Source organism: Lagenorhynchus albirostris, chromosome 1, assembly GCF_949774975.1.
Source record: "Lagenorhynchus albirostris chromosome 1, mLagAlb1.1, whole genome shotgun sequence".
Lineage (NCBI taxonomy): Eukaryota > Metazoa > Chordata > Mammalia > Artiodactyla > Delphinidae > Lagenorhynchus > Lagenorhynchus albirostris.
In genome coordinates, this window is record NC_083095.1 from 119,693,608 (window position 1) to 119,765,696 (window position 72,089).

A 72,089-nucleotide genomic window follows, 5' to 3' on the forward strand; every position below is an offset into this window, starting at 1 on the left:
AAGGTTCGAGCCTGCCCAGGGGCACCTCTAACTAAAGATGCCACAAGGGCTGTGCCCTTCAGTCCTGAGAACCCTGGGCTCAAGGGGACCTGGCGCTTCGCCAGCACTGCGTCTCACAAAGTTTCACAAATGGAAGGGCCAGGGAGACTCCGGACATCCCCAGTCTCATCTTCTCATTTTGAAGATGGGAAACTGAAGCCCAGGGAAGCTAGGTGTTTGCCAAGGTCACAGAGCTAATAAGCCCCTAAGCTGAGGCCCTAACCCATGTTTCTTGCTGTGAGTCAGACTTGTCTTATTTTCCTTAATAATTTTTTTTTTAAATCACAAAGTAAATAGGATCACTGTAGCAGCAGAACAGGAAGAGCTGACATGAAGAAAAAAGTGTCCCCTGTCTCACTCTAACCCCAGGCTCCTACCTTCCAGAGATCAATGGCTTGATATGTACAAGTCATACACTGTCATACTATTTCCTAGACTCACACACTAACAAAAATATAACACACACGCATTTATTCATTTCTGAACCTTTAGCACTTAACATATGTTGACTATATTCCCAGGTCAACTAGATCTAGTTCCTTCTTACTCAGTGCTGCACATCACTCCACAGCGAGGAGGGTGTACAGTGCATTCAAACAGCCTCTTACTTGTGGACAGTCCAATCACAGGGTGCACCTTCTGCAGGTCATCCTACTGCTGTTTAAGTAATGAATCCTGCCAGTATGGGGTTGGGGGTTGGGGGGTGGTTCTAATTCATTTAGTTGCATGTGGATCAAAATGAAAACCTGGTCTCCTAAATGGAGGCTATGGCCAATCTTGCCTAAATGGAGTGACTAGGGGAATACTTAGTTTTCAGAGAGGTTCCGTTTCCTGGCACATCTGATGGCCAGCCCTTCCAGTAAACCAGTCTATGAAAATAAAATATTTTTACTGACTGCTTTAAAACTTACTTCCTAAGTGGCATGAACTTGGATGAGCCGATGTTTCTCCATCTGCAAAATGGGAAAATAATAGTACTCACCTTAAAGAAGTTGTGCAATTCAAAATCAAATGAGATAATACATATAACGTGTCCAACACGATGCCTGGCATACAATAAGCATTTAACAAAAATGGTTACCGCTCTTATGGTTGTTATTGAACTTCAGGCAGGCATTCACACATGATCAAACGAGAGACAAAGGTTATGATATGAATGTTCATGCTTTCTATGTCTTGACCTCTTATTAACATGTTATCGCGTGTTTGTGGAATGCCTGTTCCCATAGGTGGGGGGAAGCGGATGGTGAAAAAGAAGGGAGGAGGGTGGGTTGGCCTCAGATGGATGTTGGTGGTTGAAGATTTCAAAGACACTGAAGAGATAATCCAATAATCCCCACACAGCCATTCAGTGTGTATAACAGGCCTGCCATGAAATGACAGAAGCAACTCTCATGTTTAAGTCTAGAACATTTCAGCACCCACAAATAACGCTACCTCTAGCAGAAAGGAAGAGGATTCGCTGCTTTGGGTTAAGGTTAGAGAATTCAAGTGAGCATGGGGATTGAGGGGATGAGTGGGGACTTGTGTTTCCAGAAATCTGTTTTTAAAAATACTAATAGGCTTGGGTTTTTCACTCTGGACATTTTACATCTTTGTAATTTGTGTGGTCTGCACACTCCAGATTTCGTTTTGAAAGGGGAAATTTATAAATCACTGCATTATTACTACAAATAATTGAACCAAAGACTAATTTGTGGTTGCACACATGTTCACAGCCACGTGAAAAATACTGCTGTCAGCACCAGGGCCCAGTTTCCATCACATCACTGTTTTTTACAATTTAATGGGCCTCTGAATGTTGCAAATCTGAGAGAGAAAGAATAAAGAAATGTTTTTAAAGCAAAAATGAGGAAGAAAGAAGAAAGTGAAGAAAAAAATGAAGAGGGGGCTTCCCTGGTGGCACAGTGGTTCAGAGTCCGCCTGCCGATGCAGGGGACACGGGTTCGTGCCCCGGTCCGGGAAGATGCCACATGCCGCAGAGTGGCTGGGCCCGTGAGCCATGGCCGCTGAGCCTGCACATCCGGAGCCTGTGCTCCGCAACGGGAGAGGCCACAGCAGTGAGAGGCCCGCATACCGCAAAAAAACCCAACAAAAACAAAACAAAAAAAAAAATGAAGAGGAAGGAAAGAGCAAGGGAGGGAAAAAAGTCTTCCTTCCATTTCTTTATTCTTAGCCTTAAGGAAAACTTCCAAGAGCTCTACCGGAAAGTGTGTTGGAATACTCCGATTCTCTATTAATGGTATTAAAAAAAAAATAGCAATGGACCTAATGTGTGTTTTTCAAAATCCTTTGATTCTAAATCCATTCAACTATAAATCTGGGTTATTACTTCAAAAGCTAGATACATCCTGACTTTTCTAAAGTGACACAAAATATTCAATCCCAGGCCAAGAAAAATCCCAAACCAACAGAAGTCAAGGAAAATTGAATACAGAAGCTTTCAACTTGAATTATTCAGATCCAAGGAAATTAAAAAGTCTTTCATCTTTTCTCCCTAGTTAACTTTTAAAACATTTTAAATACCCTGCCCTAAATATTTCAAAATATAATACAAAAGTGATCAAATTCCATATGTGAGTTGAAGAGCACAGATAAATATATCAATTTTACCTAGAATATGCATACCCATTTCTTTCAAGGGTACTAAAAAATAAGTACTGTGTCTATTAAAAATGCTTTTACAGTCGCATTGGAAAGCTTTTTGATATTTTGATTAATTTAACTCTAAAATAAACCATCACCCCAAAATGTTCCTTAAAGATGCCACCAGAAAACGACTAGAGCTAATCAATGAATTTGGTAAAGTTGCAGGATACAGAATTAATGCACAGAAATCTCTTGCATTCCTTTACACTAATGATGAAAAATCAGAAAGAGAAATTAAGGAAACACTCCCATTTACCACTGCAACAAAAAGAATCAAATACCTAGGAATAAACCTACCTAGGGAGACAAAAGACCTTATGCAGAAAACTATAAGACACTGATGAAAGAAATTAAAGATGATACAAACAGATGGAGAGATATACCATGTTCTTGGATTGGAAGAATCAATATTGTGAAAATGACTATACTACCCAAGGCAATCTACAGATTCAATGCAATCCCTATCAAATCACCAATGGCATTTTTTACTGAACTAGAAGAAAAAAATCTTAAAATTTGTATGGAGACACAAAAGACCCCGAAGAGCCAAAGCAGTCTTGAGGGATAAAAACAGAGCTGAAGGAATCAGACTCCCTGACTTCAGACTATACTACAAAGCTACAGTCATCAAGACAGTATGGTACTGGCACAAAAACAGAAATATAGATCAATGGAACAGGATAGAAAGCCCAGAGATAAACCCACGCACCTATGGTCAACTCATCTATGACAAAGGAGGAAAGGATACACAATAGAGAAAAGACAGTCTCTTCAATAAGTGGTGCTGGGAAAACTGGACAGCTACATATAAAAGAATGAAATTAGAACACTCCCTAACACCATTCACAAAAATAAACTCAAAATGGATTAGAGACCTAAATGTAAGACCAGACACTATAAAACTCTTAGAGGAAAACATAGGAAGAACACTCTTTGACGTAAATAACAGCAAGATATTTTTTGATCCACCTCCTAGAGTAATGGAAATAAAAACAAACAAATGGGACCTAATGAAACTTAAAAGCTTTTGCACAGCAAAGGAAACCATAAACAAGAAGAAAAGACAACCCTCAGAATGGGAGAAAATATTTGCAAATGAATCAACGGACAAAGGATTAATCTCCAAAATATATAAACAGCTCATGCATCTCAATATTAAAAAAACAAACAACCCAATCAAAAAATAGGCAGAAGACCTAAGTAGACATTTCTCCAAAGAAGACATACAGATGGCCAAGAAGCACATGAAAAGCTGCTCAACATCACTAAGTATTAGAGAAATGCAAATCAAAACTACAATGAGGTATATCACCTCACACCAGTTAGAATGGGCATCATCAGAAAATCTACAAACAACAAATGCTGGAGAGGGTGTGGAGAAAAGGGAACCCTCTTGCACTGTTGGTGGGAATGTAAATTGATATAGCCACTATGGAGAACAGTATGGAGGTTCCTTACAAAGCTAAAAATAGAATTACCATATGACCCAGCAATCCCACTACTGGGCATACCCAGAGAAAACCATAATTCAAAAAGACACATGTGCCCCAATATTCACTGCAACACTATTTACAATAGCCAGGACGGCGAAGCAACCTAACTGCCCATGGACAGATGAATGGATAAAGAAGATGTGGTACATATATACAATGGAATATTACTCAGCCATAAAAAGGAATGAAATTGGGTCACTTGTAGAGATGTGGACGGATCTAGAGTCTGTCATACAGAGTGAAGTAAGTCAGAAAGAGAAAAACAATATTGTATATTAATGCATATATGTGGAATATGTAGAAAAATGGTACAGATAAACTGGTTTGCAGGGCAGAAATAGAGACACAGACACAGAGAACAAACATATGGACACCAAGGGGGGAAAGTGGCGGCAGCGGGGGTGGTGGTGGTGTGATGAATTGGGAGATTGGGATTGACATGTATACACTAATATGTATAAAATGTATAACTAATAAGAACCTGTTGTATAAAAAAATAAATAAAATTAAATTTAAAAAAATTTTAAATGTTTTTACAGTAGCATTGGAGAGCTTTTTGATATTTTGATTAATTTAACTCTAAAATAAACCATCATCCCCAAAATGTTCCTTAAAGATATAAGATACTCTCTAAGAAGAAACTACCAATGATGACACCCCTTTTACCAATACGCACACACCACCAGACAGGAGAAAATGCTTTATGAATTAGTTTAAACGGAAAACAACCCCACATATAACTGACAAACAGAAAACTGCCAAGAGATATCTGATAAACAGAAACATCACACCAATGGTACAGTCTTGAATAGCTAACTGCATAGAATACGCAACTTCTGAAATATCTTTTGATGGGATGGAAACATTTTCGTATATCTGGCCCATTATTTAATGTTTTTCCATGACCCTCCCTCATCCATATACTTTGGCACAAAGAAAACCTAAATACAGGAGGTCTCCTTTCTTTTGTGGACTTAAACCCAGAGAAACACAGTCTCATGACATATCCGTGGACTCCTCTTTTGACGTGTAGTGTAGGCTGAAGGCCACCAGTCTGCAGTCGGCTTCCTCTGGTTCCTTTCAAGCCACCTCCAGTGTTTCAGCATCTCCACTCTAGGGAGAGTAAGGGTATCATTTAGCACAGCAGTTCCCACAGATGTGGTCCTTGGACCCCTGTAGGTCCCCAAGACTGTTTCAAGGAAACCGATGAGGTCAAAACTGTTTTCACAATAATACATAACACAAGAAGTAGAGTTTTCCAGAGGCTACATGATGTGTATGGCAACAGATTGAATGCAGAAGCAGAGGTGAGAATCCAGCTATCTTCTGCTAAGCCAGACATAAAAGAGATTATTTACAAGAATACAAAAGAATGCCATTCTTCTGTTTTCGTTTTGGAAAATAGTTATTTTTATTAAAATATGTTATTTATGGTAGGATGCAATGGGTTTGTTACTATTTTTAAATAAATATATTTTTTAAACTTTCTCTATTTTCAGTTCTAATATGGCAAATGTCATTCACATAAACAAAAGCTCTTGAAGGTCCTCAATAATTTTTAAGAGAGTAAATGGATACTGAAACCAAACAGTTTGACAACCAGTTATTAGCACAGTTCTTGACTCACAGTATATGCTCAATACATAAATGTGTGGCAAATTGACTGATTAAAGGGCATTAATTATTTTTAAATGTACAAGAGACTCCAGAGTTCAATATATGGATATGGCCAGTAAAGACCCTGGGATGACCGTGTTCAGGCCTCTGTACCTGCTCACATGATTTTTTTAAAAGATGGTAAGAACACAAAAGTGCAGAGCCAAAACAAAGACAGAAGATGCCTGGTAAGTACAGGCTAAAGACAGGTAAAGGCAAATAAAGGGGTGTAGGTACTGGTGGCAATGGGTTCTGATTATCAGTGGATTTCCTTCATCCATCCTATCACCACTTATTTCTCATTTCAGAGAAACAGTATGTTCTCTGAATTCAGAGAGCATGTCCTTCCAAAGGGGTTTATGAGGACTTTATACACAGGCTAATTAAACTATGTAACATCCTGAATGATTCAAGTGCTTAAGAAGACCACGAAGTCATGGGGTCATCTGTGTGGACCAATTAGTTAACTTTCTTGGGTTCCATGGTGTTCATGTGCTTCTTCCAATCTTTCTTCCTGGAAATGTCTTCTTTATCTTGTAAAATCCATTTTGGACAATACCTCCTCCAAAAAGCTTTCCTTGCCTTCTTTCCCAGAAAAAATTAAAAATTCCTTCTTCTGACTTACCTCTGTACCTTGTACATATGTCTGTGGCAGCATTGTAGCACATGCTATTGAAATTCTTCATTTCCACTATCTCCTTAGTAGACCCTGAGCCACTTGCGGGCAGGGCCCATGCACTGCCTACCTTTGTGTTCCAGTACCTATCAGCGCCAAAACACTGTAGACATTTTAAAAACCCACACAAACTCTAGTCAGTCACCTTACAGATGCATAAGACAACTACCAGAATTAAGTACAATGCAAAAGAATAATAAGGAAGTTACTACTTGAAATTCTACTTGTTTCCAGCCAGCTAGAAATCTAGCATGTGTGTCTTAGTGATGATGAGTTAGTCTTGCCATGTTTGAGAATGAAGAGCAGCCCACTTAAAAGAGAGCCGTCTCCTAAAAACACATCTCCTTGGAAGAAGCTTTAGCTTTGCATCCTTCTGAAAGGATACAAATTGCAAATGGTAGAGGCAAGTATTACAAATGATAAATGAAACCAAGGTAAAAACTTCACAAGGCAAAAAAATGTAGTGAAGTGACAAACAGTCAATTAGCAGAAAAGGACTGGAGAAGAGGGGAAATCTAACTATCTGAATGCTTATATGACATCAAAGAAGGCTGGAAAGTCATGCTCTAAGATCAATCAGGCTTTGTTGCCACCTTTCAAGTGACATGCCCATCAGCAAAGAACACACATTTTCATTAGTACAGCAAAGGAAGAATTTGTATGCCTAGGGTTAGTGTTGGCAAAGAAATGGGTAAAGTAGGTCGTTTCCATGTTTACCTTTAAGAATGTGGCCATATGGTTAAGAATGAAGATGCTGCCCGGAATCTAATATGGAAGAGATGTCCACATGCCTCCAAAAGGTGAGAGCAATACCAGTAGCACTCAAGTGGAAATTTGAGATAGGGTAACTAAAGGCCATCTAATCTTATGAAAAGCTCTAGCGAGTAAGGGTCTTGAAGCATAAAAGAGCTTGTCCATCCTCACAACGACCCTGTATAATTGGATGTGTATCCTTTTGTTAGACTTTGAAAATAGAAATTTATTTCTCATTCATTAGTCTGATTTCAAACCACCCTTACTGGATGTCTCAATTATCAGAGACTCCAAGGTCAACTAACACCCAGACATGCTCCGTATCTCTTTTCTTTACTCCATTATAACTCAGTTTTCCTCGTTAGAGCTAGAGTCTTAGCCCAGGGGAAAATCTCATTGCAGAACCACAGAGTGTTAGAGGTGAAAGTCACCCCAGGAAGTGACTAATCTAACCCTATCCACTTTAGGAAAACTGAGGCCCAGAGAACTCAAATCCCTTACCTGGGGTCACACAGCTAAGGACTGTGTGAAACAGACAGGGCCTCAAGTTTCCTTTCCTGCAGTACAGTGCTGTTTCCATCATACCAAAGCAAAGAAGTACAGATACTCATTTGGAAATGTGTGTTTGGACAGATCGCTAGCCCTGAGCACCACTTCCTCCCTACATAAATATAAGCAATGCTTTCCACCTGCCACCGCTACCCCGGGAACACACACAGCATGTGTGTTTATTACCTCGAGCTGACTGAGGGATGATGGAAGACAGACCATCACCATGAAGCAGCAGAGCTGATCCTACAAGGAGGCAGCAAGAGGGAGCTCAGGCCCAGGCTTGAAGAGCGGCCCACACTTCTGTATGTTTAAGAAGATGGGCTGTTTGCCTAGCCTCAAAGTGTCTCCCTGAAGTGTTCGTTGATTTCAAAGGGAAAAAGAATGACTTTACAGTGGAGAAGCCTATTACACACCACCTTCACTAACAGATGGAGGTCTACATCCCCCCAAATGGGAAAGAGTGGGGTCCTGTTCCCCTGACATGATGTGCTGGGAAGGGCACTGCACCACTGTGGGCTTCCCCTGCAGCCCTGGCCTCCATTTAGCCATCAGGAAACACCAGATCACCCAACCTGGGGGACATTCTAGAAGGTACCTGACTAAAGCTCTTCACAAGGCTCAAGATTGTAAAAAACAAGGAAAAACCAAGGAACTGTCCTTGTTGCGGGAGACTAAGGAGACAAGACAACTCTGCGATGTGGGATCCTGGATTCGATTTTGGAACAGAAAAAGGACACTGGTGGAAAGCCAGTGTGAAATCCAAACAAGGTCTGTAGTTTAGATGGTGGCATCTTGCTAAGGCTCATTTCTTAGTTTTGGTAACTGCAGCATGGGGATGCTGTGGAGGACGCTAACTTTGGGTAGGCTGGTTGAGAAGCGGGCAGGAGTTCTTTGTACTGTCTTTGCAACAGTTCTGCATATCTAACATTATTTCAAGTTTTAAAAGTTAAAAGAAGTCTCTCCTCCATCCTGAGGCAGGGGTCAAATCCCAGCCTCCGTCATCACTTGCTTAGTCTGGTACAAGGGCCTCATTGGTTTCCCTACAGACCACTGTGACCTTAGGCACAACAAAGATCTCAGCTCCTCCCATGGCTCCGGTGGCCTCACCAGAAGATGGTCTGCAGTCACCTTCTCCCTCTGGTCTCTTACCACACAAGCTCCGTGAAACACCCAGAGACTGAGACCTGCTCTGCTACCACTCACCTTTCCTGGGATGCTCCATTCTCTTTCTCTAAGTAAAAAGCTCCTATACATCCTTCGCTGCCCAGCTCTAAAGTGCTCTGGTTAACCTTCGCCCCAGGGAAGACACAAACACATTGAATTACTCAGTACTCCATCCTAAAGCTCTCTCTGTGGCCGGACCCACCACACTGTGCAGAATGGCGCATCTATGAATTGTCTACGGAATACAATTTGTCTGTTGCATTTAATCCCTTAACTCTTTGTCACTGACGTTTTCATGTGCATATGTGTTGTGTCTCTGACTAGACGGTGAGCTCCTCCCTCCCTCATATGTCCCAGCACAGCACTCAGCCTACGTGGGTCATTTAAAAAGATGTGTTGGGGTGGTGAGTGACTGAAAAACCATCCTGTACCAGGAGATGAAAGAATCTGGGGTTATACCTGTGGTCCTCAGCCCCTGTGTGCATCAGAAGCAGCCGGGAAGCTTGTCAAAAATGCAAATGCTTTAGCACAGCCTCTGCAGATTCTGACTCAGAGGACTGGGGAGGGTTCTAGAAATCGGTATTTTCCACTAGGTCCTCCACCCCTGCTAGTTGACTGTGCTGATCCCCAAACATGAGAACCACTCACTCTTTCACAGTGTGGGTTTGATGAGCTCAGCTCACCCGCTTGCCCTTCAAACTACCTCCCTCTGGGGTCCGAGGTCAGAGGTGAAGTCAGAAGGAGTCACTAAAGGAGAGAAAAGTTCGGGGCCCTCCGTGCCAGCTTCCCTCAGGAACTGGCTCCCCATCTCGGAGGCAGCCGAGAGGTGACTGTATCTAGAGAGCACACAAACTACTTCTCTGCTCTTTCCGAAATGCCAGCGAGTTTGAAAGGCACTTTGTCCAATTAGAAGTGTGGAGAAATATTCATCCTGTCCATGACAGAGATGAAGTGCTTCTTTCAAAAGCAGCGGTGGCAGCCTGCCAGGTTTAAGAAGTCCAACTCTTCCACACTGAGCCAGCAGTTATTAATTAGTTTTATTAGTGGCAGGTCTTTAATGCAAAATGACAGAGGGAGAGCACGAAGATCCCCGTTGCTACTAAAATACAAATTGTCCGGATTTAGGTTGTGTTGTTCCCCAACATGTATAGGCGGCCAGCCAGGCCCAAGTGGGGAATGGAGGATGCAGCCAAATGCCTTTCTGCAGAGTTCCGGACTATTAATGGCATGACAAAGAGGCTCAGATGCTTACCTCAGGTAGCTCTCTCGGGGAAAATCCACCACTTTGAACGACCAAGGAGGAAGAGCCTCCTAGGAGAGGACAGGGGCATCTGAGGGGAAAACCAGGAACACAGGATGGGGTGGGGACGGGCTGGGGGCCTGCGTCATCCACACTGCTCAATGTGCCCCTATAAGAAATGAGCACTTCCAGAGAACAGTGCGGGGAGACTTTGCGGAGAATTAGACTTACACTGTCAACCTGTTTTTTATGACCATTAATCACATTTGTATTTATAAGCGCTAAGACAGGATAATCAAATCTCATGCTTCAAAGCATATGTTTATCACCACAAGCATAGAAAGGAAGGAGAAAGAGTTTACAAGCCTGCACTGTTGGCAAGAGCTGCTGTTTATCTGGTCGCTTCCCCAGAAGCCCCCTGGGGGCTTCTCTGGAGAACATTCTGTGAGGGAGAAGACGGAACTGCCCAGTGTCTCGCTTTGTCAGTGTTTCTACTTCCCTCTGCGCTGGTCCTAAGGCAGGAATTTAAAGGCAGTCCCCTAACATCCTCTCCCGTGATTGATGCTCGCTTAATACAGCCCTGAGCTCTTTGCCTCGGGCCTTCCAGACCTTCCTCCTTTGCCCCATGAGAGGGAGGGTCCTGACAGGCTCTAGGCAGTGCCCTTCTCCGCCACACCTTTTCTTTTAACATCTTGTACATTCCCTGTGGTCCCCCCAACTACCCTCTAACCCAGCCTCGAACTGCCTATGCTTTGAAGAGGTTTCACATACCACCTACCTCAGTAGCCTTCCTCTAGACCAGGCCAGAGATGTGAGAACTTTTTCTGTCAAGGGCCAGATAGTAAATATTTTAGTCTTTTTTTTTTAATTTAAGAAAGATATACTTTTTAAAATTTTATTGTAGTATAGTTGATTTACAATGTTGTGTTAGTTTCAGGTGTACGGCAAAGTGATTAAGTTATACATATACATATATTCGTTCTTTTTCAGATTCTTTTCCCATATAGATTATTGCAGAATACTGAGTAGAGTTCCCTGTGTAATACAGTAGGTCCTTGTTGGTTACCTATCTTATATATAGTACTGTGGGCATGTTAATCCCAAGCTCCTAATTTATCCCCCCCCCCCAATATTTCAGTCTTCGCAGGCCCTACAGTGTCTGTGGCAACTACTCAACTTTGCCCTTGTAGTCTGAAAGCACATGTAGATGATACATATATAAATGGGTATGGCTGTGTGCCAATAAAACTTTATTGCACAATTGAGCAGTACGTGGCCCAGGTTTGATCTGTGGATTGTAAGTTGTCTGGCTCTTACTCTAGAGCAGCAGGGCCCGATCCAGGGATCCAGGTGCTAATGAGTTATGCAAAACTGGATGGAATAGTTCCAAAATTCTGACAGAAAAGGTGTATTTGCGTTTGCAATACTAGCACAGACTAACCCAGATCTCCCGGCTGGAACTGTATTAGCTACTTACTTTGACAATACATGCCTCCCATTGTCTGACTAACGAAAATTGGGAAATAACCATTAAATAGTTAGGTGATCAAAATCTTTCAAAGCATGAGGTCCATGATTGGAAGAGGGCAGGTAATAAAGTGGTCCTACTGCTTATACACAAACGGGGCATCTCAAAAGCATCTAAGGCCACATGTTTCTCTAGGAGATTCCCTCAAGTAGCTCAAAACACTTTTAATGAAGGAGGACATAGTCTCCTAACACATGAATAACATAAGTCAGTGTGAAAAAGCCTTACCACCATTATCAAAATTAAGAAGGAATATCTGGAGGACTCACTGAGAAAGGAAACATTTTACAAGCCTGTCAGAACCAAAGGCACTACAAATCCAGGCCCAGATTTTCTAGAATTGAATGGAAAATGAAAAAATACACAGCTCTGGGGAAAGAAAACAAGAGTAAAGAGACCCTGCTTCTCTTGACGACTTGGCTGGGTGATAAGTAGCAACTCACTGAGGATAAAAACCAAGTCATCTTTGACTCTTCAGTGTTAACACAGTACGTAAATGTTTCTTGAATGAATGAATTTTTACATCCATGCTTGATGTTATAAAAGATTCAGAATTGAATATGAGATGACCTTTGGCCTCCCAGGGTTAATGGTCTAATAAAAGAGAACATAAAAGGATGAAGACATAAATAATACACAGCATCTATATGTAGGCACTGTGTTTGCAGGTTCCTACTCAGCATCCTTGGCCTCTTGTCTTAGTAAAGATCCACTAGCCTTCTTACCTAGCTTCCCAGCTCCTAGTAGATCCAGAGTAGATGATTTAAAGAATGGTAGAAGAAGGAGCCATATGAGGCCAGCACAATATCAATGTCCCAGCAAGAAGGAGAGCTACAGCCTAAAAGGGGCCCCAGATGCTAAAGATAGAACTAATATCTGTGCTTATTCCAGCATTGTGAGAAACAAAAAAAACCCAAAAAACCAAAACAAAAAAACCCCACTGCAAACAATATACATATTCATCAACAGGGATGAATAAATTAACACGTGTCTACACTATGGGAAATGTTGCAATTCTTAATAAAAGGAATAAATTAGATTTATATACATTGACTTGAAGTCCATGATACATTTTGAAGTTTATCTGTTCCTCACTCCAAAAGCCTGTTGAAGCAAATTCTCATGTATATAAATAAGTTATTTTCTCCATCAGTTAGTACATTGGCCAGAAAAAAAAATCAGTGTGTCCTGCATTAAGAACATCAGTGTGCTCAGACCTAAAATGAGGAAACACACACAAAAATGCTGTAACTCCTCAGTTTACAAAGGGTGGCCACTAACAAAAGGGACTCTAATAGATTCCCTAAAATTGAGTATTTTACAGGGTGCATGGAAAGCATGAGGTCTCGTGAAAATTAAACTGACTAAACTTTACAAAGACATCTTCTACATAAGGTAAAGCCTACCTTTAAATATCAGAAGATGCTTTTGCTAAAAAATAAAGCCATGAAAAATACGTTATATAAATAATTCAAGGAAGAACCTATATATCACCCAATGGATACATTAAAGAATGCTTGCATATATGTATATGTGTGTATATATACACGTATAATTTCATATATTTTTCACATAAAGCATAAATACTTTTGTTTATTTGTAAGAATTCTATTTTCCTACTGGCTTCTTTTAAAAATACAAACACCCAATTGATCTTCAACAGCTCATAACAGCATAGTTTTGAGATTCCTAGCCTATCAGCTGAGAAATGAATGGTCTATAAACAAAGACTAAATGCATCAGGGAGATATTTTGTATATTTGGGTTTTCACTGGGGAAGCAGTGTTGTGTAGTAGAAGGAACATAATCTTTAGAGTCGAAGAGACCTTTGATGAAAGGCTGGCCCCACTGCTGTGGCTTTGGGCAAAGCTCTGAACCTCTGTTTCCTCATCTAAAAATAGGAACAGCCGCCCTTCCCCTGCACAATCATCATGCAGGATGGAAACACTACAAACGAAGCCGCTGGTACCACTCCCGGCCGAGAGTACGCACTCTGTCACTGTTACCTACATTATTATTTAACAAATTGCTATTCGTGATATCATCATCAGAAAAAAAAAAGAGATATCCACTCTGATCAGGGCACACCTAACAGGTGAGAGTGAAAAGTGAAATGGGAAGTTGATACCACCACCCAGCCCCGTTCAAGTTCATGCTGATGTGCACCAGGACACTAAAATGCTGGCTCCTGGGTTTCTCAGGCTGTGTCCAAACCACTTTAGTCAAAACCAGAGCTTCGCAGATGAACACACTGTCAAGCTTTAAAATATTCATCTTCCCCTTCTACCCTTCCTTCCAGTGGAATGGAGAGAGTGACTGCTGATCTAGGCTCTCTCTCTCTAAAGAATAAACACAATAAAGTGGCAGTCAGGCAACCACAACCCACGCACTAACCCAAGGACACACCCTCATAACCCCAAGTACAGTTCTGTCCATCAAGGCACCTTCAGCAAGACCCAGGCTGCCAATGGGCTCATTCGTGAATTCTGCTTCCCCGCATTCTGTAGTCTGGCTTCTGTTCTGAAAACCTGGTGGCAACAGGAATATTTTAAAATCAGGTCTGCAGAGTGCTATAAGGTCTGAATGCCAACGACTATTGCCATTCAAGCTTCACTTCTCACAGAAAAGGCTCCCCGGAATGAAGATGACAACTGCAGGCCAGGCTCAATCTCAACCTTGTTTAATGGTGCACAAGGTACTGAAGTGGACAGCCAAGGGAGATGCGCAGCTTTTGGGGGGAAGCTCTCCATAAAGCATGTTGTGTGCAAACAGAGGTCATGTCGACACCAGTCGTCCCTGACCAACACATGGCTATTTAAGTTAAGTGCTAACCTGTGGTTTCGGCCATTGTGATTTATTGAGGAGGATGGTGTGAATAATGCAGAGGACTTGACCGTTGGCCCTTAATTTCCCTCATTTAGGCAGGCTGCGCTTCACCATAAAATAGTCATCCTGTAAATTAATGTGTTTTATTTCAAAAGTGACATGTTGTACTGGCTTGTGCTTCAAACCAAATTACTCTGGATTGCCGGTTTCCCAACCAGGGTACAAGGGTTCCAGCCCACTCGACCCACGGTCCAAGAGAAAATCTAAATGGGAGGGAAAGGATGACAGATCTACCATTCCTGCCAGGGGCCTACAGATACTCCATTCACCAGCAAAGGCAGACGTGCTACAAAATATGGGGAACCGTGCTCAGTAACCGGGCGTCATCTGCAGCTCTGTGCTGGGCCCAGTCTCAGCTACCTGGTAGCATCCCAAATACAGGTGCCTGCAGGACCCAAGGTGGCTCTTCACTTCGCTAAGACTCAAAGCCAGTTGGGCAGTGAGTCAGTCTATTGCTTTTCCTTGCTTAGCACACTCAACAGTGAGTTAGGGAATGAATGAATGAATGTTTGGCACATGCGGCTCCCAGTTTACATCCAAATGCACTGTGTCCCTCACCCGGCATATGTGATTTGGTGAGCAGAGCACCTCCCAGCTCCGAGCCTCTGGCTCTCAGAGAGCTCTAGCAAGTCCCTTAATATCTCAGAGTACTTACTTTCTCATCTGTAAAAGAGACACAGCCTCCCAGGGCTGCTGTGAGGTCCAACAGACAAGGCATCTACGGCAGTGACTGGTAAATGCAGAAGAAGTGTCTGCAAATATTAGCTGTTGCTACTACTATTGTAACTCCTTAGTGTTAAAACCTTCAGCAACTCTCTTTCACCAAGAGAATAACAAAAACCCCAGCAGTCAAGACCCACTGCAGCCCATATTCCCTCTCCCACCTTACGTCTCCCTCCCTTCCAGGATAAACATCCATTCCAAACATAACGTCTTTTGATTAATCCTGCAACAGATGATGTCCGTTCCCATCCCTTTTACTTCTGTTGGTATCATCCTGAAATACTCCTGTCTTTCTCTCAGCTCAGCCTAGCTAAATTCTATCCTCTCATCAAACAATAATATATTTGTAGAATCCACTGTGCTCTCCACAAGGCCAGGCACAAGATTCAGGATGGCCGTGGAGGGTCATACAGCCCCCACTAGAGGTGGTTAAGGGTGCAGGGTGGGGTCACATGACCCAGCCTGAGCCAATGAGTATGTTTTTAAGGATTCACATAGCCCCAGGGGGAGAAGACAATTGTACTTTTTCCCTTGGATCTCTTACTGGAGAAGCAATGCCTGAGAACAGAGAAAGGCCAACTCAGAAGCTCTTTGGCTGTCCTGACCTTCCCCTTAAACTTTCTAGCTACATGAGCCCATTAATTTCCTCTTTTGGCTAGTCTGAGTTTGATTTTTCTCATTTGAACTCAGAAAAACTGTGACCAATACCAGTATCAATAGTAGCTCCATTTGAATGTGAAAAACATTACGTGAATTGCTTTACACGTATGATATCTTTTAAATTCTCCACTTTTACAGTGGTAGATCTGCTGAGAACCAGAGAGGTCTGATAATTTTCCCAAGATCACACAGTAGTGCCAGAATCAAAGGCCAAGACTCCCAGCTTAATGCTCCATTACCACCATAAGCCGCCAGAGGCACTAACCTAAGTGGATGGCTCTGAGGCATAGGAAGGGTTACTGGTCTTCTAAGGCCCCATTTTCAAGAACTGCCTTAGTTGAAAGGGGCTCCATAGCAATTCTCTACAGCCCCGAGGAGGGCACTGTTACAAAGCTCACCTCCTGCTGCCCTTCACTCACCCTTGCAGCCAGGCCAGACTCATAATGAATGGCCAGTGAGAAGTACACTGAAGTCCAACATGAATCAATAAGAGCACTAATGAAATTGCTTCAAGTTCTAGAGCAGAAGGTAAGTTGAATGCCTTTCAGAGATGTACGACCCTGTGCCCTTCCAAGTTCCCAGAGAAGAAAAGAAAATGCACATGGTGGGGGCAGGGGGAATAGGCACAAAGCAACACATAGTTCTTACCTTGACTTAAAATGTGTGATACTCTCTCAGACCATATTGTTGGAGAAAGCAACAGAACTGATTTCATAGATAACAGAAACTCAGTTTAGTTTGTCACTGTTCGTATTTTTGAATGAAACACTGGACATTTCAGTGTGCTATTAAAAGAGTTTCCTGAATATTTTTTTTAAATGACTAAAGGTTTGGAGGTTATTAGGAAGTAGAGAGTCTTTGTTAAAAGCACAGGTAGAGCCACACTGCCTGGGTTTGTATCCTTGTTATACAATTTTCCAACTGTTGTGACCTTGGGCAAGTTAATTAACCTCTCTAAGCTCCATTTTCCACATCCGTAACACAGGACCATTCTCATTTAAGTGCCGTGAGAATTAAGTAAGTAAATGCTTAGCACTGTGCCAGTAAAAAAAAGCTTAGCCCTTTTTTTGTCATTATAAGTAACATTGTTAAGGTTGTTACTTTATGTCATCAATTATTATTTTTTTGTAAAGCAGTGGTTTCTTTAGGATCAACAGTGGTATACAGGTGGGTTTGTGCCGTCCCTAAATGACCCCAGGCTGTTTTATAATTTTTTTCTCTGCTTTCTGTAGTTCTTTTGACACTGTGAGATTTCAGACTGTGGGCCATTACTGCTGTCAGCCTGGATATTATTTACATTCTGCTTCCAATTTACAATATAGCCAAGCTTGTGAAAATTACACGTGAAGCGAGATTCGCATCTTTAGACTTTGCAATAACTCTCTCAGCCACTAGAGGTCTACTCGCCATCCCCTGGTTCACTGCCCTGTTGGGCTTCCCAGAGGTCTGCTGGTCTATCCTGAGTTCCATGGTTAAACAAGCCAAACGATGTTAGATAATGCAATGATTTCCTTGGTATTCAGAGCTCTCCACAGTGGGGTTCAGGTCTACATTTCTTATCTCCTACTCCACTATTTACCATATACAAACCATCACTCCCAGACAAAGCATATTCTACTGTTTCCCATATCGACCTTGGGTCTCTTCATCTCTGTGCATTTTCACACACTATTTGCCCCCGCTGATAAGCAACTGAAACCCCCTAAACACACACACACACACACACACACACACACACACACAATCCCCAGTGAGCTTTCTATCTACCTAAATTCTTTTCGTCCCTCAAAGACTCATCAAGGTACACCTGCACTTCAACTTCCTAGTGATCTAGCCCCTCCTTTAGGTGAACTTTAGGTCTATACCAATCCCTAGCCAATGAGTCCCAGACTATTTGTGACGGATCTCAAACGATTATTTTGTACCTTGATTTAACTCAGTACACATTGATGCTTTGCCTCTCCAACAAGACCATAATCTCCTGAGGCCACAGATGTCTTTCTATTCCACATGAGTGTCCAAGAGCAATAAAAGGAAGGTCTGACCATTTAGTGAGCATCTCATATGCGCCAAGCACATTGCCGGCTGTTTTATAATCTTGATCGGTATGCTATTAGGTGGATATTTCTATTGCCTTTGTAGAAACTGAGCCTTAAGGACATAAAATTATTTGTCCAAGGCTACACTGGAGGTAAGCCAAAAGCCAGAATTCAAAGCCAGATCTGACCCCGAAAGCCATGTATTTTTGCCCCATTAGATCATGTCTATTTAGCATCGCGAGCAGTACCTCCTCAATAAATATTTAGGGCTTGCTTGAATAGCTAAGGAGCAGCTTGTGCTGAATACCTGGCGAGATTAGACCATCAACCAACCAGTAACGTGTGTCACCAGTCCTCAGACCCCCTGAGTCTCTGTGTGACAACTCAAGCAGCTCAGCAGTCCCCCGACAAGCCAAGGCTGCTTCAAGATGGAAAAGCCTCCTTTTATGGCTGCAGCAGCTCTGAAGACACTATGCCTGGCCCACCGGCCCACTACAGTTTGCAAGGGATCTAATGATCTTCTCAGAGGAAAACTGGGGAGGTGAGAGCCACAGAGAAGTAACACGACAGCACACAAGGCTACGATCAAAGAGTACACGGGGGCTCGCACGCACATTTCCCCTGCGAGGAGCTTTACAATTCCAGCAGCACTCCTATTCAGTTAGCCATAATATTATGAAAGACGCTGCAAACAACTGGATTTCATTTCAAACAGCATAAATTAACAAATTGCACATGTGCACACAGCATCTGCTAACCTAATAATTAAGATATTTTAAAAAGTCACCTAATGGCACCCAAGTCAGGATAATGGGATAATTGTTACAGTGTTTAAAAAAATTCAAAGACGTGCAAGCCATGCACCCATGGAGCACACCAAACGGAAGGTTGCGTTTTCATGGTCTCTTTGAGCCCCATGTTTGGATTAGCACGATGTGAAAGGCAGCAACTGCTGTTATGTAACTAAACCCTGCATATACAGTTGTCAGTCGGGGTAAATTTAACTCTGCAGGTTTAAGGCAGAGCTGGCTTGCCAGAGCAGAACTTAGGAAACAACGAAAATTTAAAGCCACACTGTCCCGTGGACCTCAGGCGCTGGTTCAGGAGCTGCTGGAGAAGGCCAGCCCGGCCAGTCTGTGCCATGCTAGGGCACTAGCCCCCTGTAATAGCTGCTTGGACGACACCGAGGGCTGACAAGAGCATGGTTGTTCAACTACCAAGCTGTCTGCATTTTCTCTCTCCCCACATGGCAATAAAGGCACTTAGGGGGCCTAACGCAGTCCGGAAGGAATGGCACTGAAACCTAGAATCAGGGCGAGGCTTTAATAACCAGTTGCTTTCCAGAGAGAACAAAGTGGGTCCCCATCCCCAGGCGAGGGCTCCACCATGGCCACAGCATGGCGAAGGCTAGCCGGGGAGGAACTGTGGCCTGGGTTCTAGGCCTGGCCCTGCACTGCCAGCCGCGGGGCTAAGGAGAAGCCCCATCACCTCCCTGTGCCTCAGGTTTGTCAACTGCAAAGTAAGGATGAGGGTTAACTCTCCAGGAGGCCCTTCCAAGTCTATCATTTCTCCCTCTGGTTTTATTGGCAGATCTTTGTTCATTTCAGACAAGGAATAACTCTACAGGGAACCTCTCATTCTAAACTGGGTTATGTCAGGTGAGGCCAAGAGAAGGACATTCACTGTCAAGATGTCAAAAGAGATAAATCCACTGGACCATGTTGCCCATCCTCTTCACTCTCTAGCAGAACTCATTATGAAGTGGGTTTGTCCTGGACCCCATCCAAAGAGCCTTGGTGAACTCAATCTCGACAAAGAGGTGTCCACTGAAAAGATGTTCTTCCCCTGCATATTTCAAAACCTGATGGGGAGGTGGGGGTGGCCAGGAAAGAAGCCATCACCACTAGAGACCCCCAGGGAGCTCATGGAGGCTGGAGAGCTGTGTTGGTTTATTTGTTGTTTGTTTCGTGTGGTGTGAGGGGCATATTTTACAAGGACAGAGCAGACTGGAAGAGATGCTGAAAAAAATTCACAGCATGGAGAAGATTTTCCACTCTGTTTTGTAAACTCAACAGGGCCAGACTAAGCAAGCAAGCGAGATACCTCAGGCACAACATTTAAAGGGGGCCAAAAAACTCAGTGATCGAGATAAATAATATTTTAATACAACACTTTAAAAGTTAACATTCAAGAAAAAAAATCATGATGAACAAAATAACAGAATCTTGAACAGAAAGCGGAGCAGTCCAGTAATGACCAGACAGCCAGATTCTTCTAAAAGAGTAAGTCTAGTTTGTGTGAAATAAACGATCATAACGTCTTCCCATCCCGCTTTAAATTTAGATCTAAGAAAATAACCAGGGGAAATTACCGCTGATGACTGATCCACATTTTCATCCTTGTCACATCCACATCTGCATTTGCTAAACATTCTGATCATGGATATTTGGGAATGAGTACTATTCTGCAGAATCACGCTGGTGGGATATGCCAATGAGTGGGATCCGGCTTCTGTTTGCTAAGACCAGACTGTGCAGAAATTCTCAAGGATGACTCCCAGGAAAGTTTGTGTCCTGGAAGGAAATATTCTCCAAAAAAGGTTTATTCTAGAATGACAGTTCTTTAAAATGATTACTATTCAAGCATCAATAAAGCTTTGGCCTGCATTATATTTTCCTCTAAAAGGAAAAGACAACTCTATATGCAGCTATTATGTTTACTTTGCTGGAAACATAATTCTGATGATGCCACCCCTAGCTCAAAAACCTTCCATGGCTCCCAAGTGCCCACAGACTTAAATTCAAACTCCAAAGCCCAAAGTAATCAAGAACCTTACTCTCTACGCTAATTCCTATGACTCGCCTTTATTCCCCCTTCCTCCACCCACATACCAGGAGGCCTGTCCCTTTCCCCACCCTGGCTTTCCAGCTTTCCTGCCTTTGCTGAGGGTGTGGCCCCCTAGAAGCAGAAACACCCTTCTCTCACCTGCCCAACCACCAGTCCTTCTCTAAATCTTATTCATTCTTCCAATCTCAATTCTACAACTACCTTCTCCATGAAGCCTTAGAGCTCTTCTGGGTGCTAAATTGTAGGACAAATTAATGTTAGTAAGAAAGATTTCCAAGTAGCTTCTGTATTTCAGTTTAACCCAAAATTAACCAAAACACTTAACTGACCAAAAATGCCCCACTGTCAAAGCATACTGATTCCTCCTTCTTTGCTCTCAGAAGCAGCACCACTGTGGGGGAGGGGAGAAAAGAAAAAGAGAAAAATGGAAAAAATAAAGCTACTTTTCCTCATTGTTCCTCCTGGAACAAAAAATAAAACCAAACACATCCAACTTCTAAGAAAGAAGAAGTATGGAAAAGAGGTCTGTCCAGTGGTCCCAGATACAGATACAACATGAATATTCTCTGGATGCTGAAGAACACACACACAGAAACACACACCACTGTCGGCCCGAGCAGGGGAGGAAAGAAAAATTCCATTTCGAGTCCTGAAGCTTAACCGAAGCCCCCAGCTATCCCAGGCCTGTGCCGCCTGCCCCGGTGATTTGCTTCCGCAGCTAAGGGCCTGGTGCTCGAAGCCTGATTTTCCCTGAGCAGAGCGATTCAAAACCATCTTAGTCACACAGATAGAAGGTGAAACTATATTCCAAGCAAACTACTGGACTGAGGTTCAGTTTATCAAACCAATTACACCGAGATGTTATGGGAAGGGGGGGGAATGTAATCACATATGACAGGGATGATCAAAACTGCTTACACAGTAAATCAGGAAACTGATAATGGGCTGACAACGGCATATACCTGACTGCGGAATTTCAGGCTCAGATTCCCCAGGCTTGTAAAACGGAAATAACGACACTGAACCAGCTGTGCAGCACTGCTGGGCACCTGGGCACCTCTGGGGTGAAGGATGGAGGGTGAGGAAGGCCTGGCACTGGGGGTGGGGATGGGCAAAGGAGCCCCTCGGATAGGCCCACCTCCAAGACCGTGGTTTGCAGGAAGCAATTTCTCTCGTTGCCCTGCTCAAAAAACATCTTAACGGGTCCTGACCTTGGACACCACAGAAACACAGCACTAAGTCAAGGGACTCTTTGGGGAGCGGAAAGAGACAGAAAGAAGTCAAAGTTGTCCATCGCGGTGAGGACTGGAGACTGCCGAGCGCCACCCGGCAGAAGTCAGGGAGAAGAATCACTCTGCACGGTTTCTGGCCGAAGCTGACTTGCTGAGGAATGGCCTAGAAAGCTATGTGGGCCTTCTCGACGACGTAAGAAAGCACCCCACCTGCTGGGAAGGTCTCTCTCCTTTTGAGACCCTGCCTCTCAGGTGTTTAGAGAGCCATCCAGGGTAGGCAAGGCATGGAGAGTGGGGTCACTGTGCATCCCAAATAAAATAGTAATAAATTAACTTTGGGGAACACAGAGTCACTGCAGGAGCCGCGGGGCCCAGAGCAAAAGCCAACTGCAGGAGATACCTAATGAATCACTGACAGACAGGACACCAAAACAGAGGCCCTAAATAAAGCAACTGACTTGAAAAAGGAAATAAATACCTGCATTTTAAAGGAGGGGCCTCATATTCCTCTGTGCATCACTGGGCTTTGTTTTCCATTCACAACGTGGTACCTTGAAACAACCTAACAAGTGTGGCTGACTCAGGGCACGGGCTTAAACTTTATCAATGCCTGCAACAGTCGTGATCTGCATCAAGCTCAGTGCTATCCTTTTGGCAGTTGTTGCACATAATTGAGTGAAAAAAGCTGTCAGTCTAAAGCCCCGATCCCAAGGTAAATTCACTCTGAACTAACCATCTGCCAGGGCTTCTCCCACGGTAGTCAACACGTATGATCCAGAGGACTGGATTCACTTCCTCATAATTAGATCATTCCTGAATTAAATTGACGGTCCCAGGGGAAACAAAAAAAAAAAATGCAAAGCGTGTTTTGAGACCAGAAAGCAGAAGCCGGCTGGTTTTAACAAATGCAAGAAGCTACATATTTTTTCACAGCGATAGAGCAGCACAATAAACGATTTTTCTAAATCAGTCTTCATAACAATTATTATCTTCCATGCCACCCTCGTAATTTACATTTGGGTTTTTGTTTTGGAAGTTGAGGCACTTCTTGGAGGTACCACGCACAAACCCAAAGGATGGGTAGCTATTGTTTTCAGACCCAGGTGCCAAGCAAGGTCAGACCAGGTTGACCAACCTTATTAAATGTTGTGGATGTCAAAGTCTCTATGAATTTGTTGCCACACCCATGAACCTGCTGCTTCTTCAAAATAAAGGGAAAGAATTACAGGCTGTTTCTTATATTGCACAGTAGCCGTGGTGGCTGGTAAGAGAGGCGGGTAGAATAACCCACTAAGAAATAAATCTGGAATCAGGCCCCCAAAACAATGCAATCATGCTGTGAGCCTAAAAAAATGGTTAAGAGATGAAACAGGGGCAGGTGGGATTCTGAAGGTTTCTCTGTAAACATGATTTCATTCCCTGCCAGTAATTGGGTGATTTGCCTCTAGTCAGATTCAGTCCTGTGGGTACTTAACTGCACAAGTATCTTCAAACCCTGCATATTAACTCAAATTTTTCCAGGAAATATTTCTGAATTAACTAAAGTATTTAGTAATTGTATTGTTCTTCAGAAGTTTGCACACCACTGGGTTATCATGACATTTCTGATGAGACAGAGACAGAAAATAGTGAACCACTGTCTCACAGGGCCTCCTCCAGCCATGGGCCAGGGAAGATTAATGTAACTCAAAATAGAATGAGACCAACTCATTTTTGCCTGAATATCCAGATTAGACATTTCAATGCCCACTTTTGTAGGGTTGTGATGTGAGAGGTAAAATAAAGGAGGATGGACAGAAACAGAGAAAGAAACGTGAGGTCCTCGTAACATCACAGACTAAACAGAACCTAAGAGATTACCATATGTAACATGTCTCACACTTGCCTGATTTTAATAGCCACCTGGGGCATTTCCTAAACACACAGGGTTTTTACATCCTCCTTCTAAAGATCTGGATTAAGGAGATCTGGGTGGGCCTCCATAATGTATTCTGTTATACAAGTTTACCGGAAGCAAAACTTAGGATGAAACACAGAGGCCAGAAACAAAGCAAAAATATTAGAGCCAGAAAAGTAATGACGTCATGATGCAGTGATGGCCTGGGTAGGGGGCAGGGGGGACACATCCCTATATGTACACACCCTAGGGAGGGCACATAGGGGCCGGGGTCCTAACACCCTCACAGCGATGGGAGACGTGACCTTGTACCCTTGCTAGGCCAAAAGCTAGAACTGAGATCTCTACTAAAACAGAGATACATGAAAAATTTCCCCCTTCATGAAAGAAACACTACAAAAACTCTACCTCTGACCAAAGGAAGCGAAAAAGAAACTCGCCACCTACTGAGAATTCCAGGTAGGTAATAAAAAAAAAAATCTCCTATAAGAAGTTGAAATCCTAAACCAATGTAATATGCAACTGTATCCAGGTTCTGAATTTATACTACCCTTGTGCTGTAAGATAAGAACACTTCTACAGCTCCATATATACAGGACTCCCTGATGAAAAATTCTGATTGAAGATGAATCTGCGATCAAAAACTACATAAGGAAAAGACCCGTTATACATCAGATACAAATTAAAAAATTAGCACCATAAGAACTTGACATAATAGAATATTATGGTAGGTTCTATAGAATAAGCTACTCCGAAATTATTAAAGAGGTTAAAAAAAAAAGAGGATAAACAATGAAGTGACAGAACACTAAGGCAAAAAATAGACAAATTTGAAAAAAATTTCTAGAAAGGACAAATGTTAGTCATTTAAAATTAAAAACTCAAAGAACGTGACACAAAAGAATATGTTTGGTATGTTTCCACTCATACAAAACTCAATACAAGCAAAACTAATCTACGACAATGGACGTCGAAAGAACATTTAGCTTTGGAAACAGGCAATGTCCTCTATCTTGATCTGGGTGACGAGTACAGAAGAGTATTCACAGGTAATGCCACGATTATTTCCTTGTATGCATATTAAATAACCATGTAAAAAATTCAATGGGCAGTTTAGATGCAAATTAGACATAGAAGGTTAGTGAACTCAAAGAAAAAAGCAAGGAGATTGCCCAGAATGTTGAACAGAGAGAAACAGAGATAAAAGATATGAGAGAGAAGAGAAACAGAAGATGAAATGAGATCTCACATACATCTAAAAGGAGTTTCAGAAAGAGAGAGAAAAGAGACAAGGTCTGAGAATTTTCCAGAAGGAAAGCATTATCAGAATGAATAAGCTCACCGAATCCTGAGCAGAATGAACACATAAATCCACAAATAAACATATCATAGCGACCCTGCAGAACACCAAAGACAGAGAAAAAGTTAAGAGCAACCAGGAAGACAAATTAGCTATAAAGAAGCAACAATTTGACTGACAGCCAAAACATCATCTACACAATTGGTTCCTCCTATAGGTCAAAGGCCACTGCCAACTTGTTGACAACGTGGAGAATGCACTTTGCTTGAAATGACTGCAGGGAGAACATTTTTCTCACTAAGAGCCTTCCATGTTAAATGCATCCTTCATTCACTTCTTCAACAGGTTTTTACTGAGCACCTACTATGTGCCACCCTGGTCAAGGAACTTCCTCGCTCTCAAAGAGCTCAAAACTCTGGATTCAGATACTTTGACAGCAGAAATACAGGTGATCTAAAAGGCCAAGGAAATATATCTAACCCAGAGGAGAGAGGTCAGGGAAAGCTTCCAGGAACAAGCAAATCCAAGCTGAGGTCCATCAGATGAACAGGATTAGCAAGGGAAGATTTCAATCTATGAGAGCAAGGGAAGACTGTCTGCACTGCTGCATCTCTAGGATTCAGAACAGTACCTGGCACAGGGGAGGTGCTCTGTAATTGCTTACTGAATGAATGAGTGACGGGCAAATCAGTGGAGTGGCTAGAACACAGGTATAAGGGAAAGCAGGTGAAGGCGAAAAAGTATTGCATGTTTGAGCACCAAAGTTCAGTACAGCTAGAGAACAGAGTATGTATGTGAGTGCAGGGAAGATGGGGTGATGAGGAGACAGGTGCAGGATGAGGCTTGAAAGCTAGACAGGGACCAATTTAGGCTATGTTAAAGGGTGTGGATTTTATTTTAGGAGCAATAGGAATTCAATGAAGGGTTTTAAGCAAGGGAGAGGTATATTAGATTTGCATTTGCAAAAATCACTTGGGTCGTAGTGTCAATGTCAGGGAAGTTAGCACTGTTCTATAAGGAGAAATAATACTTCCTCACCAGTAACATGAGGAGCAACTTTCAGATTTCACCCAAAAGAGCCTGAGAGAGAAGATGGGAGGGAGGGAGAGAAAGAGAAGAGGGAAGCAGGGGGAGAGGGGCAGCGGGGTGGGGGAGGGAGGGAAGGAGAGAGACCAAGAGACCGTGCATGAGCAGGTCTAAGAAATAAACATAAAATCCTGGCTATCCACATCCTGAGGCGGGTGTGTTTTCCAATCAGCCCCGAGGCTTATGGCAGAGATAAAATAGGAAAGGAATATGTCCCCAGCTCCAGCTGAACATTCTGTTCAGGCTTTTCAATCTAAAAACTTCAGTGTGCTGGTCGGCACCGTTGCTGTTCTCATGTTGTTTGCCCTGCGCCGGGCCAAACCCTGCCTCGAAATACCAACGTGTCACATGTGGGCCCAGGCAAGTCTCACTAACTTTATGAAGTCTGGGTTTCCCAGACTTTTCTTGCGAAAGCAGTGAACCAGAGAAGGGTCCATGGTAATAATTATGACCTTCCTTGTATGGACGGCTTCCATACCAGGGGCGGCAAGCCCACAAGAGTCTGGCTGAAAAAACCATGCCCCAGCCAATGCCAAGTTCAGCAACTTCTCTGTTGGCAGCTCCTGTTAGGGCTGCAAAGTGCTGAAGGAGCTGGGGGAGGTTCTGAGGATATGTTCCCAGGCCCTGGCACGTGGTAAACTCGGCACCTTTAATAGTCACAGTCTATGGCACGTGCAGCCGCCAAGCCGCAATCACAGGTTGCTCTGAACAGTCGGTTAAAGTTACTTGTAAGGACTGCATGCAGGAATTCCTCCAGCAAGATCGGGGTTTTGCTTTGTCTAGTCAGCCGGAAGTCGGCCAGGGCAGTGAGGAAGAGTTAAATCTCAAGGAGTTCTCTGGCAGGACCACCTCCAGCCCGGGAAGGGCAACAGGATACCTAAGGAATGAAAGGAAAACCTGCCACCGGAATGATGAAGAAGCTGCCACAGGAACAGCCAGAGGGCAAGAGAGAGTAAAGAACCATCTCTAGGGGAGGCTGTGGTCAGCTGACTTGGCTGGACCCTGCACAACTCCAAGGGGCTCCATCCGCTGAGACTGCAACCTCCCACCTCTGCAGATGGAAAGGAGCATAAACAGAGACAAAAAGGCCCCCGGGGCCCCAGGGCTGCTGTCTAGACACCGTTATCACAGTCAGGGGAAGAGGACGTGAGCTGTGGTAGGAGAGGTCCGTGTCCTGGGCTCTGACTAAGCCACTCGCAAGAGGCCTCAGTCTTCTCATCTGCAAGATGGGGATCATAATACTTGCCTCATAGGGAGGTAGAGAGAATTTTAAGAGCTGAGCTCAGTGTGCTCAGGGCCTGGAGCAGAGTAAGTGACCAATAAGTAGGAGCTCGTAACTATTAGGAACTCTTATCAAATCACATATCAAGGTAACTGTTCTTGCAAACTCACTAAAGATACAGATAATATTTTATTTCATATCTGTAACCTAAATGCCTAGTACAGGGTAATATTTTATTGCATATCTATAACCTAAATGCCTAGTACAGGGCCTGGTAAGCATAAGAACTGAATACATGGTTGTGGAAGGAAGGAGAGAGGAGGAGGGAGGGAGGTGGAGAGGGAGAGAGCCGGGGACTGGGTCCTTTATTTCTCTATCTTTGGCTCCCAGCAACAGTAGCAGGCCCTACAGTGAATGCTAACATTGTCACAGATACCGTTTGTTGTATGGAAAGTATCTACTCATCATCTACTTATTCACAAAACGATAGCTGAGTGCCTGCTCTATGCAAAGCCCTGTGTTGGGATCACTGGAAAACACAGAGGTAACTCTACTGCATCCCTATCCTCAAGGATCTCACGATTTAGGCAGAGACTCATATATAAATACTTCTAGTAGTGATCAACTGTGATAATACTGTAACATGGGTCCAAATAAGACAGGCCACCGGCCTTCCCTCCCTCACCCCACCCACAAAGTGACATGACACTTTTCTCCTAACTGGTTCCCTCCTGCGTGAGAGGAGGAAATTGTTTCCCTCTTTAAAGCCGTGGGAGAGAAGGGCAAGAATGTGATCATGCCTGGATACAGCCTGCTCATCCTTAGGAAGGCCTGGAAGCACCCAGCCCTGGGCAGGCTTCTCTGCCCACAGCTACCATAGCTCAGGCCCGGCACAAAGGGGGGTCTGAGGTTTACTAAAGAATGTCCTGGTTTATCTTTCTCTACAGTAACCTACCATATGGATTCAACCAAGGCAAAGCTTTCCCAGGATTCAAGAGGCAGGGTGTGATGCTCTAAACATCACTTCCACCACTGGGAATAGTAAACAGTATTACTGTTTACTAATTTAGTAAATATCTAAATTCCAAAAGATATTACTGATGCTGTGTATAATTAGGATGCTAAATAAAACAGAGTCAAGCTGCTGGCTTACAGAGGCCTAGACATGCAGTTGGAAGAATATACATGTGTGTGAATCTATGTGTGTACATATACGTATATACATACATACACACACACATGCATGTGCACGCACACACATACACACACACTACTTATGGGTCCAATTTCTGAGATTTAGACTAGAGCATGGCTACAAAACGTAATGAACCCATGGAGGTGAGAAAGACAAAGGGAGTAGCCTTTCTCCTTCATCCTCCATGACACACTAGCCAAGAAAATTGAATGGACCTGGGAATAGATGAAGATAGAAACATATTGCAGATTAGCCACAATTCAAAAGGTAAACTCCAGGGCTTCCCTGGTGGCACACTGGTTGAGAGTCTGCCTGCTGATGCAGGGGACACGGGTTTGTGCCCCGGTTCGGGAAGATCCCACATGACGTGGAGTGGCTGGGCCCGTGAGACATGACCACTGAGCCTGCGCGTCCGGAGCCTGTGCTCCGCAACAGGAGAGGCCGCAACAGTGAGAGGCCCGCGTACCGCAAAAAAAAAAAAAAAAAAAAAAAAAGGTAAACTCCAAACTGGAGAACCATTTGAGAAGCATCCAGAGTACTGAATTGCTACCCTCCGTTAGCTAAGAGCCTACCAAATGGCCTACACATCTCATTTTCACTCACAACACAAAAAGAACACCAAATAAAATCCCTAGAGGCTAGTCTATGGCATCTCTTTCAAGAAATCAACAGCCCGAATACTTAACTCAAGCTTCTCTCATTTTATCCACCTTTTCTTCACAATTATATTCAGTGGTCTCTGTGATTCATAGCTGAAAAGTGAAGCATGAATTTCTCTACAAGTATTTCCCTCTCTGGATTTGTTGTTGCTCATAATAATTCTGATGACTTTCAGAGGAAAATGCTGAAAAGTAACATTATTACGTCAGAGTAATGGCCAGTATCCTTAACTCTTGCTTCCAAGTATTTCGTCACCCAATGTGTAAAACAACAAGCAGGCTGTCACTGGGAAAGCTTTCGACTCAAGTTCATTTATGGGGAAACCTCACATTAACATTAACCGTATATCATGGAGAAGGGTCCACAGCTAGTGTTTTCCCATTTACTGATAGTTACTACATGGTTGTTTGATCACATTTTCAATGACCCAGACAGCTCAGTCCACTAACTTGGAAGATTTTAAGCGGTTTAAAACACAAAATTCTGGCCTCTTCTACTAAAGAAGATATGAGATAAAGAATTAGCATTTTTCTAAGAGAGATCTGTTCTTTCCCCATACGGAGTAGGCTACAGTGAGAGTAAGTGCCCCACAGGACAAAAAAGGAAGAAAAAGGAAACTATCAACTAATGAATGGATAAAGCAAATGTGGTATGTCCATACAATGGAATAGGATTCAGCAATAAAAAGGACCCAGATAACAATACCTGCGACAACATAGATGAACTCCAAAACCATGATACTAAGTAAAATAGGTCAGACACAAAAGACCACATATTATATGATGACATTTAAGTAAACATCCAGAAAAGGCAAATCTCCAGGGACAGAAAGTAGATGAATGACTCTCAGACTGGGCCATAGGAGGGTGTAGTGACAACAAATGGGCATGAGGGATCTTTTGGGGGTGACAGAAGGTGTTCCACAACTGGATCGTGGTGGAATCCAACTGTATAAATTTACTAAATTTATACAACTGTATAAATTTACTAAAAATCATTGACCTGTATACTTCAGAAGGGTGAATTTTATGACATGTAAATTATGCCTCTTTTTTTTAAAGAAGGGAGAAAAAATAAGGAATGTATACTCATTGTTGCACTTAAAATTTGGGTCTTAGTCACGAGGTCATAGAACGTCAGAGCTGGCAGAACTTGTAGCTCAGTGCCTCCGTAAGCTACACCTGGGACTCACCTGAAGAAGGTGGGGCTGGGGGGCTGGGGGAGGGTGGGAGGAGGTGGTGGTGGTGAAAGCCAGTTGCTCAAAGCCACTTCCATGATTAATGGTCAAGCTGGGATGAGAACCCAGGTCTCTTGATTACTGGTCTAGTGCACTACTCACAACTTATCTTTATTATTTTGCTTCATGCAAACTCCCAAGGCATTAATCATACAGATAACCATTCACAAACAGATGTGCTTGAGTCAAAGGTCAATGTTTTGGGGATATAGAACATACTGGATAACCTATGAATTAGTTATTCTCTGCTTGCATTAGTGCTTGTATATTTCATTTTCTTGTCCTCTCAGTATTTGTTTTTATATGAAAGCTATGCCTGTTTATGACCTTTAGATTGAAAACGCTTTCCTTACCCAAAAGAGTCACAGATGCGTTTTTTTTAGAAGCTGAATCGACTCTAAAAGGCTCACTGCTTCAGTACCACCAACAGCAAACATCCAAATTCAGACCTAGCCACAGGGGCTTGTCTTTCTAATAGAAATGTAAAATAGATCTTTATTTGCCACAAAATTAACATGTGATCCAATTATGCAGAATAGGAAGGAATTTGTCGTTGAATTACATTAAAAAAATCACCCACACTAATTTAAAACAATGATACCACAGCCTTAATTACCTTGGGCTTTACTACTGTAGCTTTCAAACAGTACAGGAATATGACGAGACACAGCCATGCCTACGACAAAACATACACAGAAAAATCGGATTCGGTTTAAACAAACAAATGAGCAAGTTAAGAATTTTAAACAACTTTTTGGAGACAAATCGACCACTCTGAAAATTATTAGAAAGCGTTAAGTGTCAACCAACATTACAGACTATATGTATGTGTCCCTGCCCCCTCCCAAATTCATATGTTGAAGCCATAACCGCTGCCCCTTGTAATGATATTAGGAGGTGAGATCTTTGGGAGGTAAACAGGTTTAGATGAGGTCATGAGGGTGGGGTCCCCATTGGGATTAGTGCCCTTATAAGAAGAGGAAGAGACACCAGAACTTCTCTCCATCATGAGGATACAGTAAAAAGACGCCCATCGGTAAGCCAGGAAGAGGGCCCTCATTAAGAACCAAATCTGCCAGCACCTGGGTCTGAACTTCCCAGGCTCCAGAACCATGAGAAAATAAATGCAGTTTAAGCCACCCAGTCTATGGTATTTTGTCACTGCAGCCTAAGCTAAGACAACCAAATACTTCCATTACAGTTTTGCAGACCGCTGTACAATTCAATACAGTGATCAAGGTTAAGTGGTTATACAACATCCCTTTCTCAGGAACTCAATCAGAGGTTAGTTATACATGTGCATTAAAGTATGTGAGAAAATATTTAGCCTTCCTAAATCTGCATTTTGCAAGGGGCTATTCTTGCAGTGACTTACTTATACATTTATAGCCTATCTACCAATGCTTTCGCCTTGGCATAAAGTGAAAATTAAAATAGAACTGCATATTTAGCTCAACTTCCCTGTCACAGAACCAGTCCTTAACTTTCTGAAATATATGACTTTAGCTTTAAAACAATGCCCATCTCCAAACCGCTTCACTTTTCAGTTGTCTGTATACACAGGGGCCAGCTGGATGGACACTCCCAGGATGCTGGGGTTCCCCAGACAGGCAGGTGTCTCCTCCTCTGGAAACACAGAGGAAAATATACAGTTAATGAGGAGGGACAGAGCTTCACTGACCAGTACGAGTGGAAGCTCAGAATTTAAATATACCAATGACCTCATGCTCAAGAAGGTTCCAAACTGCCCCGAGGGATCAAACTTGTCTAGCCAGTCTTTCTCTAACAAAGCCCAAAACTCTTCCCCTATTCCACCTGATTGACCCATGCGATACCTAAAGTGGAAAGAAAAATTCCAAAACTGAAGGCAGTACTTGTGCAATGAGGTCTGTGAGCCTAAACCAGAGGATCTTTGGGGCAGGAATAAAGATTCTGTTTCAAATCACAGAGCCTAACCTCATACCTGTTACAACAGAAGCAAATAAAGTAACCTCAAACTGCACAACCTCTAAACTATCAAATCCTATATATGCCCTAATTTTCTCAAATGACTCAGTTTACCTAGTTTGTGAAAGAAAAAGGCAGAACTGCAAATAACAGAAATATGTGAGGTGGGCTAAAGCTATGGCTACTTTTTTCTTTGAAAAAAAGAAGTAAGTAAATGGAATAAAATGAACTCACTGAAAGCTTGAGCAATAAAGGGAAAAAACTGCACCACTCTAAGACAACTAAGCTAATGATCATAAATATCTACTCTGAGCTATTTCCTCTCAGGATCCTTATAGAGCCTCAACTGTCCGCAAGCCGACACTGGACCCTTTAAAACATAACCCAACCTATGCTTCTTCACTAGGAGCCGGAACTCTCTTCCTGCATCTCTGCACAGAAAGGCCATGACCCTCAGCTTTCCCTGGCTCTTGGGATGGTGGCCAAAGCAAGAAGTCAGGCTGGAGAACTCCCCAAGGTGGTTCTCAGGTAACCAGCTGGTTAGATTTCATCTTGTGTGGGTTAGCTTAGCCTCGCTAAGCAAAGGAGACACTTGGCCCGGGCTGAGAATGATTTCTGTTTAGATTTCTTCAGGCCTTGATTCTAAACAGCCCAAAGAAAGGCTCCGCTGTCCCAAAGGGCACCTTTCAAGAGCAACAAAAATAGGACGCTCACTGAACAAAAGGGGACTGTTTGGCCACCAACGTCCTGAACAGGGTCTGACCGTAGAACTGGAAGGGCTTTCTGCAAAGTTAAAAAGACCGAGAAGAAAACAGCAGCAAGAAAAGAATCATCACAGAATCACCCACTCCAAACCTTCCTTCCCCTCCTCAGAAGTGCCAACGGATAAAATTTAAACCTCTTTGAAGAAAACTCCAGCCGGAGCTCAGCTTTCGAGTCTTAGAAGACACTGGCGTCCCAAGGCCTCCCCACTGTCAGATCAAACACACACAAAACAGTTCCCTGATATGTGCCTGGTTTCCCCCATACCACACAAAACAGGCTTTCGCGTTAATCTGCGTATCGCACTGTGAGGAGAGACCTCTAATTTCACAGCACAGAGATAACACAAATAATTCATGTGACATATTAGCAGCGTACCTGCGGGGAAATTGTTTAGTCAGGGCTCACTGAAAACAATAGGAGCTCGGCCACCACGTCAGAAGGCAAAGAGAGGGCCCTTACAACAGGCTAAGCCCCTCCTGTCACACTCACTGGAGTTGTTTCAAGTCAACAGGTCTCCCTAATTACACGACACTTCTTTATTCTTTAGTCACTCTGTGGCCTGCAACAGTATCAACTTCTTTCCAGGGCCTCCAGAGGCTACTGAATACTGGAAAGCTCCTGCAAACAGTAAGGGCTGCAAACATGCAGAATAGCGACCCCACTAGAATCATTATCAACATTATCACCACCAGCCCACCAATGAACACTTGTGCATTTCTTTGTCTCTTCCTGGTCAATTAAAAAAAAAGTTTTTTCCCTTTAGTTTCCCATGGCTAGACCCATCCTTTGAAGATCTCACACCCTTTCTCAAGACCCTCTTTCAACCTTCTCTCCCACAAAGCCTTTCTCCCAGGGCAATGTGGCTCTCCACAGCTACTATGCATTCCACTTCTCCCAACCCTGAGGTTCTGTCAAGTGTGAGGCAGATTCCCTTTAGAGACAGGATAAATCAATGCTGGACTGTGTAGAAAGTTTAAAAAAAAAGGGCAACAACTCTACAATCATCAATTAGACTTGTTGGGAACAAGACCACCACCCAAGCAGATAAAACTCAAATGCAACCCGAAGCAGCAAAGCGTATTAAAACCTCACTCTGAATTTAAAGACATTCTTGGTTTGTTCTGTGTGTGTGTGCCTCTAGTAAATGTAAGATATCCAGGTCCAAAGCCAGTTTTCCGAGATGCTTTTCTCTGTCACTGCACCAATCCATCCTCTTAACTTTCTTAGCCAGACCCACCTGGACCTTAGGCTTATTTTCTCCTGATTTCACTTTAAAATCCAGGAACATGTCCTGTGTAAAAATTTCACCTGCCAGTCCCCTGTCATAACTGCTGCTTCGTAATATCTCCAGCCCGGCGGGCCCGCCTGAGCTCCAGGCCCTGGCTAAAAGACTGGTTTTCCTAATCCCAAAGGCGCCATACTGTCACATGCTCCCTGCCAGACCTACATTTCCAGATACTTCCCCGGCACCTCCAACTCAGCCCATCCAAAATGGAACCCCTGCCGTCTCCCCTCTTCACGTCACACCCCAAACTGTCCCAGTCAATAATTCCACCCAACTCTGGGGCTGACTCCTGTCGGAACGTCTACCATGCACCTCCAATTGCACCCCCCGGGAAATGCTCCCTCAGAGCCCACCTCCTCACCGCATTCCAGTCCCAGCCTGCAGTACATCTCTCCAGAAGCACCACAGAGATCTCCTAACTTGGCTCCTTATCACCGTCAATCCTCCACCCCAACCTCAACATACTTACGCTTAAGTACTTTACCAAAAAGAAATCAGATATTTTTCACTTGCTCAAAATTTTGCCTGGCCCCTGTCTTCTTTCTCCAGCTTCATCTCCTAGTCCTGCCCACATAGTCTATGCTTAGGCCAGGCTCCACCTCATTCACCCTACCTGAATGTGCCATGAACTTGCACTTCATGAACCCTGGCCCAGAATGCCCTCTCACTTTCTGCCCGCTAAGCAAATCACTCCCCATTTTTCCAAAAATTAGGCAGAGATGCCCATTCAGTGAGCTTTCCCTGACTCCTCATGAAATGTTTCCTCCCTCTTCTGTGCACTATACATTTTGTAAATATCTCTATTATAGCACGCTCCATATTTTTTTGAAATTACTTGTTAATGTGTCTTTCCTGCCTATCGATTCTTCCCTTAATTTAACTCTGTACCTCCACTGACCAACAGGGGATGTGGCACATAGTAAGTGCTCAATTAATACGTGATGTGTCAATGAAAGGAGGCAATATATTGCATCACCTTTAAACACCGAAGCTTTCGAAGAATATTAGATTTTCTTGCCTCATCCCAGTTTTCCCTCAGCTGGCTCATCTTTCACATATTGATTCTAACCTGTACCGTCACTGGCATCCTGAGGGCATTCACTGAACGACAAAGTAAGAGGCAGAGATGTGGGACAGAAAACTCAAGACAATCTACAACGCTGTCCTCCAGGAACTGAGACCAATAAGAAGATAAACAGAGCTGAAGCAGCAAAACGTGACTTCAATAAAGACTGTAACTAATGAGTGATAAAACCAGAGTGTGTTTGCTACTAAGAAATAACAATGGACAAGACCAATTAATACCAGGATGTTGTCAAACACCATGGTAATTTTCATTATAATGTTTTATTGGGCACAATGTGATATTGATATTTTTTCATCGAGGTTTGCAATAAAATTTCTCCACTAAATATATTCTTAATCCAGATGCTAGGCATGGATGCTGTGTACTCTTTCCTCAAATGCTCACGGAGTTTAAAAAATCAACATTGTTGACCTGAGATACGGAAAGCACACAGTTGTTTATGAAGAAAATTTGCTTTTGATATTCTGGTCATCAGAGCCAGCATTATATATATATGAAAGTTAGATATATTCTAAAGTACATAAAATCTCAACTCTTTGGATGAGGTCTTTCTGGGGTTTCAGATTACCAGGTGGTGGTACTGACTGACAATGCTGCAGAAGCAAGATCCTGGAGTGAGGGCAGGTGAGAGATGGAGATGACCAACAAAATCCCTTCCAGATGGCCTCTGCACGAAAACATGGAGAGGAGGTCTTGGAGGCGGCAATCCAGCCTGGAGATTAACCAGGTAAGTCTTCAGGACCTCCCTGGAAATGGCTGGAAACCCATGCACATTTACTGCCAAACTACCCCACTGATGCCAATTCTCCTGAAGGTTCAGGGATAAAGTCACTGGAACCAAAGCAAAGTGTAATTCATCCTGGGACTTTTTAATTCACATGCCCCACTGGGAGCAGCCACATCTGATGCCGCCTTCTCAGATCCTATTTCTGCTCTAGGGTTAGCTTATGACTTAAGGCATAAAAATATGCCTCTCTCCTTCTGCTGTGGTAGAAGTTGTTTGGCCAATGTCCTTCCTTGGGAGACAAATGACAAAATAAAATGACCAGAGTTCCTGGGCCATTAATGCTTCTTTCCCAACTTGAAACATGTCAATTAATAGAGGCTCCCAGACATAATAAGGATGAAAAGGTTGAAACAAATACACGAAGCCTTGTTTTCAAACCCTACCCTTGATACTATTATTGACTTGGCCTGCCGTAACTGATACCTGTCCCAAGGCAGGCCAACCAATTTGTTAAAAAGGCAACACAGGCAAGCATTTTAATGCCAGTCATATATCTTCTTCTTGATCTGCCTGACTGGTACAATATTTGTGCCTGTGTGTGTTTATGTGTTTGTGCTTGTATACATTTATATTTAAATACATAAAAATTCACTTTTTCACTGAACAATGGTTTATTTTCATTCACTGACTGTTCAATATTATATAGGATTGGGGCTTCTCAGCTAGAGTCTGTTTCTTAAAGACCAGCTACTCTAAGTCTGCACGTGTGTGTATCACTCACACCATCACAATACAAGTTAGACAAAATAGATGCTTAATGGTGTAATTCACTTTACAATGGCACTATTATTACAGCATTACTCTATTTTCATTACTACTGCATATTAGGATCGGCTTCCAACATGTTTGAGTGAAGAAATAAAACAACCTAATCACAGTGCCAATTAATTCTGTAAAAGTCATACAGTATATCAAAACGAAAACATTTTCACAGCATCCCAGGAAGATGGGATTCCAAGCCTAGCTCACTTCCTCTAGCTTCCTATGCTTCTATCCCTACAATACTTTGACCTAGCCTAGTCCAATTACAATCCAAAAATCAAAGACCCTTAGCAAGCTTAAATGATTCTCTAAGGAAGGCTATTATAATCCATCGGCACACTCTCACCTTGGGCTGACATTATTTTCCCAGATTTACCCAATACCATTGTAGTACCAATAACTACTCTTTCTTGTGCTGCTCTCTCATCAGCTCAAATACTGTAACAGCAGAGTGATTTCAAGCAGGTTGTGAGTCTCTGAGAGTATTGCTTGCAAAGTGCATGTAAATTATTAGATTACATTACAAGTGAAAGACTCAGCGGTGGGTCACCATAGTGGAGCATTAATGTAGAGCAAGTTGAATGGAACCCTCGAAGACAAGCTTCTCCACTGTGATTTTTTTTGGCAGGGAGGAGAAAGTGACTAAGGGGGGAGGGAGGGCAAGCAAAGATGGGTTGCTGAGCAATGAGGCATGAGAGAGCACCCAGCAGAGTGGGAAGGAGGGCACTCCCTCAGCCTAGATGGCTGGAGGGGGCAGCCAGCGGTACTACAGGAATAGTGAGGGCGGGGGAAGGGAGCAGGCAGACATGAGGCCCTCTTCTGGCTCAGCTGAAGGTGTGGGGTGTAACCTCAGGGAAGCCCAACAAGGGGCTGATGGGGTTGAACTTAAGTGATTCGCCTGCACTTGGCAGGATCTAGCCTGTGGCAGCGGAGCTGAGGGACTGGGATAGGATCCAGTTCAGGAAAGAGAACTGGTAGTTAAACGGAAAGACTCAGATGCCCTGGGACTCTTGCTTATTTCACAGAGCAACCAATCAGAACCAAGGAGGAATGCTGGAAGCAAAGGGAGCTGCAGACCTGAAGAGGAGAGAGGGGAGATATGGCCAGAGGGCCCCCTGCTCCTGGGTGTGCTCCGCCATCACCAACACTGGAGCGACACTGAATGTGTGCTGGGCATCCCGCCAGCTGCTGCACAGGCATCCTCGCAGGTGAGCTTCTCAAGTACCGTGGGAAGCCGGCATCATAAACATCCCCAGTTTTCAGGTGACATAAGAAGCAGACTGAGTGGTGAATGAACTTACCTAAGGTCACACAGCTAGCACACAGCACACCTGGGCCTCACTCCCAGCAGGCTTGTACCAGCCACATATGCTGTTTCCCAACACGTCTAGCCTTGGTCTGAGTTGCTCAAGACTGGAGCAGGCCTGAACCTGCTACGGAGGGGAAGATTGGTGGATCCACGAGAGACAGAAGTGGGACAAACAAGGGTGGCTGGGTCCAAACCCAAGGCCCAGTTGGAAGTAGAAGCAAGTAGAAGCTGCACTTGCAGAGTTAGGAGGTGCAGAGCTGAATCTTTTGAGGCAGCAAACAGCTCTGCAGGGCAACGTGGGAGAGACGATCTGCACAGTTAATGAGCACCAACTTTTTGCAAGGCGCTGTGCAGGGGTGAAAGAATAAACCATGGAGCTCGTCTTCTTGCGGGCACTAGACTCCTGCCCAGGAAATAACACTAGAAGATAGTGTAAGGGAACCTGGCGAAGGAAGAGGCCACATGCTGATTGAATGAGTAAGGCCCATGTGCCTGACCACTGTAAAAGACACGGGGCTTGAGAACTGCAGGAAGGATGGGGTGAGTCTTATCTGAAGCTGAAACGATTGTAGGATCTCAAGAAGCAAAGAGATTGGACATAAGATGGGAGATGGGATGGGGAAGAAGAGAAGGGGGAGGGGGAGGGCCCATACAAGGAATAGAGGTAAAAAGAGGCTAAGTTCAAGAAACATGTGGAGGAGAACCCTCAGGAGTGTCTGGTCAAAGGCGACCCAGACAACGGGCTACACTGAGATGCCTCCACGAGAATGTAGGATCCAGGAAGGCAGGGATCTGACTTCTCTTATCCGCTGCTTTATCCCCAGAGCCTAGCACAGCACCCAGCACAGAGAAGGTGCTCAGTAAATATTTGTTGACTGAAACAATGCCACCCTCGTGCCTGTACACAGTGATGACAGCTCCAAGCACAGGGGATCCCAGGATTTACATGCTAAGCCAAACTAGGCAGATGCACGTCTGTCTAAACGGAACACGATATTGATGAGCATGTGCTAAAAGTGGCACAAAGATAGCGAATGATTACAAATAATAAGCATTTACCTTATCTTCCCTCCCCCAACTCTTCCTTGAAACTATAATGAGTAACACCTGGAGTGTGACCTCAGTTACTGTGGAAACCCTCCCTCCCTCCTCTCCTCCCACCTCCAGGCCACAGCCCACAGAAAGGCTGCTTCTACCTCATGCCCAGGACAGTGGTTTTCAACTTCGAGGAGCAGCCCATAAATAGATCATGAAACCAATTTGGTGGCTCATGACTTGTATTTTGTCTTTAAATAATAGAGCAAAAATAACAGTGCATTGCAGGTAATGGATATTCTATGTGAAAAGTTTACTGTGTGTGTGTACACTGGCTTACAATATATTATGTTTTTCTCATAATAAACCCATAATAAAGACACTGCACTAGAGGGAAAAATTCCAATATTAGGACACTTGTTTTCATATCCAAGCTGAATGACCCTTGTTTTCCTGGCTAAATATGACTGTCAAAGGTACTGCTCTTTGGGCCAGTAAACTTGGCCCATCCTGAAACATCAAGAAATTCTGTGTAACATACTAAGTTCAGATCAGTTCCTTCAAAGTGGCCTCTCAGTTTCACAACATACAATCTCTTTTGAAAAAAAAATAAGATTTATTTTTTCCAGTTATAAAAATAATACATGCGTAATGCAGGAAACTCAGAAAATACAGAAAGGCACAGAGAAAGAGAAACTCAAAGATAATCCCACCATCCAGAGTTGACCACTTTATCACTTCATCATTTAGGTACACGTGGGCCCATGTTAATATATACATACATATACACACACACACTATGGTTTTTATTAAAATGATCCCATTCCCTGCACACTACTATGAAAGCCATGACTTTTCACTAAGTGGTAGATCCCAAGCATCTTCCACTACAACATGATTTTTACTGGCTACATACTATTCCATTCACAGACTTGCTCAGGAGCATCCCTATAAAAGACATAGCCTTAAACCCTCTGCCTCGATGAAAGAGGACAGCTGCTGAGAGGTAACCCTCCCCCACTGCACAGCTAGAGCTGGCTGCCTCTAGCTCCAGCAAACATAAGGGCTCCAAGTACTGGATGCCCCACTCTATGTCCTGTATTTTACTTTCTACCAAGTCAGAGCAGGAGACACAGGCACAATTTTCACTATTCTTTCAAATGGCTTTACTGGCAGAGCCGCAAGCTCACCGGCTAATTTTTAATGAATAATAAAAATGCCCAGTGGGATTAAAATATAATAATACTGATAATGTTCTACTGTTGAGGCACAGCCAAAACAAAGTTACTTTCATACATATCTACCACCTAAGGCTGGGCTGTCCTGCGTACGTAATGTAATAGCCTCGGGGCGGGGCGCGGGGGTGTCTCCCGGTGGACAAGAACTTGCTGGAACTTCTGAGCATCCTGACATAGCACTCAAGTGGAAAGAACATGGTTAGGGAGGGAGAAGACCTGTGTTCTGGTCACAGCCTTGCTACCTACTAGGAATGGGACCTCAGGCACATTCTGATTTCTGTGGGTACCAGTTTAAATGGGGGGTGGGGTGTAGGCTAGATGGTTCTTAAGGCCTCTTCTGGCTCTAACAGGCTTTAGTCTAATAAAACATGACCCATGGCAGCCTCATGAGTGAGCCCTACATATCTAATGTACACCCCCAAGCTCAAGATTAGAAAGCGAGCTTTTGAATTTTCTAGAGCCCTTTCAGGGGTACATTCAGTTCTCCTACTGATTCTTTTGGGGAGCCTCGAGAAAGTTTAGCAGCTCACCACTCTTCATGCACTTTCTGTAGAAACATGCTCATCCAAAGTGGGTCACGGTGCCAGAAACGGTAAAATACAGCTCCAGCAATTTCATCCTTCTCATCATCAGTCAACTAATACTCTCACTAGAAGAAGCATCGTCTTTGATTATCAAAGGATTTCATTTGCCTTTGCTTTCCCCCTGCTTCATTACCTGCACAATTGAGAGTTATGGGCAGTTCACCCTCCCAGGTGCTCTGTACTTCCAGATATAATATCCCTATCACACAAACGTTCCTGGGAGTACATGCTGTATTGTTACCGTGGCCTTTTTACCATCCACTGGCTTTATAAGTGTACAGTGAAAATGAAAAGCAATGCAGTTTATTGAAGAGAATTGCGACATGTACCCGTTTCTTCCACCATTTGTCTGTTGAAAATCCATTAACTTCTAAGCAGTCACTCCTCCCCATGACTGGCGTTGATCATATGGGATTATATAGGCCTCTTTGCTTCTGGAAGGGCAGAATCATATCGGGTTGTCTTTTCTCCATCTTTGTCCATTTCTTCGGGTTTCTTTAAAACTAACTGGATGAGTCAATAAACACGCCAGCCATTTCCCTTAACACCTGTTCTTGCTCTGTTTCTCCAAATATTCCCTTACCTGCCTTTGTCAGTTGGCATTCTCAACAAGTTCATCATAACTTCTCAAAGTGCCAACTTTTCCTCTGTTCGTCGTCCTCGTTAAAGATAATTTAAACTTAGAAAGGCACATTCCCAGCCATTTCAGAGTCACTGCTAATTTCATCCTCTTTTGCATGGGAATCTCCTTCCCTCCAGAGATTCCCTTCCTTCACTCACAGCCCCCGCTCCCCAGCCCCCCACAGGCAGCCTCCTTAATCTCTGTATGCACGACCCCCTTCCCCTATTCCACCACTCTTATCTTTTCCCCCCAATACTTCACCCAGTAAAACACACTTTAGCATGTGGCTCTCCTTCCTTCACTCCAGTTCTGAGAGAAATGTCTGTGTCTGGAGATTGTAAAGTCACCTTCAGGAAACAGGCATACAGTCAGCTGTCAATTAATCAGGATAAGACAGAAAAAATTACGTGTGCAGCGCTGCTTCTCAGTCCATGCCTTTATGCTTTGGGGACCAAGAGGATTTCTCCCACCCAACCTAAAATTCATAGTGATGCCTTTTGTTTGGCTATAACGAATTCTCTACCTAGCAGCACAGCTGTTAATAGTCTGGATTATTTTAAACAGTGATTACCATACCTCATTATAAATTCAAGTGTTGGTCTCTCCTGTTTTCCCCCCATTCTGTTTCACCTCTCTTCTTTGCAACCTGCCTGTTTATCCTTGGTAGCATTCTTCGCTTATAACATAAGTCAAATGACTCTATACGCTGTAATTTTTAGTCCCACATTCAGAGTCTGACATATAGATTTTAAGCTACTTGATTCTCCCCCATTAGGCACAGACCCGAACATCACCATTCTTGTCACGTATACAAGTCCATCAAGTTTCAGTGTCATTTATACACCATTTTATTGCTTTTTACTTCTTTCACACACGCCTACCACTTACGTACAGCAACTTCACAACATTCATATTTCATAAACTTCATCAGTATTCAGCCAAATCCTCCCCCGAAGTAAGCTAGGTATTTTTAACAGTGCACTGCCTCCTTCACAGGCGTGAGAATCCTGTACCAAGTGGTACCCTTCCTGGTACCCAGGAAGAGTTTTATCTATTATGGTCTGTTCACAGATGTAGGAACTTCCTAATTGTTTCAAAAAACTTTACGGTAGTTCATGATCAAAACTCAAATGCCCAACCACGCTGTTAGAGATCATTGGAGGCTGGATGACTATAAATCCTCTACACCTTGATTATTCCTATCCGTTTCCAGCCTCTGATTGAGCTCCAGGGAAAGCAACAAGAGTGTAGAAACTACCTGGGACAGCCTGGAGGCCTCCAGCACCTTCCAGGGTGTGGGAAAACCTGTCCTTTCCACTGTGGTGGGTCCTGCAGACAGGGCCACGAAGGGCACCTTCTGTGGACAAGATACTCACTGGAAAACCACAGGGCCGTGCCATTGTCAACGTGCCACAGCACGTAATGGGATAAGACAGTTTGTAATAATGATGTGTCAGTGGAGGCCATAAACATCTGTTAGGAAAAAAAAGATTGTTCTTCCACCAACACAAGGGAATTGTTACCTGTAATTCCTTTTCACATTAGCATGTAAAAGCCAGAGACGAAATGGAGCCTGCCTAACCCACGGCTATGGTACCTTTATTCGTCATCATGCCCTACTCCACTTTTCTAAGGATTTCTTTAGACAATCTCCTTTATGTCTTTACTCCGAAAGTAAAATAATGATAATAATAATAATAAGGCTGTCACAAAAGAACACCAAGACTCCCAAGCTGAATTTCCAACACTAGGATATCAAAGATATCATAAGATAACTCAGTTATTTGTAGTGAGGTACATGGACCTAGAGTCTGTCATACAGAGTGAAGTAAGTCAGAAAGAGAAAAACACATAACCGTATGCTAACACATATATATGGAGTCTAAAAAAAAATGGTTCTGAAGAACCTAGGGGCAGGACAGAAATAAAGATGCAGACGTAGAGAATAGACTTGAGGACATGGGGAGGGGGAAGGGTAAGCTGGGACGAAGGGAGAGAGTGGCATGGACATATGTACACTACCAAATGTAAAACAGATAGCTAGTGGGAAGCAGCCACATAGCACAGGGAGATCAGCTCGGTGCTTTGTGACCACCTAGAGGGGTGGGATAGGGAGGGTGGGAGGGAGACGCAAGAGGGAGGAGATATGGGGATATATGTATACGTATAGCTGATTCACTTTGTTATAAAGCAGAAACTAACACACCATTGTAAAGCAATAATGCTCGAATAAAGATGTTAAAAAAAAAAAGATATAAGATAACCACAGACTACCATTAAATCAGGTGGGACGGTCTTGAGAAAGTCAGTCTCTGACTGTAGTACCTGGGATGCTTTCCACACTGGTCCAGTGAACAAGGGCCTAAGTTTGGAGAGAGAGAGTCTCCTCTGGAGAAATCTAACTGTTCTTTATTGACATTCTTGAAAGTCTTCCTTCTAACCCTAGAATTTCCTAACTTTCAGGATTGATGAAACCCCTTCAACTCATCTAAAGGAGAGGCAAAAATAGCTGACATTTCTATCTACCACTACACAGGGGAGAAGTTACATAATGCTACGGTAATACAGCACGTAACTTATCTGTAAATAAAATAGCCTTCCTAAATTCTTAAGGATGATTTTACATCCTCTACACTGCTAGAGAAAGAATTAAGGTCTAGACTCAGGTTGAAATTTTCCTCTAAAGTAAAAATATCAACTAATCAGAATCAACTAACTGATGTGAATTTCCATTCTGCAACTTGCAACTCAGAGAACAAAGGAGGCAAGTAACAAAACATACTAATATTGAAGATTTAACCAAAAAAAGAAAACAATTTCCAAGCAGGGATCAGGACAGATTAGCCCAGTTTCTGATACTGCCTCCATTTACAGTTGTATAATGTACAATCATAATTCATCCTCAGGACAGTGACACTGTGGTACCCTAAGATCCTCGAACCTCCAAGAAAGATTCAGTTACATCCTCAATGTTCTTTCCAGGGCAGCAAAGGGGATCAGCACACTTTAAAAACACATTCAGTAAGGAAAAGACAAAAAATATTTCTGCTCAATCTCCTGTTAGCCAGAAAAACTAATTCATCAGTGACACCTTGGTACTCTTATAGAAAAATCATGGTTCATTGTATATTACTCAATGCTCCAACACTGTCTACCTGTAGAGTTTTGGGGAGGTGTTAGTTCACAATATTCAACTGTATTTTTCTTAATGTACAGCTTAATAAGATGGATGAACATTTTAACAGCTCATTTCAAACCAACACTTTCCATTCCGAATGAGATACCAAAAAAAAAAACCACCCTTGTAAAAAAGCATTTTGTTTTAAATGATGGAAGAGAGAACACCTCAGAGAGGCAGAGAGAGAAATAAAGAGGAGGCTGTTCTTAAATTCCCAGCAAGGAAGACAGTCTTCATTTTCAGAAAGGTATTGCACATTCTAGGTTGGTGTTCACTCTGGCACCTCAAGGCCTTTCAAAGCAGACTCTTACTGCTCTGGAAGAACCTATTACTAGTCTGGGATGAATGGGTCAGGAATCTCCTTGAGGAGGGGAAGGATGATGTCTACCTCAGCGTCCCAGCACTCTGGCTCGTGAAAGACAAAGAGAGCAAGCAGCAGGATACGTCATTTGAGGAGAGCGGCATTCTCTGTAAAAAATTTTGTGCGTGGGGCAATCACATTACAACTCTTTCCCCAGACACCTGAAATGTAGTTAAGTATTTTGCTTCCACAGACACAGAAATACATAGATAAGCATAGAAGCACCATTCATCAAGGAGACCAGGAAGATGGGCAGGGGGGGCGGGGGACACCCTCAGAAAAAGTGGCACGTGCTGTTAGGGACCACACCACACCAACGGAATTCGAAGTGACACCCAACTCAGTCTGTCCTTCCAACATCACATCACAACTTCCTAAAGGCAAGAATGGGAGAATCGGGAGAAAAACGTGAATCTTAACTCAGAACTGACAAGAGTATGGCCCAAGGAGAAGAACCCCTGGGCTTGTCTCACTCACATTCCAAAGGTTAGCTTTGGACAGGGATCAGTTTGCTTTCAAAAGTGATTCAGCTGTCACCAAAAACCCCAGAACATTTGCATCCAGAGGCAACAGCTATTGCGATTAACATTCCTACAACTCCCTACATCCCACTTAGGAGTCTGATGTAGAACCAGCAGTTCGCGCTTGTACCCCCCGCCCCAACCTCTGCTACCTGGAAAACACAAGCTTAAGGTCTCCTGGTGAGGGGTCTGGTCCATGCAGGCTCCATATTTCAGTTTCGGAAACAGAGACGTTTTCTAAAGCCAAGGGCTCCTCTTAACACCGGTAGGTTTTGGAAAATTCCAGCAGGTGACTAACATAAAAAAAGAGTCTGTTGTAAATGTTTTTAGCCACTCAGGATTTGACTTCTGGATTAATATAATTCAATTCTTTTTAAGAAAGAAGAAGGAAGCAACAGAAAAGGTTCTCATAATCATCATCAAATGCATTTTCTAAAATTATTCTATTACATTTTTAAAGGGTACAATTATAAATGTTTTTATGAGCAATTTACTGGAAAATAAAAGCCCCTTAGTTTAAAAAATAATTATTCCATCCCTCTGGCAAAGAATTTTATCCCAGCCAGTAGCTCCTTCAAACTATGGGGCATCATTTGTTCCCTGGGGAGAGCCAGGTCCGCATAAGAAAAGCTGATTCAATCAATCTCTAGAAAGTGCTCGAAATTGCCAGGCAAGAAAGCAGACCAGAAAGTGAATCAGTCAAGACTGAGGAGGGGAATGGTGGCACAGCACTTTGAAAGGCAAAGACTTCTGTGGGTCTAGAAGTCCTCAGGGCTCCATATAAACTACAGGCCTTCTTAACTGATTTTAAGTCAATCTAAGCGAGCTTCCAGGGGGTTCGATCTCAACCCAACTGAGCTTTTCAGTGTTAATCCCATCTTTTGGCTTCGATTTTTCCCTTAGGTCAGCCTGCCCTAAAAGCCTTCCACCTTCAGCACTGGTGTTCCAGACCGACTGCGTGACGCACAGCTCCGTGAGGTAAACTTTAGGGAGGTAGAATACGTAAGCTCTGGCATGCGCATAATAAGGAGATTCTGAAAGAGGGTTTTGTTTTTGGGGAGGGGGGGTTGAATATTTAAATTTTATTTTATTTATTTTCTATACAGCAGGTTCTTATTAGTTATCTATTTTATACGTATTAGTGTATACATGTCAATCCCAATCTCCCAGTTCCTCCCACCACCCCCTCCTTTTCCCCCTTGGTGTCCATACGTTTGTTCTCTACATCTGTGTCTCTATCTCCGCCTTGCAAACTGGTTCATCTGTACCATTTTTCTAGAGTCCACATATACGCATTAATATACGATATTTGTTTTTCTCTTTCTGACTTACTTGAAAGAGGGTTTTTAACAACAGTTATGTCACAATGCTCATGGCTCCCTGACGTCCCTGAAAGCCTTGTTAAATTAAAGCTTCGCTGTAGTTTTTCCGCTTCATTCTTACTTCCCATGTTGCCTCTTGCCTTTCTTTCTTCCCTTTCATTGGGCTGAAAAGATGGAACTGAACGACACCAGCCATCATTAATAGCACCCAGAAAACGGAACAGTTCCACTAAAACTGCTAACATTCCCTGCCCAGTTTTCAGAAGGGGAGGCCGTCTTTCAGATTATGAAGTCACACATCTGACTTTGGAAGCTCAGGCACTCATGGTGCATGGCCCATTCACCGGTAGATTCCCAGGTGTTCAGAATCCAGCAACAGCTTCAAGTCTACCTAGGTAATGTCTCATGAGGTCACCTCAATGTCACGAGAATCCTGACCACAATCTCTGTGGACTGCAAACACTGGCTGACTGAAGCTAACCCAGCTACCTCTCTGGAAAGCATCTTCCGAATCAGAAAGCATCGCACTTCACCCAATACCAAGGACTCCACTCAACCCTCCTTGAGGTTGAAAATGCTAATTTTAAGGTGATGATGTTTGCTTTTCCTTTTGAGTTGTGTGCCTTTATGTTTTAAGTATTAAAAAGCCATAATCACCTAGTGTGTAGGTTAATTTCTTTCCGATATTGTAATTTATGCAACATTAATACTGGATGCCAGCTCCAATTTTCTTGCTGCTTACACTCTGGGAGCCGACTCGCATATTCTGCCAACTCCATTACATCATCTGAAAACCCAAACATTTCCCATTTTCAAATCACTCTCATCTACCAAGCATACTTACACATTCTCTCTTTTTCTCCCTAGCTCTCACTCTCAAAGGTTGGTACCCCTGAGGAGCAGACAGTACATCTGAGGTTAAAGTCTGCAAATGCACATAATTTCTGGAAGCTATTACTACTGCTGTGTTAGCTAAAGGATGCCTCCATCTCTGACCTTCCTTTTTCCATTCAGACTGTTATATAACCTAGTGCCTGCGTGCAGGATGTGAGTTGAGTGTTTGGGCCTTACCTCCTCTCCCTCCCCCCATTAAATCTCTGGAGGGATGGACAAGAGGTTGGTTCAAAGAAGAGAGAGTGGGGGGTGGCCCTCTAGGGGGCAAGGGGATGTGGGTCAGCAGGTCAGCTGTGCAAGATGCATCCTACCCCTACGCTGTCCCTCTCCCCTTGTTGCTGAGCCTAGAGGGCTGGTGGTACTGAAAGCCCCATCGTTATATAATTTGCAAGAACAGCCAGTTACGGATTTGCTAGTCGGTTCTGCAGCCTGCCACCCCGATCTCTTGCAAGAACACCTTCTGGCAAGAATGACACCTGAAGATGCTAATAACACACGGGAGGGGGATGCCTAAGATGGAGGGGGGTGGCAGCACAAACCAGAAATTACTGTGGCTTCCTACATACTATGTCCCCCACCCTTCCCAAAAAAAAAGCCTCAGAAACACATGAAGGGGATTTTCTCCAGTGTTTCTGATTAACCCTGTTACATAACCCGCTCGCATTCCAAATCCACCGTCTCAGGTCTAAATATACTCTGTGCAGCCAAAAGCTCGCCACACACAAACTCCCCGAGCTAGCTGCAGGTCCCGGCCCCCAGCCCCGATCCCCCTCCCTGTACTCCCGACCCTCGCTGCCCCCTCCCTCCCGCTCAAACCGCAGTTCAATGTGTTCACTCTTTCGAAATCGCCTTTAATTAAATGTTTTTCGCGTGTGTCATCCTGATGGCTTTTACTGTACTCGAATTCCGTGAATGGGAAAGCGCCTGGACAGGGGGTGTGGCTAAGGTGTGTGTGTAGGGGGGGAATACTGTAAAACAGCTAGCACATGATCAGCCATATTCCTACCTCCAACTCTAACATCGAGAAGAAGGGAGCGGCTCCCGGGGGCCCACACTCGCCTCTCCCGCCCTCCCCAATCGCCGCCAGAAGCCGAGTGGCAAGAGGAGGGGGCCCGCTGGGCCAGTGCCCAAGCCAGGGCTGGAGATCCTCTCTGCCCCCCAGCCCTGGGCGGCTCGCGCGAGCCTGCTTCCTCTAGAGTGACAGGGATGATTTATACATTATTAACAACAGTAATTAAAGCCGTAGCTTCCTCCTGTTGTTTGCAAACTCCAGGCGCATTCAAATAAATAATCCCCCATCCCCAAGAAAAACCCCACATCAGGTGCCGATACCTTTAAGAAAGAAGGAAGAGGGTGAGCTTTCCCCAACATTCCACTTTAACTAGAAAAAAAAGCAAGCAGGAGGCAATGGAGCCCCCTGCAAAAAACACATACACACGCACACACATTCTACAAAATGAAGTGTGTAAATATCGCCCGGGGAGGGGGGAACATCGATCGCACTATCCAACCAGCATTCAACTCGCACTGACCATTCCCAGGTTCTTGCAGAAACGCTTGGAGAGGGAAGGATTTCCCAGGTCAGAAATAAGTTTGGGTGCCTTGGCGATCTTTCTTTTTCTGCTTGTTTGCTTTTGCAGACGCTCACTCCGAATGCGCGTGGAGCGCCCCACAGGACCGTCGCCCCGGGCGAGTTGACGCGCACACGCCCCCCGCCAGGCTGGGCGTCCGGCTGCGAGCCCCGGGTCTGCAAACTTGAGCATCTCCCCTCGCCGCGCCCGCCAGACAACTTGGCGAGCACCTCGCGCGCCCGCACCCTGCTTCCTCCAGCCCAATCTCCAAATCCCAAACCCACCGCCGTACTCCAGAGAAGGTGCCCACGTCGCCCCCCAAGTCCAGGAGCGCCCCCTCTCCACCCCCGGGGCTGCCCTGGTCACTCAATCCTAACGCCCCCCTCAGCTCTGCGGGGAGCCGAAAAACCCACCCCGTCTCGGGCTGCCGGGGCCGAGACTGTCAAAGGAGAAAAGGTAAAGGGGGAAGAGGGTGGTCATAAACAGAATTTTTTTCCCCCTTCCTTTCCTTTTTAAAGGACACTGCCGCTTTAAAAGTTTTTTCCCGGGCCCCCACTCTCCGGTTCTCCGTATTTTGGGGAGCGTATTTAATTTCGGCAACGCGGCTTCCCTCCTCTCTTTGCAGAAAAATCAAAGCCAGGGGGTGAACCCGCCGGCTGTCAACCCTCCTGCCGCGTCCCCCGCCCCCCTCTCCTCCCGCAACCCGAGAACGGGCTGCAAAAGTTTGCAACATTTCTGGGGGGCGGAGGGGGGAGGGGAAGGGGGTGCTCCGAGCTCTGGGCGCCGGCGCAGGCTCGCGCGCGGCCCCCGACCCCGCGACCCGGGCGCCCGCTCCCGGCCGCCCCCAGCTCCGCGCCGGGGCTCCCGCCGCCCCCTCCTCAGCCCCTCTCGCAGCCTCCTACCTCTGCTGGTGCTGGAATAGCTCTGTCTGCGCACCGGGGCGGGCGGCTCGGTCTTGCGGGCGGATTCCTGGTTCAGCGGGGTCTCCCTGGAGCCGGCGGCCGCGTCCGCACCGCTGCTGCCCGGCTCGCTGGCGGCGGGGTCGGGGGCTGCCGGAGCTGACTCCATGTTTTTTCCCAATGTAGAGATCGCTGGAGATGGCGAGCTCCGAGACTCCCTCTATCTTCTGTTTTCGGAGCAACTCTATGGTACCAAAAAAAAAAAAAAAAAAAACGGAGAAGGAGACCGGGGAAGGAGAGAGCAGGCGGCGGCGGGCGGGCGAGCGAGAGCGCAAGGGAGCGCGCGAAGTGTGTCTGGGTGGACGTGTGTGTGCGCCGGAGAAGGGATGGGAGGCGGGTCTGGCCACAGGCAGCGCTAGCGAGAGCTTCTCCAGCCGGTCCCCACACCCACATTCCCCACCCTCCAGACCCCAGACCGAGAGCCACGGACTGGCTGCCAATTTTGGGAGGTGGGGAAAAGAGTGGAGGAGGAGGGGAGAGCCTCACGTGCCCCCCTAGCCCAGGGACAGAAATTAAGATTGGCGACAATGATTCTGTACCTACTTCTGAGACTCTCTCGGGAGCAGAACTTGTCCCCATCCGCAGCCAGCCTGGGAAGAGACAAATCCGGTTATCCACGTCGGGGAATCGCAGGTAGCTCCCTGCCAGCCCAGACCAGGACTGAGGAGAAACTAAAAAGGAATTAGACCTGGGCTGACACCCCAAGGAAGGCAGAGGATGGGAGGACGGAGGACGTGGCACTTCTTACTTTGCCATGGGACGTCCAGTGGGTTTCCAGTATTGGTTTGATATATGTGTCTAAAACACAATTTGTGAGTCTAGAATTGCCATGGATAGCCAATTTTTGGTATGGTTGAAAGCGGTCGCTGTCAGCTCCTTTGCTGTTTCCTCCGAGAAGGATCCAGAAACCACTTGGCAGGGCAATTTCTACTAAAGAAAACTTTGGCTTGATTGGTCGAGGACTATCTAAAATGGATGAAATATGCCACACTGCATCTAGTTAATGCATGGCTGCTAATTGTCAATTCCCACTGGTACTATTGCTATAAAATGTACAGTCTCATCCATAAAAGATATACTGGAGAGGCGTTAATAACATCTGAATGATAAAATTCAGGTAATTAACAGCTTTTAATAAGTTACATCATTGTAGGCATCACTCCGCAGTCCCCCTTCCACTGAAACACGCCCATCGGGTGCTTAATGAAACCCAAGGGTAGTGAAGAATTGCATCAGTGTTACTTTGATCTGGAACTCCACTATGAAGGAAAAATACAAACTGGATGAGTGGAAAATATTCAGGTGGTAGTAGCCTGATTTCCCTGCCTCAATACTCAATCCACCATTTCCTCTTGCCTGCCGAGACACTGATGAAATCAGTACATTTTTAACACACACCCACCTTCCTTTCAGAAGCCTTGCAAATTTTGACAACAAAAAATATTGTTATATACCAGAAGGTGGCATAAATATGAGTATTTAGGGGGTGGGGAGGGAATTGGGGAACATTTTGCTTTTGCTAACTTCCTGGTTTGGAAAAATGCTTTTGAAAAATAAGAGGAAAAAAACCTAGTTAGATAATAGCTTAAGAGGAACCTCCATATGCCAAACTTCACACATGGTTTGTGTTACTGTTACTGATCTTGGTCTGATTTCAAATACACAATGCTATTTGCCATGGTCTGTGTGTTAATCAGCAAAACCTGTGGTCCACTCTTCGGAGTGATGCAAATGAGATGTGAACAGTTCTGATACCTTAATCCAGTCTCTGCAAGGATCCCTGGCTTTTGCCTGTCTGTTGGCGCCTACAAACAATGCCATGATTGTCTCCTCCCTCCCAAATCAGATGTGTCGGTTTCCCCATACATCAAAGCACAGATTTCCAGAGCAGCCTTCACGCCATTTACAATGGGTCAGCCTGTTAATAACGTTCTTGATGCAATTGACCTAGCTTGTCACACTTGACTTTTCTAAGTAAACAAATATATCAAAGTGCACGGTTTAATAAATAAGTTCCTCTGGGACAGCAAGTATGTCAAAATACATCCACTGCTCCATATTTATTTTAGAATATTTGGGAGAAAAGAAACTTTTCATATTAAATTTCACCAATGATTCTATTTGGGATGCAAGCAGCTCAAAAAAGATCTCTGGCTCATTTTAGGTACCAATAGCAACTTATTAATATTTTGGGTGAAATGTATTCCCCTGGGCCTTTATGGGTTCTTTTGCTGTTTTCCTTCGACTAAACTGGTTATTTGTTTATCCAGGAAAGACCATCCTGAGTATGGCCCCAGTGACCTTAGTTAAGAAAGACTCCATATTCCCATCAGGGTACCAAAAAGCCATTTCTCTTGCCTTCCTAAAACAATTACTGCTTCTGCAATTTAAAACAATTGGGAACTCAAGTGCTTTCCCTAAGGGAAAAATAAAAGTGAGTTAGATCCATTCCTTGACTGTCAATCATTATTACTAAAGTGTAAATTACCTCGATTGGGGAAGTGTTTGAAACCTGAGAAGCACAGTGATTAAGGTTATATTTCTTTCCTTCCCTTATGTCCCTTCCCTGATTACTAATTACAAGGCTTTCCAATTTTCCAAATATTTGGAAAGATGGGAGCCTTCCTTAGACTCTGTTCATTGTGAAAGGCAATAGTGTTTGCTTAAAAATCGTTATTTTACTTTGCAGTACTGAGTTCTGAGACAGACAATGGCTTAGAAAAACCTATGCTTTGTAGAAGACAGAAGCCTAAAAACCATTTTCTGTAGACTCCTCTTGCCCCCCCCAAACTCACCAGAACTCCCCTACCTCCTCTTCAATCACAGGCTCCCCTCTTGATGGTGACTCCAGTTTTTTCTTATTCCAAGGTCATTACTGGGAAGCTCAGAGTTGGCTTTGACTCCCCTCTCTCACTCCTGTACCTCGCTCTCCACAGCCAGCCAGACTCACCAGTTGCTTTCAATTCTACCTCTGTGACATCTGCCCCTCCTTTCTGCAGCTAACACTCCAATTCCAGACATTATTGCTCGTCTAAACCATAACCTTCCAAATAACTGGCCTTTGGTCTTATAACCATGCTAATCCATCCCAGAAAGCATTGCCAAGTTCATTATCTTGAACTATAGTTCTCATTTCCCACCATGTCACTTCCCTGCTTACAAGACTTTAATGGCTCCCTATCGCCTATCCAATTAACTACTAACTAGTCAACAAGGTATTCAAGGCTCTACCTCACTTATCCCTGCACTCCTGCACCAGGGATGGCAAATTGATCTCATCTCATGAAGGAACTCCTGAGGCTGTCTGGAAAGGTGTGGGCTGTGATTGATGAATGCTGTCTCCCATGGGTGGAGGGTTGGGAGCGGGACACTGGCGCCAGGAGTTTGCTAAACAGCCTGACATCCTTACATAATTCCTGCAATCCATGTGTAATCCTCAGACCAGGCCACGTGCTGCTCTCTACTCTTCCTGCTTGTAGTGCAGGATACAGGCACAGTTGCCTCTGCCTCTTCTGAAATGCCTTTTCTTTTCTGCCTTCTCTGTTAATTGAATCCCTACCTTTCTTTAGAGGTCCATTCTAAAAGGCAACTCCTCTGTACAACCACCCCGGTTTACCCCAAACCAAATATTTGAACTGTCTTAGTACTGTGCACCCCTCTTAAGGCGTCTGGTCTGCCTTGTGCTGTGGTTGGTTGAACATTTGCCTTACCCTTCCTGGTGGAAGATCCATTCCTAGAAAACAGGGGCTTTGCCCTTGCACACAGTAGGAACTTATTAGAGTTAGTGGATTTGAGGAATGGAACTGATGATCTAATCATAAAGTAGCATGTCCACACAGTGATTCCATTACACAACAAGAATGAAAACCAAAGTGTTTCAACTTTCAATCACTTGAAATAAGCTTTTCCTTCCTGGATAAAAGATTAGTTGACATGTACGGGCTGTTAAAATTTATGTATGCAAAAAAATGTTGACAGTTATTTTCTTTGCATTTCTGGGAGAGGGAGAGAAGGAAAATTATGTAAATATATAGTAGAATTTCCTTGGGAGAGGGGAGCTTTCTACAACATACCTAAGAACAAAGAAGACAGAAAATTAAAACCAAGTGCCCAAGCAAGAAGTTTCTTTTCTTTCAAAAAAGCATCAAGAAACTGCAGCTGGGCTTCCCTGGTGGCGCAGCGGTTGAGAGTCCGCCTGCCGATGCAGGGGACGCGGGTTCGTGCCCCGGTCCGGGAACATCCCACATGCCGCGGAACGGCTGGGCCCGTGAGCCATGGCCGCTGAGCCTGCGCGTCCGGAGCCTGTGCTCCGCCACGGGAGAGGCCACAACAGTGAGAGGCCTGCGTACCGCAAAAAAAAAAAAAAAAAAAGAAACGAGACTGCAGCTGGACAATATGATGAAAATAGAAGAAACTGAAACGAACATGCAGCACCACTCTTGGGCATGGGAGGGGCTCTCCATTCTGCTGCAAAGTTTATAGGTTTATGGTCAGAGCAGCCCCAACCAGAAAAGTCCAGGTTAAGAACAGCACTTTGTTCAAATCAGAGGAAGACCGGTGTAAATCCGAAGTCCTCATGGGTGGAACAGGAGATCCAGGCTTGCCAGATGCTTCAGAATAAAAAGGAAGATGAAGGCATGCAATGTCCACTCTGGATGATCCACTCCACCCCTCTTCCTATTTTGTAGAAGAGGAAACTACAGTGACTTGCTCAAGACACCCAATTAATCTATGGCCGGGTGTGGAATCTTCCTATTACCGGAATTCAAAATCCAACTCTGCCACGTACTAGCAGTGTGGTCAAGGATGAGTCACTAACCATTTCTACGCCTGTGTTTCCTCATCTATAGATGAGGGTAATTAGGAGGGTTAGATAAGATGAGCCTTCCAAAATGCTTGCCACTCAAAATTTTGCTATTATTGTTATGCATCTTTAATAAAATCCTGTATAAAACTGTACTGTCCAAGGCAGTAACCACTAGCTGCATGTGGCTATTGACTACTTGAAATGTGGCTGATCCAAACTAAAATACGTGATAAATGTTAAAAATCCACATTAGATTTTGAAGACAGTACAAAAAAATGTAGAGCGTCTCATTAATAATTTTATATTGAGTGCATGTCGAAATGACAATAGGTTGGATATATTGGGTTAAATAAAATATATTATTTAAATAATTTCATCTATTTTAACTTTTAAAAATCTGGCTACTGAAAATATAATATTACTGTGTACTTTACATTATACATCTATCGGTCAGGGCTGGTATGGAATGTGTCTGGTACATAGTAGGTATTCTAATGATTTAACTAGAGTAATTGCTAGGGTTCAGCTGGGGGGCACCACTGGGTCAAGAGTTAACATCCATCTTGTCATTTTACAAAATCTTAATCGCGTGCCTACTTTTTGCAGGGCATTAAGCTGGGTGCTAAGGAAAAGAGAAGCAAAACTACCGTGTTTTACAGAGAAAGTAAGATGTGTTCACCAAAACTAAGTGGCATTCAGTGATGAGGCTTCAGCTGCCCTAGAGACCACCACAAAAATAAAGGAAGCTGTGAATACATCAACAAATAAAGGAGTGCAATTTATTGAATACCTATTAGATTCTAGATACTCTCTCATGTCTCATAGTTATTCTATAGATTAGGCTCCTCCACTTTGCCATGAAGCAATTCACTTAACTTCTCTAAAGATCCATGTTTCTATTTATAAAATGGGTTTGATCACCTTTTTTTTTTCAACCACTTACAGCAGAGTTGGTGAGGGTCTCATAATATAGATGAAAGTGACTTGGGAATTCTTAGAGGAGTCTCTCCAATAGAACCATATTTGTGTTATCCAGTATGATGGCCACTAGCCATATGTGGCTATTAAGCACTTGAGATAAGGTTGATGTGACTGAATTTTTTCCTTTTAAATAGACTCTATTTTTTTAGAGCAGTTTTAGGTTCAGCAAAATTAAGCAAGAAGTGCACAGATTTCCATATGCCTCCTGCCTCCACACGCTCACTGCCTCCCCCATAATAATATCCTCCACCAGAGTGGTACATTTGTTACAGTCAATGAACCTACACTGAACCGTAATTATCACCCAAAGTCCATAGTTTACATTAGGGTTCACTCTTGGTGTTGTACATTCTATGGGTTTTGACAAATGTATAATGATAGGTATCCACCATTATAGTATCATACAGAGTAGTTCCACTGCCCTAAAAATCCTCGGTGCTCCACCTATGCATCCCTCTCTCCTCCCAACCCCTAGCCATCACTGATCTTTTTACTGTCTCCATAGTTTTGCCTTTTCAAGAATGTCACGCAGTATGTAGCCTTTTCAGATGGGCTGCTTTCACTTAGAAATATGCATCTAAGTTTCCTCCATGTCATTTCATGGTTTAATAGCTGATTTGTTTTTAGCACCGAATAATATTCCATGCCTGGGTATACCACAGTTTATTTTTCGATTCACCAACTGAAGGACATCTTGGTTGCTTCCAAGTTATGGAAATTATAAAGCTGCTATAAACATCCATGTGCAGGTTTTCGTTTGGACATAAGTTTTCAGTTCCTTTGGGTAAATACCGAGGAGCCCAGTTGCTGGGTCATATGGTAAGAGTATGCTGAATTTTGTAAGAAACTACCAGACTGTGTCCCAAAGTTCTGTTATCATTTTGCATTCCCACCAGCAATGAATGGGAGTTCCTGTTTCTCTACATCCTCTGCAGCATTTGGTGTTCTTGTTGTTCTGAAGTTTGGCCATTCTAAGAGGCTTGTAGTGGTATCTCGTTTTAATTTATATTTCCCTAATGACATATGATGTGGAGCATCTTTTCATATGCTTATTTGCCATCTGTGTACCTTCTTTGGTGAGGTATCTTTTCCGATCTTTTACCCATTTTTAAGTGGGCTGTTTGTTGTCTTATTATTGATTTTTAAGCTATTTGTTTAGTTTAGATACCATTCTTTTATCAGATACGTCTTTTGGAAATATTTTCTCCTGGTCTATGGCTTGTCTTCTCACTCTCCTGACACTGTCTTTCACAGAGCAGAAATGATTAATTTTAATGAAATCCAGCTTATCAATTCTTTCTTTCATGGATCATGCCTGTGACGTTGTATCTAAAAAGTCATCACTGTGTCCAAGGTCATCTAGATTTTCTCCTATGTTACCTTCTAAGAGTTTTATAGTTCTGTGTTATGCATTTAGGAATATGATTCATTTTGAGTTAATATTTATGAAAAGTTGTAAGGTCTGTGTCTAGGTTCGTTTTTTGCATGTAAATGTCCAATTGTTTCAGCACCATTTATTAAAAAGACTACATTTTCTCCATTGTATTGTCTTTGCTCCTTTGTTAAAGATCAGTTGACTGTATTTATGTGGGTCTATTTCTGGGCTCTCTATTATGTACCATTGGTCTGTTTGTCTGTTCTTTGACCAATACCACACTGTCCTGATTACTCTAGCTTGAAAGTGGATTTTTAATTTTATTTAACGTCAATTAACTTAAATAGCCACATGTAGCTAGTGGTCATTGTAATGGATGGTGCAGGCTTTTTATTTCAAGTTTTAATCGTTTGAACTTCTGTGCCACCTTCACATAGATATTCACTAATAGGTTTTAGATTCTATACATTTTTATTTTGCACCCGCTATAGAAACATGCTATAAGGGATTCTGATATGAATCAGGTAGATTTACATCTTCTGTGAGGGGGTAAGTCAAGTCCGTCAGCACCTGTACTCTAAGCTATGTAGTATTAAATGCCATGGGAGAGGTTCAGATAAAGTACTAGGATTGTAAAGAAAAAGCCAGTGTTCGCTGTTGGAGAAATCAAGGAAGGCGTCCTTGAAAAGAGAGCTTTTCATGAGTTGTTTTTCCTGGAGTCAGGACTAAAGATATACATTTAGGAACTGGTCGTGGGAATAGGTGAGCTTTTTGCAAAGAGATTTGAGGCTGCTGACTCCATTTCTGTTCTCCAGGTGGACCAACTCTTAATGTTATATACAGGCATTTTTCCACTGAGGAAATATGTAAGAATCTTCCTTGTGCAAGGCAATGTCCCAAAGAGAATACATCTCAAATATACATACTTTGTACTCCAGTCAGTGGTTCTCAAAGGGTGGTCCAAAGACCAGCAACATCAGAGTCACCTGGGAACTTGTTAGAAATACAAATTTTCTAAACTTAAAAGCTGTTGCACAGCAAAGGAAACCATAAACAAAACAAAAAGACAACCCACAAAATGGGAGAAAATACTTGCAAACGATCTGACCGACAAGGGATTAATCTCCAAAATATACAAACAGCTCATGCAGCTCAATATCAAAAAAACAAACAACCCAATAAAAAAATGGGCAGAAGATCTAAATAGACATTTCTCCAACGAGGACATTGAGATGGCCAAAAAGCACATGAAAAGATGTTCAACATCACTAATTATTAGAGAAATGCAAATCAAAACTACAATGAAGTATCACCTCACACCGTCAGAATGGCCATCATCAAAAAGTCTACAAACAATAAATGCTGGAGAGGGCGTGGAGAAAAAAGAACCCTCCTACACTGTTGGTGGGAATGTAAATTGGTACAGCCACTAAGGAGAACAGTATGGAGGTCCCTTAAGAAACTAAAAATAGAGCTACCTTATGATCCAGCAATCCCACTCCTGGGCATGTATCTGGAGAAAACCATAATTTGAAAAGATACATGCATCTCAATGTTCAGTGCTGCACCATTTACAATAGTCAAGACGTGGAAGCAACCTAAATGTCCATCAACAGATGAATGGATAAAGAAGATGTGGTACATATATACAATGGAATATTACTCAGCCATAAAAAAGAATGAAATAATGCCATTTGCAGCAGTATGGATGGACCTAGAGATTATCATACTAAGTGATAAGTCAGACAGAGAAAGACAAATATCATATGATATCATTTATATGTGGAATCTAAAAAAATGATACAAATGAACTTATTTACAAAACAGAAACAGACTCACAGACTTAGAAAACAAACCTATGGTTACCAAAGGGGAAAGGTTGGGGGGAGGGATAAATTAGCAGTTTGGGATTAACATATACACACTACTATGTATAAAAAATAGATAATCGACAAGGACCTATTGTATAGCACAGGGGACTCTACTCAATATTCTGTAATAACCTAAATGGGAAAAGAATCTGAAAAAGAATAGATACATGTATATGTATAACTGAATCACTTTGCTGTACACCTGAAACTAACACAGCATTGTAAATCAACTACACTCCAATATAAAATTTTAAAAAAATACAGATTTTTCTGGTCTCACATCAGACTTACTGAGTTAGAAACTCTGGGGGTGGGGTCCAGCAATCTGTGTTGTAAAAAGCCATCCTTGTGATTCCAATGCACACTCAGGTTTGAAGACCACTGTCCTAAATCCAAGACTACCTAAATTATAAATGCACATATATGAACAACTGTGAATCCTAAGGAGGGCTCTTATATGAGAGAAAAGATCCATGCCTCTGTGGACTTAACTTGGCCTACATCTGCAGCACAACCACTGACCCCCCCCACCTGGTCCCTGTAAGGAAACTTTTACCATAACTAAGTCTATACTGGGCTCATATTTTGGTGGTAGTTTTTTCCTGTTTTTTTTTTCCCCCTGTTTTTCCACAAAAACTTGGATAGAGCTTAAATTTTAAAATTAAAAAAAAAAAAAAAAAAGAAGGCAAAAGAAAAAAACCTGTTAAACTAGCCTGGGGCACTGATGATTCAGAATGCCAGTTCTGCCCTGGTGAAGATAAATGTTTAGATGGAGGGCCTGTGTGAAACTGAGTAAGAAATCAGCAGGAAATATTTTCTGCTTAACAGATCAGAAGGGTGACAAAGACAGTAGCACTGTTCCAAAAAGCTACATCATAGTAGATATTATGGGTCAAACTTTCCTTTAGAAATAGTTCTAAGTGCTCCTCTCTTTCATGCCCAAAGAAATGTAGTTGACCCCAAAATGTAGTTGGCCATTTCACTAAATAATTTTTTAAAATTTTACATATGTCAGTTACTTTACACACCAATGCTGCCTAACAAAGCATCCCCAAACTCAGTGGCTTACAAAAATAAGCTCTTCTTTCTCATTCTTATCTCTGTAGGCAAGCTAGGATTCAGCTGGGCTTGGCTCCTAGTGGCTGACTGGATCTAGGTCTGCTCTGTGCATCTCTCATTGTTCTTGGGACAGTGGTTGACTGAGGCCTGCTTTGTTCATGGCCAAAGGCAAGTGCACAAGAGAGCAAGCCCATCAACCAAGCACAGGTCAAGCCTTCGCATGCATCACATGAGCTAACAGCCCATTGGCCAAAACAAGTCACATGGCCAAATCCAAAGTCAAGGGGTGGGGAAACACCCTCAGCCCACCAAGAGGCCAGGAGAGTGAACAATTGCGGCCAATAATCCAATCATCAGAGATGGCTTATCTGTAGACCAGAGGTTCTCAAGCTTGGTTGCACGTTGTAGTCACCTGAAAGTTTTAAAACCTACTGATGCCTGGGTCCCACCTTCAGAGATTCTGGTTTAATTGGTTTGGGGTGCAGCCCAGGCTGGAAGCGGTCAAAGCTCCATGGGTGACTCTAATGAACAGCCGAGTCTGCTCAGCCGAATCTGAGAACCACTGATGTTAAACCAAATGCCATCAATAAAAGAAACCAAAAAACTTTGACCACTGCTTTGGGGAGGTCCCTTTCCTATTCATTTTGGGAACTCCCTATCTTTTAGGACCTTTTACAGTTAGAGCACATTATTGTGTCAGATGCAATTTCTGTTCCCTCTAGTGAGCAGCCTCAGGTCAAATTCATAAAAAGGTAGCATCAGAGATTTTCTTAGGGTTGAATTTTAATGAATTGCTGGTGAGTCTGTTACTTAGCTATCGTTAAAGTGAAAACACTGGTGTGAGTGCTAATTGCTAAATGTCTATATTTCTGGAGAACCTGTGTATACGAGTATAGAATCCTGCTCTTATTAGAAGTTAGGATCTATAGTCTCAAGGCATAGGATGCTTGTGTAGATAATGTATGTATTTATTTTGTTTTTCATATCTTTTCATATTTTCAGTATGTATGTACACTAAGATTTTTTTTTTCTTTTCTCACTTTCTTCCTTTTTGTGCCTTCTGGCATTCAAAATTCTGTAAATACGTGGAAGTTATAAAAGACCTTATAACTGATCTTATAAAGATCTGTTCTAAGGGAGTTGTTTTCTGCCATACATTTTGGAAAAGGGATACCTGGGGCTAACTAAAATCAGCAGCTTTAGTCTTCTGTAAACCACGCTTCTTCCCAGCAGAGTTTTTGCCACTTAAGGGTCTCAGTGTATATTTAGTCTTAAGGTTCTCATGTCATTTATTTCATCACTAATTTTATTTCACAGTTTTCAGTTTGGGATCTTTCTGAACCTCTTTATGACACAGTGAAAATAAAAATATTACATTGTACTCCCCTTTCTGATTTTTTTTTTTTTACAGTAAGAAAGCTAATATTTCAAGGACCAACCTGAGTTTTAGAAAACCCTTCATATTTTTCAGGGATCATCTAGATATAGTGATCAAGCAAATCATCCTCCCATAACTTCCCAAAATGTTGTCTGGCTCATAGACTGGCTCATAGACAGGCTCATTTGTTGGAAAAAGAAGAAGATAAATCATCAGTTTACATATTATTTTCCCCCTCAATTGATTGCTGGCTGTCAAGATGCTTGAGATTTTGAATAACCAATCAAATTATTAATTTTTGGATGAAATTCCATAGTGCTGTGGCTAATTGTGGATGCATATGCAGATTTGGGGAGGGGGAGCCCTGTGTATAACTACAAAAACGTCAGTGTCAAAGGAGAAGAAAAAAAAGATACATCGGCCCTGCAGATGAGTCACTGGGAACATATTGGATACATTTATCAGAGTAGGAAGCACTAAAGAGTCAATAACATTTCGGTTTGACACTTGCTTCACATCCAAAAGTTAGATCCACAAATATTTTCTTCCTGGGGACATGTTGTCAAAACAAAGAAAATAAAGCCTTGGGTCTACACAGCTGTTACCCTTCGTACTTATTCCATGATGATATGACCAAAAAGGATAGGTCATCATGCACCAACCACTGTGTCACTGCAGGAGGCTGAAGGCAGGAGTCACAGAACAGCTGCCAAAAGGCTGTGTGGCTTTGGAGAAGTTGCTCAACATCTCTGAGTTTCAGTTTTCTCATCTGATGGAACCAGATGATTTCCAAGGCCCCTCTGCAATTCCATTTAATTGCCAAAAGAATTCTTGGCACTACAAAAGACACAGTGTTGGAGGGAGCTGTGTTACAAGAGATGGAATAAAGCAGATGTTCAATATGGAAGATGTTACGGATGGAATGTTCTGGTGCTGAGGAAGTTCATCAAATGGAGAAATAACACTGTGGACCCAGAGAACAGGAAGGGTTCTAAAGTGTCAGCAAGGAAACTAGAGAGGTCAGTGCGGACTTGGCCAAAGTCACTCACAGAGCTGGTGGCCGAGTGAAAGGAGGACCCAGGACCCCCATCTCCCCATTTACCACCCCTCCCCCCTCTGTCCCAGGCTTCTTCATGGGCCCAAGTTTAGCAAACCAAACTTTACTGGCAGCTGTCCTCATTTGGCTGACAGAAAGGTCACTTGAGAGCACCATTTGTTTTACTGGAGCAGTGGGATCTTTGAGGACAGACAGAGCCTTTATGATAGGAGACAACATGATCCCCATGAACATGACCCCAAATGGGGTCAATAGTTTATGTTCATTGTCAGCCACACCTTAACCATATGACTCTACAAGGTCACCAGTTGGCCTCAGCCTTAACCAAACGATCAGGCTGGATTCGAGTTAATTTGGGCTTGCCCCATTTGGGCAAATAGTTCCACTCTTCAATTTTAGGGGTGCCCCAGAGAAGATATAGTTATGACTTGGAATCCTTACCTGCATGCTTACTGAGTTGTGGCTTCAGGGAAAAGTCAACATGTTTTGAACGATACAAGGAGTGTTACTTACGTTATCACAGTGCTAGGAACTGCGTGATGGAATCCCTGCTTTACAAAGAAACTTAGCCCAGATTCTTAGGGAGTTTGACCAGAGCTCCATATTCAGTGAATATAGGCTCTCAATCTAGGTCTGTTTAATTGCAGTGCCCCTGTTCTTTCTATGACAACATTTTCTTTCTAATGCAAACAATAATAAAATGAAAAACAAAACTAAAGTTTAAATCTCAAACAAGGGAAATGAAGAAGAAAAGGGGGCAGATGGATGGATCAGTGGAAAGAAACAAGAATTAAGAAACCTGGGACCAGGGCTTCCCTGGTGGCGCAGTGGCTGGGAGTCCGCCTGCCGATTCAGGGGACACGGGTTCGTGCCCCAGTCTGGGAGGATTCCCACATGCCGCGGAGCGGCTGGGCCCGTGAGCCATGGCCGCTGAGCCTGCGCGTCTGGAGCCTGTGCTCCGCAACGGGAGAGGCCGCAACAGTGAGAGGCCCGCGTACCGCAAAAAAAAAAAGAAACCTGGGTCCAAATTCCAAGTCTTGATCATTGTCTCATCCTCCTCATCAGCACATATTAGATACTATTATACAACTAACAGCTACTGAGCACTCAGCCTTCAAGTTATTTAAACATATTTCCTGCACTTTACACATATTTCCCAGACAGTGACACAATAAACAGCTAAAGTGATCGTTCCCCTGTTATATTTCAGGAAACTGAAGCACAGAGAGAAGTAACACGACCAAGATCATACAACTCATGGATGGCAGATCTGAGGGTGACAACCCTGCCCCCCTTCTCAACTTCAGACGACACCAGACCTGCCCATCACTGCCCAATGCAGGCTCTAGAACTGTTCAGATTTCCTGGACAAATCACTTTCCTCTCCTCTCCCCAGACATCTGCTTCCTCATCAATCAAACAAGGAGGCTAGACTAGATGAGTTGTAGGGTCCTTTCCAAATCTAACATCTGCTGATTCTATGTAAGACAGGAAGACTTAAAAAAAACCACATGATTACAGAGAAACAAGAGTAAGAAGGGAAAGGAGGGGGAAAAGAAGAAGGAGAAGGAGGGAGAGCAGGAAGGGGAAGAGGATAGAGCAGGAGAGTGGTGGCAGCCTCCCTCCCACTGGTCCTTCCCCCAGAGGAGTCCTCCACACTTTGGTCAGCAGAATCCTCTCAAAGCAAAGGGCCCTGGTTTTGGAAGGCGCTGAGAGGCATTTGAGAGCCAGAAGTTCAAGCCCTGTGTTCTGGAGACAGAGAAAACAGGCTTCAGTTTGGGTTTGGCTCCAACCAGCTCTGTTTCCTCAGGTGAGTCACTGCTTCTCCTGGACCTCAGTTTCCTTATTTCTAAAATGATGGTCTCCGTAACCACAAATTCCCCTTTTGCTCTTATGGACAGTGATTCTATCAAAAGAATAAGCTTCCCTCCTCTCCAGTACTTCCTCCACTGAACTCTGACATGTTTTACAGTGAGAGCTTGTCTGGGTTTAAACATGTAAGACTACCATTAAACTGACTTTTATAGAGCGGAAGTACCTTAAATGTACATATATATATATATATATATATATATATATATATGCCATCCACCCCTCAATAGTCACTCATGCGTTTATTTGGTCATTCCCTCCATTGACAAACATTTTTTAGGGCATTGTGAAAGTAATATTAGTTACCATTTATTGTGGGCCTGGCATTTTGCTAGGTACTGGAGATAAAGATATGATAGTCTAGAATTTCAGCTCAAGAAACTAGCTAATGGGGTGGGTGGTGGGAGTGGTATGGAATGCAGTATGAGGTATGTGTGTGAATTACTGTATTAATTTTGTGCCATCTATCAGAACCATCATCCATCAGGATCCATCCTTCAGCAAGTTATGTTATGGAGAGAGCAGAGGTTTAAGACCTCTGAACATGAGTTCAGATGCCTAGCTCTGTTACCCTTGGCCAGTCTTTCTCCATGTGGGACTTTATTGGGTTGTGGAAAACCCACTCAAAATGTCTTAAGAATAAAAATGTGTCAGAATACAAGAGGTCCTATGATAGGATGGATCCTGGGGTTGGCTAATTCTGCCTTCAGTGATATTGACAAGGGCTTTTCCATCTCCCAACTTTGCATTCTCTGAATGTTGGCTTGGGCCTCATGCTACCTCCCTCTTGATGACAATATGACTGCTGCTGCACCAGGTATCATGTCCAGCAGGAGAAGAGGGCCATCTCATCCTTGTACTTTTTTTAAAGAGAGAAAACAGGTGCCAGGAGCTCCTCAATATATCTTCATTCATGCCTGTTGGCTAGACTGAGTCACAACTCCACTCCTAAGCCAACCACTGGAAAAGGGATTGGGAGTACCAGAATTGGCTCAGGTTAACTGAGATTCATTCTAAATTGTTCAAAGGTCACCTTCCCTGAGGGATGGATACCCAAGCACAAATGCAGTCCTGTTAGTGAGCCAGCCATTTCTGCTACAGAACCTTCCATTCCTCAGCTGGAAATAGGAAAAGTAACCATTGCTCCTTTGCAGAACTGTTACCAGTATTAAAAGCATGTAGCAACATTTTCTATAGTTTAAGCACTCTGCAGATATAAGATACTAGTATTCCTCTAATATAAAGCAGAGGCTCTCAAACTGAGTGAGGGTCAGAGTCCCCTGGAGGGCTTGTTAAAGAGACTGCTGGATCTGTGTATGTGTGTGTAATTGAGTCACTTTGCTGTACAGCAGAAATTAACACAACTTTCTAAATCAACTATACGTTAATAAAATAAATTTTAAAAATTAACAAAGAAAGAAAGAAAACAAAAAGACTGCTGGGCTCTAGAGTTTCTGATTCAGTAAGTCTGGGTGGGGTCTGAGAATTCATCTATTCAACAAGTTCCCAGGTGATGCTGCTGATGTTGGTCCCGGGCCACACTTCAAGAATCATAGCTCTACACTATGAGCATCTTGAGTGTAAGAAACACGTTCTTGTTATATTTATATCTCTAGTACTTCAGTGCCTGGCACATACAGTAGATGGTAAGTATAATAAGTAATATTTATTCTGTGCTCAGCACTATTAAACCTTTCAGAAACATTGATTCATTTAATCCTTACTGTAACACCATGAAGGAGGCACTTTTATTACCCTAATTTACAGATGGGTAAAGTGAGACATAGAGGCAGGAGGCCAGTACATAGTGGAGTCTAAATTTAAACCCATATCCACCTAAATCAGAAACTGTGCGATTACCTAAGACTTTATCCTGAATATACTAAGCAGTTGGTAATTGTTTGTTGAATGAATGTATATATGAATTCAATATCCTCAAAGAAGGAAAAATAACAGGGTTATATGTTTATGAGGCAAGAGAGAGAAGGTAGGACAAAAGCATGGACATCTTCCTGGGACTGTGGTCCAGGAAAAACCCTTGACATTTGGGATCCTGGGCAACACAGCAGGCCCCTCAGGGAGGGATGAGCCCCAGGGAGGAGGTGTCTCTAACCGAAGGGAAATGACACATACTCAGGAGCTGAGTCCCCTCCTTCACTAATTCACCTTGGCTTATCTTCCACTGACACAGCAGCCCAGCGTGAGAGTGTGATGGGAACAGAAGAGCAGCTAGGGGGCCTTGCTCTTCCCATTTTCCACCCTAGGCTGTTCATGCATTGCAGGGAGAATTCTGAGAGTGCATCTCTGGATGCGAAGGAAGCCCTGTTATAGATGTGCACTCACTCACCAAGTCACCAGGGTACCGTGTGGTAAATTGCTGCTGCAAAGCACTGAATGGTATCCTAGTGGCCTCACAGACTGACTATATCCCTAAAAGTGTTTAATTTATCTCTGGGGGGAATTTACACCCTGGGAAAAATCTGGTTAACCATATAAATGAATCTTCTAACCAGCCAAGATAGAAGATATGAAATCATAAAGCCAGAAGGCACTCCTCAAGAACAGCGGTTGCACCCACCCTCCTGACACACTCTCACCACCCAGTCTCAGGCAAGGATGGCATCTTTGTTGATTTCAAAAGAGAATCAGGAAGGAGATTCCAGAACATTATTCCACCCATTGACCTTCAGAATATTTCTGTTCATCTAACTTAAACCCCTTCAGCTGGGGCTCATTTCAACCTTCCCAGCCTCCTGTGGAGATGGACACTCCATCGGCAGCACACTCTGAATCAGAACTTTCTGCAGCTTGATGACTGTCATTAAACTTCCAGTAGGTCTAAAGCTTTTGGGGTTAAGCCTCAGCTTAATGATTCTCCTTCTAATTCCTCAATGCAAAATAAAAATGCCAAGAATCACTCCACTGGAGACTTTCAAGAGTGCCACAGTCAGGATAGACTGTTATATGGTGGATGCAATCAACCGCCCAGTCTTAATAGCTTATAACGACCAACGATTGTGTCTTGCTCACCCTAATGTTCACTGCAGGTCAGAGGTGGGGATCTGCTCTTTGTAGTCCTATTTCAAATACTGCTGGTCAATGGACCAGTGGGAAATCACATAAGGGATTTATGTGAGGTAAATCTTCAAGCTTTCGCCTGGAGGTAACATTTGGCACCCTGTCCAGACTACATGGTCCAAAGCAAGTCACACAGGCTCGCCTTACTCAACGCGGCAGGGAAGGGAAATCCCAACACGGTCCCAGAAGGGAGCCTGGGAAATATTTGGTGAATCAGCTAATGATGAGCAGACCATAGGGGACATTCCTGTGTGGGAACTTCCTTGAAAGATATTTTTCTTCACGTATCTGGAAGTACCTGGAGAAAAGTTCAGCCAAGTTGTAAGTATGTGTATGCCACAGGAAGATGAAACCACAGTTCTCTATTTTTGATGGGACGTGCACTTTTGGGGGAACTATGTCCATTCCCACAAATTAACATTCCTACTTCCTACAGTGGTAATCCATTCAAGGGCTGACAGAGAGGGAGATTTAAATCAGATGAGCTAGTGCTTGTTCTGTGTCATCCTGTACTACCTACTGAGAGTACAGAGTGAATACAAAATGTCCCTGGTCTTAAGAAACGTAGAGTCCATGAGGGACATCTTCAAATGAATAAATTAATTCATTGTAGTACAGTACACCATAATGGCTAAGTGCACAGGCTCCAGAATCAAAAAGACCTGAATTTGCACCCCTGGTTCTATTTATTCAAGTTTCATCTTCAGCGATTGTCCACAATCATAGTAACCTCCCCAAGAAGGCTTGTGAGAACTGAAGTAGGTAATCCATGCAAAACATTTATGACACATAGTAAATGCAGTGCTCAAAATAAACATTTTATTGGAATAAAGATGCAGATCGTTGCAGGAGCACAGAGAGAGCCTCAGTCCTGGCATTAGGGATCACATCCTGAGAAAGCAACACCTGTGCTGTGTTTTGAAAGGTGAAAAGGAGTTCGTTAAGAAAAGAAGGAACGTAAAAACTTTCTTAACAGTAAAGGTAACATAACCATGGTCTGGGGCCTAAATCAGAACCAGGGCAGAGCTGGACACAAACCCTTGCTTTGCCACTTGTTAGCTGTGTGGCCCTGGGTGAGTAGCTTCACCCCTCTAAGCCCCACTTTCCTGACATCTTTCTCCCTGGGCTGTTCTGGGTGTTACATCCCAAGCCAGTACTTGATAAATTGTAGATTAAATAAAGGAAGATCTGAGCACGTGCAAGAAAATGGAGTGTGAGATGCCAGTATTTTTGCCTACCCTCCGTTTTTACTGATGCCTCAAATCTACAGCAGAAAGCTGGAGATGCTCGCTCTCATTATTCCATGAACAGCAGGTGAAAAACAGCAGTTTCATTGGCTGAGGTGGAGGACAAGAGCAAGAATAGAGCTCTGTGTTTGTTTTTAGTTCTAAGTGGTAGCCACTTAGGTAGCAAAGGAAGGTAATTGACTTACAGGTCCCACTAAACTTGAGAGCTTTAGTTTGTGCCAGACGAAAATTAAATAATTAGCAAGGAATGTTCACTTCCAACATCCTTGGACAACTGCCTATTTCTCCATAAAGATGGGCCCCCAGGGAATGCAGAAGGGTGTAACTGCAATTAAATAGGCGCATAAACCTTGCAGAGAGCTGTCACCACGGTGCCAGGGCTTAGTTGGGCTCTATTCTAGATAACTCACCATCCCCCATTCACAGTACGCTCCAAGGGAAAATGTATCAAAATGGTGGCTAGCACTCCTGGATTTGCCCATTCTTAAGAAATAGAAGTTAGGTCTTTGGTGACGCAGTGGTTAGGAATCTGCCTGCCAATGCAGGGGACACGGGTTTGAGCCCTGCTCGGGGAGGATCCCACATGCCGCGGAGCGACTAAGCCCGCGAGCCACAACTCCTGAAGCCCGCGCGCCTAGAGCCCTTGCTCTGCAACAAGAGAAGCCACCCAACAAGAAGCCTGCACACCGCAACGAAGAGTAGCCCCCCCCAACCCCGCTCGCCGCAACTAAACAAAAGCCCGCACGCAGCAACAAAGACGCAAGGCAGCCAAAAATAAATAAATAAATTTATAAAAAAAGAAACAAAAGTCAAACAAAAGAGGATCTCCTAAAGAGTTGCCTGTGAAAGATGACAATTATGAAAATATGGCTGAGAGGATATAATGTTTTCTTTAAAGTTTCAAATTCATAGGCCCAAATATGAAAGATGAGATGTGAAATGTATATATATCAACCTTCCTGAAATTCTCAGAATCACTACTATCTTGCCTATAAATGGAAATATGTGCCTCCTACAAACATTTGTTGAGCATTTACTATGTTCTAGGTACAGTGTCAAGTCCTGTGACTATAATGCTGAATAACACATAAGCCCTCTCTGTGTTTCTATATCATTCAGGATTAAGTTCAGCTACATATAACAGAAATCTAATCCAAAACAACAATGTTTTACCCTAGTTAGGAGTTAATTTTGTTTCTTGGGTACAAAAAGAGAAGGAGCAGGCAGTCCAGGATTAAAATGCCAGCTCAACAAATTCAGGGACCCAGGCTACTTCTGTCTCACTGCTCTGGGCTCTTTAACATGATTCCACAGAGTCCAACATTTTTGCTTTAGCTCTGGCCATCATGCCACATCCTAGCCAGCAATAAAGAAGCAGAGGTAAGAAAGGTCATGCAGAGGTAAGAAAGGTCATGCCCCCTACCTTTAAAGACATTTCATAAAAATCAGATACTTCCCAGCTTTCAGGAAGTTAGTAATTATATAGTCATGTTGGCTGGTCATGTACTTAGCTAAGAACTGGGAGTTCTGTTACTAAGGAGGAAGGCAAGAACTGATTTTGAGGGATAAATAACAGCTTTTGCCACAGGATTAAAGAGCTTGCTTTCTCTCTTTTCTCCACTGTCTTACTTATAACCAAAGCATCGAAGTAGTACCATTCTCCTCCAAGAGGAAGGAAAAGCCCTGGGCACAAGTATGTTACAGGAAAAATATGTCTTGATTTTTTCCAATCTTTCAGATTATTAAGTCTTACATAAAAAACACAACAGGAAAATATAAAAATATCAGAGAACTTTTAAGGGTGTCCCTCCAGGAAATAATAGTTTAAGCTCTTGAGGAAAAACAAACTTTGATGCTTACCTCACGCTGTAGATATAAAAAGGAATTTCATAAAGATTAAAAATTCAAATATGAAAAATGGAAGTATTCTACAATTAAATTTAGGATGTTACATACTTAATTTAGTAGGGGGGAGGGCCATAAACAGAACATACACACACATACATACAAACACACACATGCCATACCATGCACAGAGATGGCATATTAGGAAACATATTTAAACTATACACATAATAAAACATAATAACATCCTTAACATAAGAAAAAGATGAATGCTCCAAATTAAAACATGACAAAGGCAATGCACAAAACAATTATAATACAGTCAAAAACAAATAAAAAGATATAAAGGGAGAGAAAAATCACAATGAAAACTATTGGGGTTATTTGGCTCACATTCCACTCAATGAACCTGATTGCACTTGAGACAAGAGATGTTGGCCCTATCTCTCTATACTTCATGGACAACGTAAGGGATCTTCAAGAGTCATTTGGACTGTATCTGATTTTCTGTATTAAGTGCTATCTTAAGAATACAAGCATCAGGGGCTTCCCTGGTGG

At 43.3% G+C, this 72,089-nt stretch overlaps 1 protein-coding gene across 1 annotated transcript; it reads right to left on the reverse strand.

Annotated features, from left to right (window-relative positions):
• Nucleotides 1-4,885: 4,885 nt before the first annotated feature.
• Nucleotides 4,886-51,114, reverse strand: LOC132521543 (nuclear receptor ROR-alpha-like). Its single transcript, XM_060151185.1, has 3 exons — nt 50,905-51,114; nt 31,351-31,410; nt 4,886-5,294 (listed from the first exon to the last, which is right to left on the reverse strand). The coding sequence occupies exons 1-3, from the start codon at nt 51,068-51,070 to the stop codon at nt 5,281-5,283; spliced, it is 240 nt and encodes a 79-aa protein (XP_060007168.1). The 5' UTR covers nt 51,071-51,114; the 3' UTR covers nt 4,886-5,280.
• Between the last annotated feature and the right edge of the window lie 20,975 nt (nt 51,115-72,089).

What these genes read in the sequence shown, in the direction of transcription:
- LOC132521543 (XM_060151185.1), bottom strand. Translation starts at nt 51,070, where the DNA reads ATGGAGTCAGCTCCGGCAGCCCCCGACCCCGCCGCCAGCGAGCCGGGC. An exon ending in CTATTCCAGCACCAGCAGAG is followed by an intron (nt 31,411 to 50,904) that starts GTAGGAGGCTGC and finishes GTTTTGTCGTAG; the next exon opens with GCATGGCTGTGTCTCGTCAT.